We start from the raw sequence: 72089 nt of genomic DNA, 5'->3' as shown, positions 1-72089 counted from the left end.
AGGATAGTGGCTTCCAAGGAACACACGGCCCACTTCGCCTTTTCTGTCTCCACAATTAACTCTCAGGCATGTAACACTACAGAAATTGTTAGTAAGTGGTACTAGCCAACATCAGCAAAAGAAATGATTAATAATCCGATTGTGCATCATAGACAGTGATATAATATTAATCTAAATCTACAAGAATGTATTGGGGCAAAATCTTGCCATATTACGCCATGTCTTAAGAGAAGTTATGTAATTCTGGGCTTGAACACGAGACAGATAAACTCATGTTAGGGCTAATGATAGGCCGTGGTAAGTTTAAGAAACACCTTCATACGAGGGGTCTAGAGAAAGAAGACACTACATGCAGCTTGTCGGGTGTTGGTGACCTCCAAGGAACAAGTGGCCCACTTCGCCTTCTCTGTCAGTGCTCAGACATAACTCCCAGGCATGCAGTAACACAGAAAATTTTAGTAACTGGTACTACCCAGTATCACGGAATGAAATGATTAATAATCCGATTGTGCATCGTAAACAGTGATCTAATATAAATCTAAATCTACAAGAACGTATTGGGGCAAAATCTTGCCACCTTACGCCCTGTTTTATGAGAAGTTATGTAATTCTGGGCTTGAACACGAGACAGACGAGACTCATGTTAGGACTAATGACAGGGCGTTGGAAGTTTAAGAAACACCTACACACGATGGGTCTAGTCAAAGAAGACCCTACTTGAAGTCGGTCTGCTGTTGGTGTTGAAACTGAACCACACGTAATCTTCCGATGCGAAGTGTTGGATGTCAAAAGACACAGTACATTCTGGTCATCTGTTTCTGTAGAAATTGTGTCTAATAAAGAACTAGTAAAGGTTCTCCTCTACTATTTAAGGTACTGGGTCATTCTACTAGAATCCCTAATGCAGTAGATACATTTTGATACATCTGGTATTTCAAACTAGGAAAACGACCCCAGTAGGAACAACACAAATTGTTGGTTGGTTGGTTGCTTCGGGGGAGAGAACCAAACAGCGAGGTCATCGGTCCTATCGGATTAGGGAAGCATGGGGAATGAATTCGGCCCTGCACTTTCAAAGGAAAACACCACGGCATTTGCCTGAAGCGATTTAGGAAATCATGGAAAAACTGAATCAGATTGGCCGGACGTGGGTTTGAACCGTCTTCGTCCCGAATGCGAGTCCAGTGTGCTACACAAAGTGTCACAGTTACCCTTGTCACCACTGGTATTGCATCTCCCGTATTTCGTGCATTCTTTGCGAAATAAAGAGTAGAGTTATTAAACAAAATACGTCAATCATTGTTTCATCTACCTTCCCCGCAGCACTCACACATACACGACTGGCCATTAAAATTGCTACAACTAGAACAAAATGCAGACGATAAACGGGTATTCATTGGACAAATATATTTTAAACTGACATGTGATTACATTTTCACGCAATTTGGGTGCATAGATCCTGAGAAATCAGTACCCAGAACAACCACCTCTGGCCGTAATAACGGCCTTGATACGCCTGGGCATTGAGTCAAACAGAGCTTGGATGGCGTGTACAGGTATAGCTGCCCATGCAGCTTCAACACGATACCACAGTTCATCAAGAGTGGTGACTGGCGTACTGTGACGAGCCAGTTGCTCGGCCACCATTGACCAGACGTTTTCAGTTGGTGAGAGATCTGGAGAATGTGCTGGCCAGGGCAGCAGTCGAACATTTTCTGTATCCAGAAAGGCCCGTACAGGACGTGTAACATACGGTCGTGCATTATCGTGCTGAAATGTAGGGTTTCGCAGGGGTCGAATGAAGGGTAGAGCTACGGGTCGAAACACATCTGAAATATAACGTCCTCTGTTAAAAGTGCCTTCAATGTGAACAAGAGGTGACCGAGACGTGTAACCAATGGCACCCCATATCCTCACGCCGGGTGATACGCCAGTATGGCGATGACGAATACACGCTTCCAATGTGCGTTCACCGCGATGTCGCCAAACACAGATGCGACCATCATGATGCTGTAAACAGAACCTGGATTCATCCGAAAAAATGACGTTTTGCCATTCGTGCACCCAGGTTCGTTGTCGAGTACACCATCGCAGGCGCTCCTGTCTGTGATGCAGCGTTAAGAGTAACCTCAGCCATAGTCTCCGAACTGATAGTCCATGCTGCTGCAAACGTCGTCGAACTGTTCGTGGAGATGGTTGTAGTCTTGCAAAACGTCCCCATCTGTTGACTCAGGGATCGAGACGTGGCTGCACGATCCGTTACAGCCATGCGGATAAGCTGCCTGTGATCTAACTGCTAGTTATACGAGGCCGTTGGGATCCACCATGGCGTGCCGTAGTACCCTCCTGAAACCCACCGATTCCATATTCAGCTAACTGTCATTGGATCTCGTCCAACGCGAGCAGCAATGTCACGATACGATAAACCGCAATCGCGATAGGCTACAATCCGACCTTTATCAAAGTCGGAAACGTGATGGTAGGCCTTACACGAGGCATCATAACAACGTTTCACCAGGCAAGTGCCGGTCAACTGCTGTTTGTGTATGAGAAATCGGTTGGAAACCTTTCCTCATGTCAGCACGTTGTAGGTGTCGCCACCGGCGCCAACCTTGTGTGAAAGCTCTGAAAAGCTATTCATTTGCATATCACAGCATCTTCTTCCTGTCAGTTAAATTTCGCGTCTGTAGCGCGTCATCTTCGTGGTGTAGCCAGTAGTGGCGTGGCCAGTAGTGTACAATATTAATAATCCCAATTAAGTTGACTCCTTTTTACGATTTCGCCTTTGTCTAAGAAGATAACTGCTGCAGCGGCACTTGCTGTTTGCAAAGTGGACATCATGATAACTGGAACAGCGTGGTTGTATCTAGCCTGGTCCTATCTAGGTGTGAATGGATTCATGGATGCGCGTATGACCGGAAAGAGGCATGTTACTGCGTATGCCTCTGTTTGCTTATGAGGCAAAGAGGGGCGCCTGTCGACCAGGTGTGAGACGCACACCTTTCGCGCGGTTCGGTAGGTGACTGAGAACAATAAGAAGTGACGCAATTCTCGGAAATGAGTTAGTTTGTTATACGACCGTCGTTCAGTAAGTAATGCAACATGTTTCCTTTCTCAGCCAATTTAGGTTGAAAAAATGCGGAATTTCTTGTGAGAAATCGTGGAATACTGCCGCTTCAGGTTCCGACAGGTGCGGGCGCTATACGTAGCCTTCTAAATGAAGGTGCGTTCCAAGCCGAGAGTTTATTTTGGCCGGCCGGAGTGGCCGTGCGGTTCTAGGCGCTACAGTCTGGAGCCGAGCGACCGCTACGGTCGCAGGTTCGAGTCCTGCCTCGGGCATGGATGTGTGTGATGTCCTTAGGTTAGTTAGGTTTAATTAGTTCTAAGTTCTAGGCGACTGATGACCAAAGAAGTTAAGTCGCATAGTGCTCAGAGCCATTTGAACCATTTTTAGTTTACTTTGGAGGAAAACCAGAGGATCGCAGATATTCATAGACGCTTGGAGAACGTCTAGAGAGACCTGGCAGGGAACAAAAGTATGGTGAGTCGTTGGGCTGAGACGTCTGTGTCCATAGCAACAAGGTCACACGGACCTGTCCGCTCTCCTGCGTGGTGGCCGGCCGCAAAAAAGCTGTAACACCTGGGGTGTTGGAAAGTGCGGACACTCTCACTCGAGGTGATCAGCGGATGAGAATCAAACAGAATTGGACATCTGTGTTGGTAGTGCTGACACATTCGTCCACCAGTTGGGGTATTCAAAGGTGTGTACCGGCTCAGTCCTCGCCGCCTAACGGAAGAGTAAAGAACAACGAAGGGCCATCTGTGCGAAACTGCTTCCGAGTTACGAGGAGAGGCTGATCGTGACAGTATTTTCTCGAATATCTACATCTACATCTACATCCGTACTCCACAAGCCACCTGACGGTGTGTGGCGGAGGGTACATTGAGCACCGCTATCGGTTCTCCCTTCTATTCCAGTCTCGTATTGCTCGTGGAAAGAAAGATTGTCGGTATGCTTCTGTGTGGGCGCTAATCTCTCTGATTTTATCCTCATGGCCTCTTCGCGAGATATACGTAGGAGGGAGCAGTATACTGCTTGACTCCTCGGTGAAGGCATGTTCTCGAAACTTCAACAAAAGCCCGTACCGAGCTACTGAGCGTCTCTCTTGGAGAGTCTTCCACTGGGGTTTATCGATCATCTCCCTAACGCTTTCGCGATTACTAAATGATCCTGTAATGAAGCGCGCTGCTCTCCGTTGGATCTTCTCTCCCTTCTATCAACCCTGTCTGGTACGGATGCCACACCGATGAGCAGTATTCAAGCAGTGGGCGAACAAGTGTACTGTAACATACTTTCTTTGTTTTCTGATTGCATTTCCTTAGGATTCTTCCAGTGAATCTCAGTCTGGCATCTGCTTTACCGACGATCAACTTTATATGATCATTCCATTTTAAATCACTCCTAATGCGTACTTCCAGATAATTTATGGAGTTAACTGCTTCCAGTTGCTGACCCGCTATATTGTACCTAAGTGATAAAGGGTCTTTCTTTCTATGTACTCGCAGCACATTACACTTGTCTACATTGAGATTCAATTGCCATTCCCTGCACCATGCGTCAATTAGTTGCAGATCCTCCTGCATTTCAGTACAATTTTCCATTGTTACAACCTCTCGATATACTACGGTATCACACGCAAAAAGCCTCAATGAACTTCCGATGTTATCTACAAGGTCATTTATATATATTGTGAATAGCAACGGTCCTACGACACTCCCCTGCGGCACACCTGAAATTACTCTTACTTCTGAGGACTGCATTCTGTTATCTAGGAACTCTTCAACTCAATCACACAATGGTCTGATAGTCCATATGCTCTTACTTTGTTCATTAAACGACTGTGGGGAACTGTATCAAACTCCTTGCGGAAGTCAAGAAACACGGCATCTTGCTGCGAACCCATCTGGGAACCCGTGTCTATGGCCCTCCGAGACTCGTGGACCAATAGCGCGAGCTGGGTTTCACACGATCGTCTTTTTCGAAACCCATGCTGGTTCCTACAGAGTCACACTCCCCGAAATAAGAGTTAATTTCTCCAGAAAGGAAGCAACATAGCAATCCATGAAGTGGCGCCATACCACCTCTTCTGCGAAGAAGAAGTTCAAAGCCGCATCCTCGGCCGTTAAAATTATGGCGACTGCCTTCTGTTACTCTGAAGGGGTTATTCTGTTTGATATCATCACTCGTGGCGCAACTATCAACTCTGAAGTGTATGGCGCTACACTCAGGATATTAAGAAACGAGTTCTGCATGTTCGTCTCCACCAAAGTGCAAACCAACTTGTCCTTCTCCGTGACAAAGCGACGCATCACACAAGTCTGCTGCATACCCCCCATCCCCACCTCCCCCAACCATCCCCACTCCCCCCGTGAGGAGCTCACAAAACACCAGTGGACAGTTCTTCCTCGTCCACCGTACAGCCTGGATCTCGCACCTTCCGAATTTTATGTGTTTGGTCCAACGAAGGATGCACTCCGCGGAAAGCTGTACATGGATGATAGGGACGTTACTGACGCAGTAAGACGTTGGTTCAGTCGTCGATAGGTAGAGTAGTAGGATGCGGGCGCTTAGGCCGTCGCATTGAACGGAGATAATGATGAAAAATGGTGTTCTCTAGGGAAAAGAATGGGGATAATATGGTGTTTTGGAATCCTGAACAAAACAAACCTGCTTTCATTAAAAAAGTCTTGCATTACTTACTAACCACCTCTCGTACAATTACAGTTGGCCATTTAGTGCCTCTACATCAGAGGCAGACATTTACCCTCAGGAAGGCCACTTTGTAACAGTTTAGCAGAAGCACTGTTGTTTACCAGCGCGGCACAGTGGAGCGTGTCGGCCAGCAGAGGTCGCGTCGGCGACTGTGTGTGTGTGTGTGTGTGTGTTGTGTGTGTGCGTGCGTGGCGGCTCGCCGCATGATACATCGGCCACGCTCCCGTCCGCCGAGATTTATACGAACAGCCACCCGCCGCTGATCCGCGCCGTTCCGCTTTCTTCCTTGCTTTACCCCCCTCCAGAGCTCCTGTCTCCTCCAAACTGCTTTCTCACCACCCCTCTCCTCTCTTCGTATTCCGCGTCTCTCGCTACCAACTCTCCTTCTCTCGCTCTCGCTCGATTCCGACGTCTCTGGAAGCCGACATTCGACCTGCTTCGCCAAGGCTGCAGCGGAGAGGGCCTATTATTCTGCTTCAATTCGCGCCGCCCTCACCAATTGCTCCTTTCTTCACCGAAAATCCTTTTCCACACCATTCTCTTTTCCTAAGAAACTTTTTTTCTGTATATATACGTCTACTTCATCAAAGTTTGTAATGCCTTCTCGCCACTTTTCACTTGGCGGAAGTTTCGTGTTTCATTTTCTGATTCGAAACTGTGGGGTTTAGTGGTAAAAGTATTCACCGGGAAAGAAATTCGGTTCCAAGCACTATTGTATGAATTATTAGGTTTGTCCATAAGTGCGTAGGGATTTGGTTTTGCATGTTGGTATTGCGGTTCCTCAGGGTTTGTTGATTGTCATTTTATATTTGTAGTTCACTGTTAATGCTTGAGTTTAAATATGATCAATGTGTCATTTTGAGATAGTGAGGTGACGGTTGTAAGTAGGCTGTTTATGTTTTCTTTATGTAAGTAGGCTGTTTATGTTTTCTTATTGGCAACGTTACGTAGCGCTCTATATGAAAATCACTGGCTGTGCTGTGTGCAGTCTGTGGCTAGTTTGCATTGTTGTCTGCCATTGTAGTGCTGGGCAGCGGCAGCCGGATGTGAACAGCGCGGAGCGTTGCGCAGTTAGAGCTGATCCGCCAGCAGTGGCGGATGTGGGAAATGAGGTGGCGGATTTTTTAGTACAGAATGGATGTCATGAACTGCTATATATATTATGACTATTAAGGTAAATACATTGTTTGTTCTCTATTAAAATCTTTCATTTGCTAACTATCCCTATCAGTAGTTAGTGCCTTCAGTAGTTTGAATCTTTTATTTAGCTGGCAGTAGTGGCGCTCGCTGTATTGCAGTAGTTCGAGTAACGGAGATTTTTGTGAGGTAAGTGATTTGTGAAAGGTATAGGTTAATGTTAGTCAGGGCCATTCTTTTGCAGGGATCTTTGATAGTCAGATTGCGTTGCGCTAAAAACATTGTGTGTCAGGTTAAGCATAGTCTTGATAAATTGTTCAAAGGGGACGTTTCACGGTGGAATCTAGGAAATGTAGTGGAGAAATTCGAACATTTCCAACATATTCTTCTGTTTGAATTCAATAGATGGGCGACAGCAGCAGAGGCAACAAGAAACATTTGCGTCGTGTGTGAGGATAATGTCATTGGATAGAACAAGGCAAGAAAATGGTTTTCTCGTTTTGAGGAGGATCGTATTGACGTTAGTGACTCTCCACCTTCAGGAAGAACTTCGGGGTTTGGTGAAGATAGTTTAAACGCATTAACCCACAATAACCCCCGTCAGTTTAATCGAACACTGCCACATTTGATGAACTGTGTGAGATCATTCCGCCATCGTGCGACATTTGCATGCATTGGGGAAGCTTAAGTAATTGCTACCGCATGTTATAAGACAATATCACAAAAATCAGCGGGTGGACAGTGTGCAATTTTGCTTGCTCTTCAGCAGTTGATTCGCGATTAACACCGACTGTTTATATACTGTATCGTTACTGGTGACGAGAAATGGTGTCTTTGTGCAAACATAAGGGAGACAAGGGAATGATTGAGCCCAAAAAAAGCAACAGCTCACCGTTCAACGATCTGCGCGCAACCACAAAAGATAATATGAATGCACCTGGTGGAACACTGAGGGCGTGATGCACTATGAATTGCTTCTCCGCGATGTAACCATCACTGCTGACATTCATTGCCAACGACTGATACGTCTTGCACACGCGGTCCGCGGACAACGACTGCGTGAAGTGGTGCTACACCACGACAATGCCCTGATTTTGCGCCCTCAGATCTTCACCTTTTCCGCTGTCTGTCGATCATCCTTAACGGAACTTCATTTCCGAGTGAAAATGCGCTCCGAACCTGGCTCGATGAGTTCTTCGTCTCAAAACTACGTGATTTTTTACAGTTGCGGAATGGAAAAGTTAGCCCAGCGTTGGCAGACCGTTGTCGATAGCGGAGGAGAACATCCGAACATTCATGAAAGACGGTTGATACAAACTCGAGCGTTTATTTGGTGGTGCAATCTATCAGTTAATAACTCGACGTTTACATGCATATAGATATGAATACCAGCAAAATTGAAATTCTTTAGATGGTCTTTCACTAATGGGTTTTTTAAGGACACAGATGGTCCAAATTAGTTCTGTCAAAAATTTCTAAATTTTCATGAATGTACTGTACCAACAAGAAATAATAAACAAAATAGAAAGCTTTTATGTCATGTATATGAAAACTGTAATTGGATAAACTACTTAGATGACCAGACAAAACGTGTGGGCTGAGTAGCCTTTCTAATACGACTAATTGGTAGTTCAGAAGAATAGTAATTAGTAAGATAACATATGTTCTCTATTTATACTTACTGGCTAGTAAACATGTTGACACCATTGCTTGCATACTATGGTTATAACAAGGTTGTAATTACTGTTCCATCGATACTCTTCACATTTCATTCTTAGAACTGAGTGTTTGAGGGTGAAGTTGAACTGTAGTTACTGTGTTATTTTCACCCACACGATGCAACACCATATCCACAAATTCTCCATACCCGCTGATTCACGTAAGGAGTTATTCTCCGTTTTCGGCAATCAGTTACGAAGTGTAAAAGCAGGACGACAATATTTAAATTGTAATAGTCAGTCATTGTACTGTATTCAATGGGCACTGACCAATATAGATGTGTGCTACGGCTACTGCAATTATCACTGATACTTTTCAAAGTCTGTTAGACAGTTATTTCTGTGAGGCATTACGTAAGTTGAAGACTATATGTCATATACATGTCGTATTTTTAATTCAGTGAAAAATTGTTTATTTTTAACACAATGAACTGAAACGAAAATATTATCATTTTATTGTCACTCTTTTTTACGCTGTGTTAAGCAGAGACAAACTTTTATACTTTTATTTAGAAGTGTCATTCAATGTTCAGTTGTTTTACTATAGATCCCCAGCGGCGGAACTTTTTTAATCTAATCACATGCTGAATCCAGGGTCCCAGTCATGATTTTTATACCAGTTAATTAATTTTCCCAGTGGACTTTTGCTTAGGTCCCTTATAGCAGTGGTTGTCCGCCTGCTTAGCTGAGTGGTAACGTGAAGGCCTACCATACAGCAGGCCCGGGTTCATTTCCCGGCCATGTTGCGTAAGGTGTCAGGCAAATCCAACACCTTCCATGAAAACCCTGACATGATTAGCAAACCCAGTAGTATGTCACATAGCTCCGAATAAATCGTGACATTAAATTAACCAAAGTAATACGAGTAACGAGTTAGCAAATGGAATACTACAGACTAACACAAGAATGCCTAAATGCATGTCATACCTTCCCACCGTGAGACAGACGCAGTTCCGAGGGGAGGAACGAGAACAGAAGCCGAGAGCAGAACCGTGTTAAGTTGGAAGGACGTACGATGAGGGACAGACACCCACATTGCCAGCTAACCGCTAGGACCAGATAACTGCTAGGACCACCCCCCAGCCCATGTTAAAAGCTAGAGCCCTCCAGAAGAACAATATAGATCTTACGATAACACAAAAAGGGCTACCCCAGCCGCAAGTTTTAGCGTGAGACTTTTTCTCGTCTCTGTTACGTCAGGACCACCCCCCAGCCCATGTAAAAAGACAGAGCCCTCCAGAAGAACAGTATATATCTTACGATAAAACTAAAAGGACTACACCTGCTGCAAGTTTTAGCGTGAGACTTTTTCGCATCTCTGTTACGTTGCAAACTTTAAAAACATTGCCCCACCACGAAAAGTATAACGTTTCTCCTTGCATGGACAGAAGTTTTGTAGGCGGAGCTTAAGGTTAACATTGGGACCTTGATTGGTCAGATGAAAACACAACCAGATAGTTTTTTTTTAAACCAACTTCGGTAAATTGTAGTAAGGAGAAGTTAGGAGAGAGTTGCTTCCGAGACAGTGAGGTGAGCAGAGCTGTGCTGTCCGCCACCCCATGACGAACACCGACAAGGTAATGAACGCACGTGATGCCGCATAACAGCGCATAAAGCTTCACTCATAACTGTAGAAGTCTCATCTGTTACACCCCCTTTTTGCGTAATACTAGTGTCGATCGTCAATTAAAGCTCATGGTGTTCACATTTGCCACTTGAAGTAAAAATCTGAATAGCGATGATATTTCTGTTATATAGTTATTGAGAAGCCACATCAGCCACTGTAATTTATGACAAGTTAGATAAGTAATTAAAGATAATTGAGGGTCACTGTAGACCATTTTGATAGTTTTCTCTCTTGTGAAACTTAATTTAAACCTAGATTATAGATGTGATATGGCATAGGTCATCCTTCGATCCATTGTAGAACTTGGAAACCCACTCAGGGAAAATTCGTTCACATTTTTGTTGAATGCAGTTGGTTTTTACCATCCTGTATTAAAACATTTCCTTTTATCAATAGTGCAATTTATAAACAATGTTTTGTGAGTAGAATAAAATTTCCAATGGTAAACTTAACTGCTTTTTCGACGTTATTTTACCAGCTAACTAAAAATAGGAAAGCCTTGAACCCCTTCCACTAAATTTAGTTAGCATTAAGATTCTTTTACAGAGAGTGCAGTGCTGAAATCGTTAAGTATTTGCTTATATCATCGCTAGTCTTACTGAACTCTTCTGAACTCTACATGTCATGTGAGGTCTGACGTCTCAGGTCCCAGGTTCAAACTAGTCAATTCCCTAAAAAACACGCTCAGAGCGTCGTTGCGCGAAAGTGGTAGGGAGACACAATATAGAAGAAACAGACACCATGCAGAATGTTATAAAATGGCGACCCTGCCAGGATGGTAAAATACCATGATTGTAGGTCGACCACATGCCTAACTAGGTCAGAAAAATATCCTGTTAAAAAAGTTTCGTAATAAAATTTTTTTATTGAAAGGCATAAATAGTTGAAAACAGTAGCTGCAGCGATAGGTAATGAGACATTCTAACAGAGACAATAGCATAATTAAGTTATGAATTTTAAAAATTGTTAGAAATAAGTTTTCTCATCAATGCAAGCGCACAGGTGGCGGATACATCGTTGACAATTTCGTTCTGACCCAACAAGTAAGTGAATGGATTGTCAGTCTTGGGTATAATAAGTGTCAAGTCGTGTGAACAAAAAGTTTATGAAACGCGTGAGATCGTATGAGCTCATGTTGACTCGAAGTACGGCGCTTGAATTGCTTTTAAAACAGAAAATAAGGGATTCGGAAAGATTAGCAATGGCAGATCGAGACCTTGACCGAATTGAGGTAGAGACCCAGCATGAAAATGGACAGAGAATAGAGGACAGTACAACAGACGATGCAGTATCGCGAGAAATAGGACATATAACGCACCATAACGAGGATAATGTGCGTCAAGGCATAGAAAACGTAAGTCAGCATACGACAGAGGAGCAGGAAAGTAGAGAGACGGTCGATGAGGATTCTAACTTGCGTCTTGAATACGTAGAACCCATAGTACAAGTAATCAGAGCTCCCTCACCACAGAGTACAAGGAATGCGAGTAGAAACGTGTCACAGCACAGTCCAATGCAATTGGTTGCGAACCAACACTTGGGCGAAAACACAGAGCGTAGGACGTCGGAAGAAAACGCAATAGCACCCACCAATCTGGCAGAATAATTACAACAAATTATGGAAACCATGACAAGGCAAAATAAAGACATAGCGAGCCAAATTCCAATTCAGAATGCAGAAACCACGAGACAAATGCGTGAGATTAAAGAACAAGACAAAAAAATTCAGGTACACCTAAGTCATATTGAAGACGAGGCAAAAGAATCTGGAGAAGTGATAGGAAACTTAATAACAGATCACAATCAGTTGAGAACAGACATTGACAAGGTACAAGTGGACGTACAAACATTGCGTAATGACACTCAGGACGAGATCAAAACATTACGTAACAACACCCAGGGAGTAGTCAAGAAACTAGAGAAACAAATAAACGAAATTACTAGGCAAGCAGCAGGTACAGCGCGTGAACTTGTTGAAAACAATGTGTTACACAAACGTATCACAAAAGCAAAAGCTGAAAAGATATGATAACCGCATGGTCAAAATAGAACCGCAAAAGAAGCGACAATTTCAGAAATTGTGAACAGAGTTGTTGCAAACCATTGAAGAGCGTAGTGAACAGGATCGAACAAGCACAGAGTGTGCAACCACATCCGTATCTGTAACAGTACCGGAAAAACAAGCAATTAACGAAGATATTACGCATTTGCGATTCCAATCACAGGCGGAAAGTAACATACGTGAAATCAGACAGCCTGCACAGCAACAAACACGTTTCGAAATTCTTGATGAACAAACGTCATCACAAACACATGCGGAACCACAAATGTATGTTTCAAGACAGTTTGGGTCGTGAAATGAAGCAGCAAGGTTAGCCAGACAAGATACCGAACCAATACCTGACAATGGAAAGCCAGGTCGTGAAGAGTACAGTGCAATGCATTCAGCTACACGTTCATAACCGATGGAAGAAAATTATTGCGTATCACTCCAACGATACTACGCAAGGGTAGGCGAAAGTTACAGTGGACAATATCCAATGGATCTACCACAACCGGAAAGAACGACGGGAGAAATGATCAGAAACAAAAGTGGCGAAGAATCGCGAATTTCATATGGAACTATGACGAAGTACGACAACCATCATTTCCTCACAGTCAGAAAATTTCAACACTTTCGAGAAGGAAACTCTTTACATCCACGAACTTTTATTGATCAATTCCGAGTAGGATTACCAGAACACTGGACGCTAGCACACAAATTAGACTTCATATGTGCACACATGTCAGGAACAGTCGCAGAAACCATGCAGAATGTTGCAGCGACATGCCGATCGTACGAAGATTTCAGAGAGAAGTTTCTCTCACGATATTGGTCCCGCGAAGCACAGAACAGAGTGAAGTACGAATTATTACAGAACCCATATTTTGAAAATTCAGGAGAGAAGAGTCCCGTGAAATTTTTCGAATTAATGGCAAAGAAAAATCAATGCTTAGATGTACCATACAGTGACGGAGAGTTGATTAAATTATGCGCGATGAAGCTACCATTGAAATACCAGCAATCATTAGTAGGTCGCGGAGGCAATGACGTCGAGGCATTTAAAGGTATTCTAAGGGAACTAGAGTTCATATTTTCGGAAGATGACGCAAGAAAAAGACAAAGCGCACGTGAAAACGAAAGCAAAAAGCAGTGGAATCCACAAGACACAGTACGAAGAAACAATAATTACGAATCATGTGATAACTTCGCACCAAGAAACGACAATAGATTTTAACAAAGAACCGGCTATGGATTTAGAGGAGAATATGGAAATAACTATAATTCACCCAGGAACGGCAACAACTATTACAGAGGGAATAACGACAGCCGGAACGGGTACTGGAGAACCAATAAACCGACAAATTATCAACAAAGAAACCACTATCAACAAGCTGAACAAGAAAAGAGAATACAGATAGAAGAGGTGGAGGTACGACCACCAAACCCCAATAAACGTTCGAATTGACAGCTAAGCGTCCATGCCAAAGAGAATGACGCACCGACAAAGGATAATTGCAGCACCTTGAACAGAGAAGTAAAAATCTTATCACGAGAAGAGAGGAAGGAAGAAACAAATCCGAAGGGACCAGATGAAAACGAAGAGAAGAAAATCACAATATCGTGTTGGGACGAAATTAATTGGGAGAATACTGACGAGGAAGATGAATTACCAGGGGCATGCTCAACGAATGTAGGAGGATAGGACGAAGTAATGAGTATTGCAGAGCTATTTGAGATGGAAACCAGGGAAAGCGAATTTAATGAGGATAACGCGCAGTCGACAGAAGCTGAAAATAAGTTACGAGTGGGCACACAACCCAACATATATAATGAAGGAAGTTATGAAGCGATAATTAGAGCATTTAGATGGGATTATGTGGAAGTAGCGACGAAGAAGGAGAAGATAGACGAGGATGAGGAAAAAGTACAGGATGTTGAAGAAAGCGTAAATGAAGAAAGAAATAGAGAAGAGGAAATAAAAGAGAGAGAAGTAGCAGTCGAAGCTTAACCTACAGAAATTTCGAATTCACAAGGGAAATTCATAAAGAGACTCATGTATGACTCAGTGGAGGATTCGTTGATGCAAGAAGAAGAAGAACAGAACCAACCCTTTCAAATGCAACCAATTTTGAAGGCCATGATAAAGCATATCCCAGTCAATATTGCAATTGATAGCGGAAGTGAACTGACTGCGATCTCAGAAAATTTATTCATACAGTGAAATGCCAAAGAGGAATTGCCAGTTCTGAAAACACATAAGATTAAAGTAAGAGGTCCTATTAGAAACAATGCTGCGGAAGTTACGAGACAAACAAGGTTAACTCTTTCATGTCAAGGTCAAAAGATTGAAGCCAACTTCGTGATTATACCTAAACTAACCGTAGATTTGATTATAGGTGCAGATTTTTTAAATGAGAGACGAGCGATAATAGATATGGGGAAAGGTAGCGTTGTTGTTGTTGTGGTTTTCAGTCCTGAGACTGGTTTGATGCAGCTCTCCATGCTACTCTATCCTGTGCAAGCTTCTTCATCTCCCAGTACCTACTGCAACCTACATTCTTCTGAATCTGCTCAGTGTATTCATCTCTTGGTCTCCCCCTACGATTTTTACCCTCCACACTGCCCTCCAATACTAAATTGGTGATGCCTTGATGCCTCAGAACATGTCCTACCAACCGATCCCTTCTTCTGGTCAAGTTGTGCCACAAACTTCTCTTCTCCCCAATCCTATTCAATACTTCCTCATTAGTTATGTGATCTACCCATCTAATCTTCAGCATCCTTCTGTAGCACCACATTTCGAAAGCTTCTATTCTCTTCTCGTCCAAACTATTTACCGTCCATGTTTCACTTCCATATATGGCTACACCCCATACAAATGCTTTCAGAAATGACTTCCTGACAAATCTATACTTGATGTAAACAAATTTCTCTTCTTCAGAAACGCTTTCCTTGCCATTGCCAGTCTACATTTTATGTCCTCTCTACTTCGACCATCATCAGTTATTTTGCTCCCCAAATAGCAAAACTCCTTTACTACTTTAAGTGTCTCATTTCCTAATCTCATTCCCTCAGCATCACCCGCGTAGCGTAACATTCGGGAATGTCACACTTCTCTTTGAGCAAAAGCTACAATTAGAAGAAATACCAGTTATAAACAAACAATTAAGAATGATGCGAGATAAAGAGAATGAAGAATTAGAATGGTATGCACAAAAGGGGGAATCACCTCAACTCATGTTAGAAGCCCATAAAGAAATCGACGAAAAATTGCAAGAAGTTCAAGGTATTTCAGAACCCAGTAAAAGAGAATTAGAGGGTATTTTACGAGATAAAGCAGAGGTATTTTTACCTAAGATGGCAGTATTAAACACTTTCAATACAAGTTTGAAGATTAATTTTATTACTGGTAAATAATCAGCACAATATTTCAAGATTATGTTGCAGATAAGATCGTCAGGAGAAAGAAGAATGAAGAGAGAGGAAGGTGGGAAACAGAAAGTAGTTTCAATAAAAACAAAAACAAAAATAACACCAATAGTACCACAGATTAAGGTGAAGGGATAAAGCATAGATAGTCTAACAGCATGAAATACTAAAATGCTATACACCACAACACTGCACAAAAATAAAAAACCAATTTGAGGTTTCTTGTTGACGTGAAGACTCAAAATATCTTAGAATTGTAACATGGAAAGGGCGCCAAAATTTGTAAAGCTTTTAAGAAGGCGTAAAACAATGTAGGTACTAGAAATGTGTTAGATGATTATAAGTAAAACTTTTTGTAAGAACCATTGTAAAAACTCCAGCAAGGACAAGATGCAATGACCCACAAGTTGCAATGTGAGAAGTATCAAGAAAGGGAAGGACATAATTAGCAAGACACAATTCCTACAAGGCAGAAGCGTGGAGAGAAGGGAAAGGACAGCGAGACCAACAGAAGGCCCTTGTAGCTGAAGTGGGCAGTAAATATGCTGAGCCACAGGGTGGCAGAACCCTGCTGGGACACAACAGGGAACCACAGAGTGGCGGAACACGGAAGGGACATGCACAAACAATTTATCAAACTGTTACTAAGAGGAGAACTTCAAAGGGACTAGTTATCAATAAATATTTCCATATCCTGCCCAGAGAAGAACCAAGAAGCAAGTAAGATGCAGAGAAAAAGCAGGAAGAACAGAAGTTGAAGATTCGCAAGATCGGGACTAAGAAAGAAGATGGGTGAAGAATAGACGACATACCTTCCCAAATCCCTATCCTATTGTAAACTAGTCGTCTGCGAAGTATTACAACGAAAAACGACCGCTTTCAGCGACACATAACGATGACTTTCACGCATACAAAGCCAGCAAACCATGAGATTCTGCACTCACAGCTCCATTCCTTTATGGGACCTCCACAACAGCAACACACACTTGCAAAGCCAACAAGGAACGACAAACGAAGCTGTACATCAAATACTTGCCCACATTCATCTTGCTCAAGTCCATCACCTTCGTGCAAAAACATTCGCCAATTTCATGCTTAAACATTCATAGGATTGTGTGAATGTGTGAAATCAAATTATGTGATGTAGGAATTGTGCAAAAGCAACGTGTGAAAAACTAAATAAGTTAAGCACACCAGACAGCTAATAAACTACAAAATAACAGTCATTGACTATGGACCTAAGTAAAAAATTGACTATCGATAAAAATAAGTCAATAGTTCTGAAACGGACAGTGTATAAAGAACAATAGTAAGGCATAATAAACACTAAAACTTTATGCCACTTACTTTCTCCTCATAAAAATAAAAGAATAACTATACATTACTTATTTTCTCCGTATAAAAACAAAGAATAAAAAATTATCTTGTTGGATGTTTTCCCTTTTTTTAAATATTTGTACCATTTGTTAGGATGTTACCTCAATACTTGTGTATCTATATTTCTTTGTCAAAGCAATTCTTGGAAATAATTCTTATTTGTTAGTGTAACAATGTTGAAATGAGTGTCTAGAAACAAAAACAGTTTACTTGTACATGATATTTAGAAAATGTGTTAGGAATAGATTTTACTTAATTACTACATTTATAAAAACAATATTTCTAAGAAAATCGATGTGAAAGACTCCTCACTTTCGATAACAACTTCTTAAAAAACAACCTTCACAATTAAATAAAGAAAGAAAATAATTAAAAAATTATGATTATAATAGAATAAAAATATTCTTCCCTTTTCAATATGAACATATTTTTGATAATAATGTGGAAGAATATAAAAATATAAATTAGTAATACAAACTAGCATAGAACAGAATAATGTGGCTGAACAGTAGGCAACAAAATTTAGATAACGAAATAATTTTTGACTGACTTAGACAACGATTCAATCATTGCCTAACTTCCGTGCAAAAATTAAGTTCGAAGGGTGGTGATATGTAAGGTGTCAGGTAAATCCAACACCTTCCATGAAAACCCTGACATGATAAGCAAATCCAGTAGTATGTCACATAGCTCCGAATAAATCGTGACATTAAATTAACCAAAGTAATACGAGTAATGAGTGAGCAAATGGAATACCACAGACTAACACAAGAATGCCTAAATGCATATCATACCTTCCCACCGTGAGACAGACGCAGTTCCGAGGGGAGAAACTAGAACAGAAGCCGAGAGCAGAACCGTGTTAAGTTGGAAGGCCCTACGATAAGGGACGGACACCCACATCGCCAGCTAACCGATAGGACCACCCCCCCAGCCCATGTTAAAAGCTAGAGCCCTCCAGAAGAACAGTATAGATCTTACGATAACACAAAAAGGGCTACCCCAGCCGCAAGTTTTAGCGTGAGACTTTTTCTCGTCTCTGTTACGTCAGGACCACCCCCAGCCAATGTTAAAAGATAGAGCCCTCCAGAAGAACAGTATATATCTTACGATAACACTAAAAGGACCACACCAGCTGCAAGTTTTAGCGTGAGACTTTTTCGTGTCGCTGTTACGTTGCAAACTTTAAAAACATTGCCCCACCATGAAAAGTATAACGTTTCTCATTGGATAGACTGGCTACAAGCACTATGGGACTTAACATCTATGGTCATCTGTCCCTTGAACTTAGAACTACTTAAACCTAACTAACCTAATGGCATCACACAACACCCAGTCATCACGAGGCAGAGAACTCATTGGATACACAGAATTTTTGTAGGCGGAGCTTAAGGTTAACATTGAGACCCTGACTGATCAGATGAAATCACAGCCAGAGAGTTTTGAAATTATGAGAGAGTTGCTTCCAAGACGGCGAGGTGAGCGGAGCTGTGCTGCCCTCTGCCCCATGACCAACACCGACAAGATAATGAACACATGCGATGCTGCGTAACAGCGCATAAAGCTTCACTCAGAACTGCCGAAGTCACATCTGTTACACCCCCATTTTGCGTAATACTATAGTTCAATTCTTTTATCTTGGAGGCTCGCGCATGCCCGCCCAGACGCGGGAGATTGCTGCGTTGCCAGTTGCACAGGACGCACGCGCCAATAGAAGCAGCGCCATAGTATAGCATACTTCGCAAGCTTAAGCTTGGGGAAGGGCGGGGGGCAGCGCGCAGTTCATGAAGTAAAGCCACCACGTCCGCATTAACCCTTTCGCTGCTACAAAGACGTGCTCGCCGCATTCCGCGCTGTGCGCGATTTTGTCATCACTGCACTGCTCGCCTGTGCAGACACATGGTGTTCCCACTGCTTTGACACACTTATCGTTCGATTTCACAAAAACTATTTGGCCCAAAAATTTGATTTTTACACATCTTCTTGACTGATACGGAAAGTATACTCTATGGACTTTTACCTCTGCAAACTCTTCAAAATTTCGTGCAATGGTTTACTATATTTAATGCTGCATAATAACTGCGTTGAACATCGAAAGAAAATTAAGTCATTTATGGGGGGAAGGTATCAGTCAAGAAGATGTGTAAAAATCAAATTTTTGGGCCAAATAGTTTTTGTGGAATCGATTGATAAGAGTGTCAAAGCAGTGGGAACACGTTGTGTCTGCACAGGCGAGCAGTGCAGTGACAAAATCGCGCACAGCGCAGAATGCAGGGAGCACGTCTTTGTAGCAGCGAAAGGGTTAATACGGACGTGGTGGCTTTACTTCATGAACTGCGCGCTGCCCCCCCCCACCCCCAAGCTTAAGCTTGCGAAGTATGCTATACTATGGCGCTGCTTCTATTGGCGCGTGCGTCCTGTGCAACTGGCAACGCAGCAATCTCCCGCGTCTGGGCGAGCATGCGCGAGCCGCCAAGATAAAAGAATTGAACTATAGTATTACGCAAAAAGGGGGTGTAACAGATGTGACTTCGGCAGTTCTGAGTGAAGCTTTATGCGCTGTTACGCAGCATCGCGTGCGTTCATTATCTTGTCGGTGTTGGTCATGGGGCAGAGGGCAGCACAGCTCCGCTCACCTCACCGTCTTGGAAGCAACTCTCTCATAACTTCAAAACTCTCTGGCTGTGATTTCATCTGATCAGTCAGGGTCTCAATGTTAACCTTAAGCTGTCTGCAGCAGCGAAAGGGTTAATGAAGAGACAAAGCACTAGAAATTTCAAAAAATTGCATTGAAACGAATATAATTCGTGAAGTAAGGTACTTCGATATTGCTTTTAAATAATGAAAATATTAAGCACCGTACAAGGTTCGAGCTCATAACCTTTACGCATCAGCCCGACACCTTAACTGTTACGCTAACGCAACTCGTCTGACTACATAATGCCATGAGTGAGTACATAACGCCGTGAGGACTATAACACATCACGCAAAATACTGACAAACACTGTTGGTATGACTATGAATTACTCACGCTTCGTCGAAGTACAATAGAAAATAAACAATTACCGCTGTTCTTTATTGTGAAAAAGCGGTTCGTGAGAGTGATACAAACACCTTTCCTTGCTATCGCCTGAATTAGGAGTCTTATTGCTTGTTTGGTTTAATTAATTAATAGAATATGAAGCAATTGGTATAAAGAATGCTTTTTCCAAACTTTCTATAAAAGAATGTCTGCTATCAAGACATTGCTTTTGTTCTATTACTTTATTTATGACTGAACGTTTCTAAAACTGAAGACACTCGTCCGTGCTCTGCACTGCAGTCAAGATGTGGCAACGTCGTTCTCTGTTCATTGGCTGACTGTATTTTGTGACGTCAGATGCGCAGAACGAACCTAAACTCGGCCGCCAACATAAATGACGCGCACTTTAGTGTCGATCGTCAATTAAAGCTCATGGTGTTCATTTTTGCAACTTGAAGTAAAAATCTGAAAAGCGATGATTTTTCTGTTATATAGTTATTGAGAAGCCACATCAGCCACTGTAATTTACGACAAGTTAGATAAGTAATTAAAGATAATTGAGGGTCACTGTAGACCATTTTGATAGTTTTCTCTCTTGTGAAACTTGATTTAAACCTAGATTATAGATGTGAAATGGCAATTCTTCGTGCAGTTGACGACAACCCTAATGTCAAAGTCAGACAAGTGCTGCTGTACAAGGTAACGTTGACCACGTCACTGTATGGAGAGTGCTACGGGAGAACCAGTTGTATCCGTACCATGTACAGCGTGTGCAGGCACTATCAGCAGCTGATTGGCCTCCACGGGTACACTTCTGCCAATGGTTCATCCAACAATGTGTCAATCCTCATTTCAGTGCAAATGTTCTCTTTACGGATGAGGCTTCATTCCAACGTGATCAAATTGTAAATTTTAACAATCAAAATGTGTGGTCTGACGAGAATCGGCACGAAATTGTGCAATCACGTCATCAACACATATTTTCTGTGAACGTTTGTGCAGGCATTGTTGGTGATGTCTTGATTGGGCCCCATGTTCTTCCACCTACGCTCAATGGAGCACGTTATCATGATTTCATACGGGATACTCTACCTGTGCTGCTAGAACATGTCCCTTTACAAGTACGACACAACATGTGGTTCATGCACGATGGAGCTCCTGCACATTTCAGTCGAAGTGTTCGTACATTTCTCAACAACAGGTTCGGTGACTGATGGATTGGTAGAGGCGGACCAATTCCATGGCCTCCACGCTCACCTGACTTCAACGCTCTTGACTTTCATTTATGGGGGCATTTGAAAGCTCTTGTCTACGCAACGCCGGTACCAAATGTAGAGATTCTTCGTGCTGGTATTGTGGACGGCTGTGATACAATACGCCATTCTCCAGGGCTGCATCAGCGCATCAGGGATTCCATGTGACGGAGGGTGGATGCATGTATCCTCGCTAACGGAGGACATTTTGAACATTTCCTGTAACAAAGTGTTTGAAGTCACGCTGGTACGATCTGTTGCTGTGTGTTTCCATTCCATGATTAATGTGATTTGAAGAGAAGTAATAAAATGAGCTCTAACATGGAAAGTAAGCGTTTCCGGACACATGTCCACAATACATATTTTCTTTCCTTGTGTGTGAGGAATGTTTCCTGAAAGTTTGGCCGTACCTTTTCGTAACACCCTGTATAGTCCACGCGCCTGACTGCAAGGCATAAGTTGCTGTCCAGCTGAGTGCTCGGAATGAAATTCAAAAAGTCCTTATGCCAGGGTATCGACATGTCCCCTGCCTACCATCCCTGCCAGCGGCGCGGTGAAATTGGGCTACAGCGTCACACATTCAAGGATCTGTCATACGATACGTGTACGAATAACAGTTTGTGACCAATTTGCATAATTTATTCGTAGTGCGTTCTTTTTATTGCCTTACAGTGTATAACTTTACACGATCTAAGGAAGAAAGCAATACTATTTCAGCAATTTCGTTTTAAGAGTGGTGTTTTCCTCTAACTAAACTGTTTCATACTCTGGAGCGTAAATTCAGTGTTTACTAACATGTAACTTTACACACACAACATCTGTTTGTCACTTAATGAAATTGAACGTGATATCGAGGTTTTCCTCACATGTCACCACCTTACAATTTCATGTTGTGGTTAGTGAATGAACATTGCTTCCAGAGTTTGAACGTTAGGTTTTGGATTTTGGTAGCTAATGCTTAGAGAAACATACTCTGCATGCACGCATTCCACGTCTGCACTGAATTGCTGCACTTGATTAATAACTTACTTTGATGAATATCTCTCATTTTTACCTGTCTTGGTATGAGACCACGATTCGCTGATTTCTGATTAATATAATTAATGTATTTGAAGAAACTTCTAGTAGCCAAGATCTCATTCAATACTATCGCTCTTCTGACGTCTGGTTTCAACAATTAAGACTCTCATCTTCTGATCTCTCAAAAAACCTGTTTTTATACGTCCTCTTCCTTTAAGACTGTATCACACATACAATTTTGACATTATATTGGATAGTAGGTTGCACAATATACATGGCCTTATTAAAAATAAAACATACTATCCACTATAATGTCAACATGGCATGTGTGATAGTCTTAATGGTAGAGGACATACAACGAAAAGTTTTTGAAAATATGTAGATGACAGTTTTAACTGCTGAAAACAATCATCAGAAATAATGTAAAACTGAATGTAATCTTGCCTATTAAAAGATTCTTCCAAGCAAAAATGGATCGTTCATACTAATCTCTAATTATCAGATATTTCAATTAAATAAACACACATTTGACTCAAATTATAATTTGTTGTGTTGGTAAACACTGTTAACCCAATTTATTTCATTTTCTAATATTAACTATTCCATCACTTTCATATAAATTATTAATGTGATCGACTAATTCTTAAAAATCACGTCACTAAGTCAAGTGTGTGAGACATTCCCTCTGACACACCAAGGCGAGTCAGTATATAGTTAAGACTATGCATTTGCTCTCGCTCTTTTTGGCGTACAGGTGCGTCAGAGGAAGATAATGCTAAACAACGGCGTTAATTTGTCAAAGTCCATGTAAAATAAAACAAAATTTACTTCTCATTCCTATTCATCACCTATGGCATAAATAATAAAACGAAAAACAAAGATTTAAAGCTGTCCATATTTTATTTTTCATTCTAACATTTAGTAAATTGATCACCTTACTAATAAGTTTCACAGCAACGCTCCGCTAATACCATGAATGTCTGCATCAGCGGTATTAAATTCATAAATCGATCAGTGTGACTTAAGGCTAATCACAGCGTCTGGGAATGAACTGTTAATCAGTTTGCAAAAGTTCACTTAAGGTACTTCACACTAGAATACACCTACTGCTTAGAAAATCACCATTCTAGAAATCGTCGAGCTCCACCACGAAGGTATCTTGTCCCATAATTTAAAGTGTCAGTTGTTTATGTCTATACCTAGTAACACCTGAACATTGCCGGATTTCTCGATTCGCTTGACTAAAGAAGAGCTTTCTACTGCTGGAGAGTCGAAGCCATAGTACTGGTCCTAAAAGTAAACAGATTTGCAGAACATAGCTTTGATCAACGGCTTTTGGAAGGTTCATAAACCACAAACCAAGTGGTTATTGGAATAACGACCTTTTCAACTGCTGCCTTGTTAGAAACTATAGTTACAACACAATTTCAGAATTATCTATTAATTTTTCTCTTTGTAAAGTTTAAAAACCAGTAAAAATTATAATTCGTATCCTTATGGAGACCGCAAAGCGTCAGAAAATTGTGAAACTTCTTTTTCGTTTTCAAGTTTGTGGCTCATCTACAATATTTAATGCCACGTATACACGCTATGGGTTTGCGGAAGAAATACTCTCACATATTATATAAAGGAGGAATCAAAATGTTACGTATACGTAGTTCAAGACGCATAAAAATAGAAGAAGAATGTCGAAACATGCAGTAATTATTTGGTTAGCCTAACATGTCAAAAGGTTCCATATTCTTCTGGAACTGAGAAATCCAATAAATGTCTGTCTTTTAACATAATACCATTACAGTTTTAAACATGGCTGTTTTTCAGCAACCGTATATTAATTTCAACGTAAGACTCACAAACCAGCCTTTTGAAAATAACTGTTTAGAACAATGACCTAGATTTCGGCACCTCTGAGGATGTCTTCATCAGAATGCAATTTTCAAAAGCCGTAAAATTACATTGCAAGAAAGCAATGGCCACAATAAAGAGCAGATATGCTCACGTCCAAAAATTAAATAAAACGATCCCAGCCTTTGACGTGTTTCCCTAGCTAGCAACAACATCAGACTCATTATTTCATAGATCAATGTAACAATCTATATTATTGTTCCGTGTCACTTATTGAGCATTTTTCTTTGCTCTTGACTTATGACTGACGAAGTGTTAAAAGATTGCTAGCAATGAAGGAAGCTATTGCGTCTGAGTTTCCAGATACACACTTCAAAAAAGTTTTGCATCACCTCGGTTCTGAGAGTTCCGGAAGCTGTACAGAAAATTGGGATAGAGATCAATATGAACATCCTTTCCGCCCCTTTTTATTGCTCGTGAAAACCACGCATTGCATGTTGTACCACCATACAGCGAGACCTTCAAAGGTGGTGGTCCAGAATGCTGTACACACCGGTACCTCTAATACCCAGTATCACGTCCTCTTGCATTGATGCATGCCTGTATCCGTCGTGGCATACCATCCAGAAGTTCATCAAGGCACAGTTGGTCTAGATTGTCCCACTCCTCAACGGCGATTCGGTGTAGATCCCTCACAGTGGCTGATAGGTCACGTCGTCCATAAGCAAGCCTTTTCAATGTACCCCAGGCATGTTCGATAGGGTTCATGTCTGAAGAACATGCTGGCCACTCTACTCGAATGATGTCGTTATCCTGAAGGAAGTCATTCACCTAGATCTACATCTACATCTACATGGATACTCTGCAAATCACAGCAGAGGGTTCATCGAACTACCTTCACAATTCTCTATTACTCTAATCTCGTATAGCGCGCGGAAAGAATGAGCACCTATAATTTTCCGTACGATCTCTGATTTCCCTTATTTTATCGAGGTGATCGTTCGGCCCTATGTAGGTCGGTATCAACAAAATATTTTCGCATTTGGAGGAGAAAGTTGGTGATTAGAATTTCGTGAGAAGATTCCGTCGCAACGAAAAACGCCTTTCTTTTAAAGATTTCCAGCCCAAATCCCGTATCATTTCTGTGACACTCTCTCACATATTTCGCGATAATACAAAACGTGCTGCCTTTCTTTGAACTTTTTCGATGTACTCCGTCAGTACTATCTGGTAAGGATCCCACACCGCGCAGCAGTATTCTAAAAGAGGACGGAGAAGCGTAGTGTAGGCAGTCTGCTTAGTAGCTCTGTTACATTTTCTAAGTGTCCTGCCAATAAAACGCAGTCTTTGGTTAGCCTTCCCCACAACATTTTCTATGTGTTCTTTCCAATTTAAGTTGTTCGTAATTGTAATACCTAGGTATTTACTTGAATTTACGGCTTTTAGATTAGACTGATTTATCGTGTAACCGAAGTTTAACGAGTTCCTTTTAGCACTCATGTGGATGACCTCAGACTTTTAGTTATTTATGGTCAACTGCAACATTTCGCAGAATTCAGATATTTTTTTCTAAATCGTTTTGCAGTTTGTTTTTATCTTCTGATGACTTTTTAGTCGATAAACGACAGCGTCATCTGCAAACAACCGAAGACGGCTACTCAGACTCTCTGCCAAATCGTTTATATAGATAGGGAACAGCAAAGGGCCTATAACACTACCCTGGGGAACGCATGAAATTACTTCTGTTTTACTCGATGACTTTCCGTCAGTTGCTACGAACTGTGACCTCTCTGACAGGAAATCGAAAATCCAGTCACATAACTGAAACGATATTCTATAAGCACGCAATTTTACTACGAGCCGCTTGTGTGGTACAGTGTCAAAAGCCTTCCGGAAATCCAGGAATACGGAATAGATCTGAAATCCCTTGTCAATAGCATTCAGCACTTCATGTGAATAAAGAGCTAGTTGCGTTTCACAGGAACGATGTTTTCTAAACCCATGTTAACTGTGTGTCAATAGACCGTTTCCTTCGAGGTCATTCACAGTGTTTGAACACAATAAATGTTCTAAAATCCTGCTGCATATTGACGTTAACGATATGGGCCTGTAATTTAGTGGATTACTCCTACTACATTTCTTGAATATAGGTGTCACCTGTGCAACTTTCCAGTCTTTGGGTACGGATCTTTCTTCGAGTGAACGGTTGTAAATGACTGTTAAGTATGGAGCTAATGCATCAGCATACTCCGAAAGGTACCTAATTGGTATACAGTCTGGATCAGTCTCCATCAGGTTCAACGGAAGAAGCTTTAGACAGAGGAATTTAGAAAGCATTGGCACTTAACAATTATAGCCTCATTCTGTTATGTACATCTACCGTAGCTAGATGTTCATGAAAACGTCACAGGCCCCTTACAAGAAAAAAGAAGTTTTCCATACAGTTCTGGGCAGCCTGGCAGTAAGTATACAGGGTGCCCTACTCAAACCTCTCTGATTTCAAAGACCCAGGGTAAAATGTGCACGATGGGGGCACGAACTGTCGTCCATGAAGACGAATGCCTCGCCATTATTCTGCCGATATGGTTGCATTATCGGTCGGAGGATGGCATTCACGTATCGTACAGCCTTCCATGACTACCAGAGGCGTACGTCGGCCCCACATAACGCCACCCCAAATCAACAGGGAACGTCCACCTTGATGCACTCGCTGGGTAGTGTGTCTAAGGCGTTCACCGTGACCGGGTTCCTCCAAACATGTCTCCGACGATTGTCTGGTTGAAGGCATATGCGACACTCGTCCGTGAAGAGCATGTGATGCCAATCCTGAGCGTTCCATTCTGCGTGTTGTTGGCTCCTTCTGTATGGAGCTGCATGGAATCGTGGTTGCAAAGATGGAGCTCGCCATGGACATCGGGAGTGAAGTTGCGCAACATGCAGCCTATTGCGCACAGTTTGAGTCGTAACACGACGTTCTGTGGCTGCACGAAAAGCATTATTCAACACAGTGGCGTTGCTGTTAGGGTTCCTCCGACCCATAATCCGTAGGTAGCGGTCATCCACTCTAGTAGTAGCCCTTGGGCGGTCTCAGCGAGGCATGTCATCGGCAGTTCCTATCTCTCTGTATCTCCTCCATGTCTGAACAACATCGCTTTGGTGCACTCCGATAGGTCTGCACACTTCCCTTGTTGAGAGCCCTTCCTGGCACAAAGTAACAATGCGGACGCGCTCGAATCGCGGTATTCGCCTTCTAGGCATTGTTGAACTACATACAACTCGAGCCGTGTACCTCCTTCCTATGACTGGAACTGATCGGCTGTCGGACCCACTCCGTCTGATAGGCGGTGCTCATGCAAGGGTGTTTACATCTTTGGGCTAGTCTAGTGACATCTCTGAGCAGTCAAAGGGAGTGTGTCTGTGATACAATACCCGCAGTCAACGTCTATCTTCAGGAGTTCTGGGAACCAGGGTGATGCAAAATTTTTTTTGATGTGCGTATAACATGACAGAAGGATGTATTACAGATCTCTATAATTATATGCGAGTGCAGTCTTTCTCGGCGAATTTCACATATGAGGTCTTCACGGATTATCAGCCGAGTAGCATCGTCGTCTCGTAGCAACGTTTCGATGGAATGCGTCTCCATCCCGTGAAGACTTCATATATCTCTATAATTGTTAGAGTTAAAGGTTTTGTGGATTAATCGTAATATGCAGTGGTGTGTTATAAGACGACATGCATAGTACTCACCACATACTCGAATGATTGTAATGTCGTTTCTGGTGAGGTCTTACCTGCAACAAAGAAAAGCAAGTGATTACTGAAAGAAATTCCAGTGATGAAAAATACTTAACTGACAAGCATAAATTCAAATCAGTGAAAAAGTTCTTGAACATCACACAGATGCTAAAAGGAGAGTTCGGTGATTGATTAGTGACTTTTCTTTTTCACTTTGTTGATAATGAAATTATTTCACTATAGTTAGTGATAAAAAAACTTATAGAAATTGAGTTAGGATGGCCACTCCGACACTTGAGCCCAGCACCTCTCGAGTAAGAGGACATTAATTTAATACAGCCTTATAGCACCAGATGTTAGAACCTTATCATTATATGTGAGGAAGCGGAGCGTCCTTTGTGTTACGTCTACGATAAAGTTTCAGACAAGTGCTGTGAACAACACAGTACACATCTAACTACGCACCAAGCGAAATTTTAATAAACGACTTACCTGCAATATAATTTCTACCGATCTGTTCATCGAAGTTTCATTCTGTCTTTGAAGTCTTTTCTCCAGAGATGTTTTAAAATTTTCTGGTGGACTTTTTTTGGGTTTTCAGTCTTTAGTGCAGATATTTTTATTGGTGTCTGAAGACAATGTAAGTAACAACACAACATCAGTATTTATTTCATTTATAGACCAATACAGAAGGTCAGGTGAAGAAGTGCGTACGCGTGGTCGCAAAACGGTGAGTCTAGACTAACAGGCGCATTCGGCTTAATGGTGATCTTACCACCACGGAAAAAGCATCAGGTAGTAAATTATGTGACTTGTTTGTGGGAAGACTGTTAGATATGTTAGCCGCTATGAAAAAACAACTAACTCATTGAAGTTGGTACATATTAAGGTACCAATGAGCATAATATCTGTACTTATGCGCCTAATGTGTATGCAGAGCGTAAACGATATAAGCTGCCAAAACTACACAGACGGTACATGTCAGTGCTTGATAAAAAAGTAAAATGAAATATTGAAAGGTCTCTGATGGATTCCTTTCATGTTAATTTCTTAAATCTGTTGTCATTTACGGCATAAATTCCTCTTCTAAATTTACTGTGGCGTTTCTGACTATCTGGGAGGAAACTGAGTAGTGGAACGTGTTACTTTTACACATAAACAAGAACGATCTGTCACACTACTACACTTTAAAACACAGTTTATATGTAATTCATGTCTCACAGTCTCATACGGAACCTACATCCGCTTTCTTTTATATACTGTATATGATAAGATACTGTCATCCTCCTTCCCTTCTGTGTGAGAGGATGAATGAGCAAATGTATTTCTTGTTGCATGCTTGAGGGTAGCAGACAAGCCTGTCTGCTAGAGAACAGTAGGACCAACGTCGGAACAGGTAGCTACGCTTTCTAAAAGCAAAGAGGTTTCTATCCTTAGTATGGTCCTGTCTGTCTCTTGTCATGTTGGTATAGGAAGCTGCCCCTCTGGCCACTTTCGTTTGTATTTGTGAGCCACCCTCAGGAAGGGACCAGGTCAGTCTGTCCGTGGTGAGCGTCTGAAGTGGTAAGATCTCCCACTAAGCGCGTGTCTGCTAAGTCCGTAGGACAATGGATTTCTTAAGTTCAGCCTAACTGAAAATTTAATCACCTTTATTTCAGGTTTAGCTCTAAAATATCTAATGTTATCTTAAATTACAACGCAGTGTAAATCGCGTGTGAAGTTCAGAATATCTTCCGGTAGTTGCTTTGTCACTACTTTGTGAGTAAAGTGGAACCACGTGTTGATCAGTAACTCTAACTAGCATCATCAATCTTCAGTGCCAATGTGCGTGAGATTATAACGTCTTGTCTTGACAATATTTTTCAATATAGCAACTTTTCTTTATGTTCAACCCACGTGGGGTGTACTTTGTGAGACCAGTACCACGTGCTTATACAATTGTTTGACCCATCAGGTCAGTAGTAAGACGATAGTAACCAGTTCGAGGTTTTTCTTTTGTAAATTGCTTTTCGATCTAATTTATTTTAATAATCAAAATTATTGTGGAGTTACACTCTTTGTGTAAACCAAGTTGACCACGTGAAGCATGTGGTGTAATCATCAAAGTAGCCCTCAGCTATTCTTTTCGGGAAGATTTCACAGAGAGTTAGTATGAATTTAGTATACCAGTGTGTGGTAATTACATGACGGACAGGATTGTGCTACGAACGTAACTTCTTTGGGTGAAAATTGAATCGGTTGGTTGTGGTTAATTTCCTCTTGCATATGTTTCAACGTTCTTCGTGTGTTATTTTATGAATGCAGTGTTGTATGCAGTCTCCCAATCTTGGCTCCATATTTGATGTGTTCCATAAGATTACAAACTCACATTTTCACAGTCCTAAATAAGGCACCAGCTTAGTTATGACTCACGTTTAATATGCTGAAATTTTAATGATCAGTGTTAAAATAAATTTCCAAATATAAACTGATTTATTTCTTTTTATTTAAATTCTCTTTTATATATATATATATATATATATATATATATATATATATATATATATATATATATATCACCGGTTGTCGTATGACTATTAAAAGATTATAATTAATGTTCGTCTGGTTGGGAATTTGGTAAGCTAGACAGGATACCTGGTGAAACAGTTGCTCAGTAATGCAAGATTAACTTCCCCAGACAGCTCACAGCTTTTAACCCGCTTTTATTGTCTATCAGTTCAGCTTACATAGCAAATTAAAGCAACAACGTTACAATATCTTTGTATCATGTTCTTTATTTTCGCATTTCTAAAAGACCGATATTAGTAGGATTGATAATAGACGTATTTTCGGTTACGTTTTCAACTAACGGTACACGACCTGGCAGGTGTATTATTGACATCGACACGGCGTTCGGAGGAAGGTAACAGACTAACCAGAGAAATGTAAACATTGGACGTATACAAGGACTTGGGGCGGCCGTCATGTGCTACCGAAACAAGGAATATAAACAGTAACTTCAAGAACGTTTAATTCGTATTACATAAACAATGAATTAAGTACAACCAGACGTTTTCTCTTCTACAACATTACGATAACGAAGGTCGTGGTAGTAAAAAAAATAACAACAAATAAAATGTGTTTTTCTTAGTACAGCATCAACTAATTACAAGTAATTCGTTGTGCATTACTTACAATCAAGTGTTTCCTCTCTTTACAGAAATACCACGACAGTTAAATTCAGATTACTTTCCTTTTTACAATAGTACTGTCATACTACAATATGTGATTAAAATGCCTACCTTTTGCTTCGACACATGCTTCATTATGGCGAACCCAGTTTCGTCGCATTCATTCACACACATGCACATTTGTGTTTACAGTACACCATCGAAAATCTTCTGCGTAAGTTACTTATCTAAAAAATATTCAAATGTGTGTGAAATCTTATGGGACTTAACTGCTAAGGCCATCAGTCTCTAAGCTTACACACTTCTTAACCTAAATTATCCTAAGGACAAACACACACACCCATGCCCGAGGGAGGACTCGAACCTCCGCCGGGACCAACCGCACAGTCCATGAATGCAGCGCCCCAGACCGTTCGGCTAATCCCGCGCGGCAGTTACTTACCTGCCGAGCGTAAATAAGTTCCTTCATTAGGCCCCAAAAGTAAAAATCCAGTGGATTTCTATCAGGACTGCTTGCTGGCCATCGACCTGGACCAAAACGTCGTATCTATCGTTCTGGAAATCGTCTATTCAGAAATTTCCGTACTCTGAGACTAATGTTTGGTGAAGAACCATCGTGGTCGAATCACATGTTTTGATGTACGTCTAACGGAATATCTTTTAATAATGTTGGTAGCAATGTTTCCTCTATAAACGTTTGGTAATTGTTACCCAATTATGTAATCATCGATTGTCCGCCCATACATTTATTGAAAAGTGGCGTTTAAAATGTGTTTCTACTACTTGGCAAGGATTGTTTACACTCCACATGTGCATGTTATGGAAATTAGTTATTCGTCGCAAGTGAAACTCGCTTCATCTGTGTCGAGTATTTTGTTTGCATAGTTATGCCGCGTACTTTATAACAGAAACCAAACTGAGATTCTCGTCTCGGAGGGAAAACTTGCTTCCAAAACTTGTACGCGTTCAGTGTGGTAAGACCGCAGACGTTCCTCTTTCGAAGTGCGATGAACAACAGTATGCGATTTACCCACTTGGTGGGCGATGCTTCTAGTACTCTGAATAGGATGGTAGAACATGCGGTCCAGAAGTTGTTCCTCAGCTTCGGATATTCGTTCTTCAGGCTATGGGCCTTTGCCTTCAGCTCAGGGCAGTAAAGCGCCAGTATCAATCTATGCAAATTAAATACGTACTCGTAAGTTGTAGTCTGTCATGATTTATTTCATAATAAAATGAAAGCGTATCAGAACAGACAATACGTTTCGCATACAGAATTAAATGAGAAGATGTAAAGATAACTATTGTACTTCGTTACGAATGAAATGAAAAATAATCGTGTAAAATATGAGAATATGATGTCATAGACCTTCGGTGAACAGCAACAAATATCGTTTGTGCAGGAAGTCATCGTAGTGAAAAGCGTTCTCGCTAAATTCGTACAGCTGTCCTCGCAATACCTTCTACTTCGCCATAAATTAAATGGATATCGCATAGTTCACCGATAATAAATCTCCCTTTCATCCTAACGTTTAACTTCTGCACAGGTAACTCGAGGACTGTCGACGATCGACGTATTACAATGACTCAACCATGCAGGTCGTAGTTGGTTGTGTGTTTGCGTCTCACGTTCGCGATGTCAACACGCGCAACGGTAAACATCAGGAACCAGTTGCTACACAAGTGCAACAGTGTTGGGGACGGAGGCGAATCAGGCACCCCGTAGCGTTTCGATTCTATTTAATGAATTCTGGCAACCTACTGTGCATAATGTTTACACAAGTCACGTCTAATCCGAGTGCACTGTTCAATGTCTACTCGTCCATGTCCATGTCCATGTCCATGTTTCGAGATGAGCTTTTTTTCTGGAAAAACTGCAGGACAATCATGTTTAAAAAAAATGGTAGAAATGGCTCTGAGCAATATGCGACTGAACACCTGAGGTCATCAGTCGCCTAGAACTTAGAACTAATTAAACCTAACTAACCTAAGGACGTCACACACATCCATGCCCGAGGCAGGATTCGAACCTGCGACCTTAGCGGTCGCTCGGTTCTAGACTGTAGCGCCTAGAACCGCACGGCCACTCGGGCCGGCACAATCATGTTAATGGACGTCTTAAATCGATTACTTGTGTTCTACTAACAAGCTGTTTTTGGCAGCTTCTACTGTTTACAGTTTGTGTATTCTAAGTAGACTGTATAGGTTTTTTTATCGGTAACGCTCTGTATTAAAATCACTGGCTGTGATGTGTGCAGTCTGTGGCTAGTTTGCATTGTTGTGTGCCATTGTAGTGTTGGGCAGCTGGATGTTAACAGCACGTGGCGTTGCGCAGTTGGAGGTGAGCCGCCAGCAGTGGTGGATGTGGGGAGAGAAATGGCGGAGTTTTGAAATTTGTAAAAATGGATGTCATGAACTGCTGTATATATTATGACTTTTGATGACTATTAAGGTAAATACATTGTTTGTTCTCTATCAAAATCTTTCATTTGCTAACTATGCCTATCAGTAGTTAGTGCCTTCCGTGGTTTGAATCCTTTATTTAGCTGGCAGTAATGGCGCTTGCTGTATTGCAGTAGTTCGAGTAACCAAGATTTTTGTGAGGTAAGTGATTTGTGAACGTATAGGTTAATGTTAGTCAGGGCCAATCCTTTGTAGGGATTTCTGAAAGTCAGATTTCGTTGCGCTAAAAAATATTGTGTGTCAGTTTAAGCACAGTCATGTATAATTGTTCAAAGGGGACGTTTCATATGTCGACCCTTAGCCGAAGACACCTCACTGGAATCTTCTGATTTTTTCTTGTAGTTTGTGTAATTAGTGTAGATTTTGTTTATTGCTAGCGCATAATTATAGAGAGAATTTCCTTTGTAGCTGTGGTTTTTCATTGTTGCACAGTAAAACAGTTGTGGCATGCATGTAGATTTCCACCAAGTATTTCGCAGCTGTGCTTGCAATTAACTGGAGATTATTTTCAGTGCTATGTTAATGTGTTCTCTTAATTTTGCTCTTCAAATTGTGCTTTTCTGTGTTTTCGTGTGAAATATTGTGACAATAATGGCGTGTGAAAAACGTAACACTAGGCTTAAAAGTAAACTGAGAAATAATAGTGACGACGAGCGTAGCTTATCAGCACCACTGTGTAGTGAATTAACAGACATTCGAAGTAGTAATTTGGTAATTGTGCATAGGGAAATGGAGCGGGCGGCAAATAATGGTGTAGACAGTGAAACAGGTAGTGAACAAGGAAGCATTATCGACTGATCGGTCGGCAACAGCTCGCCTCAGGAATCCGAAATGACAGAACACAATATTGCAAATACTGTAGACTTAGGTTTTGGGTCCTCACCGTTTTCTCAAATGAGTCAAGACACATTTTCTGCTTGTCAAAATGTGAATGTTGCCGGTGAAAATGCACTGCCAAAAAGCATAGAGAAACAGATTCCAGACACTAATACATTATTATTGCAATTAATGCAACAAATGGAACAAAATCAGAGACAAATGGGACAAAGGCTTCAAAAGTTAGACACAATGGAACAACACCAGAAACAAACACAGCAACAGTTAGACACAATGGAACAAAATCTTCAAAAGTTAGACACAATGGAACAAAATCTTCAAAAGTTAGACACAATGGAAAGAAATCAGAGACAAACACAGCAAAAGCTTCAAACGTTAGACACAATGGAACAACACCAGAGACAAACACAGCAACAGTTAGACTCAATGGAACAAAATCTTTGGAAGTTAGACACCACACTTGAACAAACACGTGAAGATTTAACTACTGAGTTACATAACATTGAATCGAAATGTCAAAAAGTCTGTAATGACGTAAAAACACAAATTTGTGAGCATTTTCAACCTATTTTTTCGTGGCATGAAAATGCATTACAGAATCACGAAGCAGCCATAAAAGAACTGCAAACCATTGTTCATGAAAATCATGAGACCTTGTGGGCTAAAACTGACTCAGTTGCATCTACCGATTCGGTTACGCAACTTGCAAAAACTCAGGAAAACTTAAAGGACACAGTAGATTCGATTTCAACACAAATGGACACTCTGAAACTTGGTTCAGAAAAACACACTGAGGAAATGTGTTCACTATCGGAGAAAGTAGCCGAACTTTCGGATCAGGTCACTAACTTATCTACAAAGGTAGATGATGATCTGAATGACACAAGACCCGTAGCCTTCACTGACACAGAAGAGTATGAACAAATTAGAAAATTCAAACAAAATCAAAATCAAATCAATACACAGTACAAAAGAGAAATCCGGGAAGTACAAGATCAGTTGACGCAGGTAATACAAGAATTACATATTTCAGAGGACACTCGCGCTCCAGTACGGGAAGAGGGACTTAGAAATACGGAACAACCACAAAATAATAACACAGGACACTTCGGAAATTATGAAAGAAATTGGCAAGGTGCACCGAATTTTGAGATGAAACCGCCGAAACAAAGTAACAATGAGCGATGTGCGACTCGCCGACACGATGATTTTCACTATAAGCTGTTCTATACTACACGTAAATTTAAAACATTTAAGAATTCTGGCAACGACATTCATCCACAAGCGTGGCTCCATCAATTCTCTCATTGTTTTCCTCCCAACTGGTCATTAGAGCACAGATTAGAATTTATGTGTGGCTATTTAGAGAATGAACCAACTGTAAGAATGCGATCGGTCATTCACGATTGTCACAGTGAAGGAGAATTTTATCATGCCTTCCTCTCAGCATATTGGTCTAGAGCCACACAAGACCGAGTAAAACATAGCATCATAATGATGAAACATTTCGAACAATCTGAATTTTCCAGTCTTGTGAAATATTTTGAAGACATGTTGCACAAGAATCAGTACCTGTCAAACCCATACAGCCCCTCAGAACTCATCCGCATTTGCTTAATCAAATTACCTGAACATTTACGGCAAATTATTTTGGCAGGACGTTGCAAAGACGATATTGAAGCTTTTCAGGGACTCTTACAAGAATTAGAAATTGACACAGACAGTCGCGGGATGCGAAAACAGGAAAACAATCACTACAGGTCACATCTGTCACAATTCCGTGACGACAGAAACAATAACTGGACACGTCAAGTCTATTCCTACAACGCAAATCGTGACCAAAACAGACACCACCCATATGACAACCAATGGCAGAGTAATACTAGTTACAGAGAAAGATCGCATTTCCGTAGTAATGAATATGACAGAGATTACCATAGAAACAGACAATATGGGAACAAAAATTATTATTATCAAGGGAGACAATAACTTTAGACGCAACGGTCCAGCGCGCAGTTACGACTCAGGGAGAAATTTTCCACCACGTGACCGACAAAAAAGAAACTATGGAATCTACTGACATGACGACAGACGATATGATCGTAACGACAGACCTGAACTGCATCAGAACTGGCGGGATTTAAACAGGGCAGGGTCCTCTCATCACGGTGAATTTGTAGAAGTTAGGTCTCCAAATCCCAATAACGATGCGCGCCAACAAAGAAATAGACAATGACTCGCACCGCAGGCAGCCACGTGCGCCCGCTGGCTCAGGGAAAAATAACATAGACGCTAACCTTGAGAAAAATTTTAGCATTCCTCACCGACGTATACCGCATGATAATTCCGAGCAAGTTGAACCTCTGCGTACTAGGAAGAGTAAAGGATTGCACTACATTTCACATGTAAAACCGTTTATTGAAAGATAATCTGCTTTTTAACTTTGTCTTTGCCATAAAACGTTTCACTTCACATTACTAGTATGCTTTAGAAACTGCTACCATGCAACAATGTTTGAAGTTAAATATCCAATCAAGAACCAAGAGAACTTATTTAAACAGAAATTACGAATGCATTGTTATAGTGAACAGACTTCACAGTGTTATTGTGTGTGTACATTCTTGCTTATTAGTTGCACGATTACATAACGACTATAAGGCTCACATACTTAGAACATATACTAGTACTGCTAATGAGATTCTAATGCAACATTTTGGTTTACTTGAAAATACATTCTGGATTTAAGGTACTTTCTGTGAGATACCAGATGAGACAGTGGTTAGTTTATGTGACAGCTACATGATTTTATCATGACGCTACTATTAAGTGACAATATACAATATTGCTTTTGCGGTGTATCTGTTTTATATCTGCACAGTTTTTCTGAATTCTTCTGTAAAGTAAAACATGTTTTAGTAGTAACTTTTGTGGTATAGCTACAATGAGACAGCCTTTTCTGTAGCACAACAATACGTTACAGCACAGTAATTTCTTCATCACAACAATAAGCGTAATAACTAAGATATCCTCACATTCGGGAGGACGACGGTTCAATCCCGCGTCCGGCCATCCTGATTTAGGTTTTCCGTGATTTCCCTAAATCGCTCCAGGCAAATGCCGGGATGGTTCCTTTCAAAGGGCACGGCCGACTTCCTTCCCTGTCCTTCCCTAATCCGATGAGACCGATGACCTCGCTGTCTGGTCTCCTTCCCCAAACCAACCAACCAACCAACTAAGATATCAATATGCAAAGCATTTCACTTTTGTTTATCATGAGGTAAGTACATTGACTTCTGCAGAACTTAGCTTTCGGAGGACAATAACTACGACACTTCCACAGAGATTATCTTACAGCAAGACGCACATTTAGTGCCGCAGGACACGTATTTGAGTGATTAATTTTGTACTTAAATCATTTATTTTTAAAGATATTTGAAGTACAATGATACAAAGGTTTTCCATAATACATTTCATTCCAGTCTTGTAATCTGTAACGCCTGAGGGTATAATTACATTAATCCTCAGGGGGGTACACGCTTACTTTGTGTATCATTTGTTTGGCAAGCACAAGGAGCCCTAGCTAATATGGTATTTGCTTACACAACTTTACACATCGGTACCATATTTCTCTAACACATAAATTACACAGCTATCTGATCATTTAACTGAGAGATAAACATTTTTTTTACTACATCAGTAACACATGTTTATGCAATTACACAGTTGGATAACTTCACACTAATGAAATTGTATTTTGTCTGTACTTTGTGAACTGTTCATATTTTTTCAGAACCATTGAGATACTATGAGAGCTTTGAATAATGTATTTGGTATGAGATCGTGATTTTTAAAGTACGTTTGAGGCAGATGACACTTTTGACATGAGCAGAGAATTTTTTTTAATTATTGGAGGAAGCTACGACGATTTTGAGAGTTGACTGAGGTGTTATGATGTTATTATTAAGATGACTATGTGTATTATGCTGTTGCGGTATGTTTATGATTAATAAGCTGATGCTGTACGAGTTATTTGATTATGTTACGTATCTGTTATGATGAAATATTGAAGAAGTGTCGACAAATAAGGTAAGGAATAATGAGTAGTGGTTAGGGACTCTGGTTTGTGAAAAAGAATGTTGGAAACCAAGAATCGTACTTTAAGAGTTATGAAATGACTGTAAATGCGTGAATGTATCACAATGCTACAAAAATTTTTTGGACACTGTTATATTCATAAGATTTTGTTTCTACACATTTGCAACGCAAATTCTCGACCCGTGAAATTTTGTATATGAGACTGTCACTGTAGCGGATACTGCTGTCGTAATTATTTCCGTAAGAAAGTTAAGTGACCACCTGCACGTAATGCGTCGTGGGCACCCAGCTGCGTCAGACGCCTGGAGATAAAGCCATTAGTGTGTGCGTTTTCAGAGGCACAGGTAGAAAAAAAAGGGAGGCCATTATCCTCGCTATTGACATTCCTTTGTAGAAAGCATCCCAAATACGACACGCTCAAACTTGAAAACATATGATTACACTGTGGAGCTCTTAATTTATGATTTACTGAAATGCCTAATGAAATGATGAGAAATATTTTATGTCTATACACCTGATTATGACTACTGTCTTTATAGTTGAGAGATTTTTTACTACCTTATGAAATGCCATATGGCTAATGAATGATGTTTCATGCCTTCCTTTGTACATATTTTCATTTTTTTTATATCTAGTTTCTAGCTGCACTGCAGCATAGGTTAAAATAGAATTTTAGAGATGTACTAATATAAATATTTTCTGTCTACTGATCCAGTAAATACTAATTTTGTAATACATTTCCTAAAAATGGGGGAGCACAAAGACATTTCCCTTCACAGGAATTGCATACGGAATTTTCTTTTCAACTACTTGGTAATTTTTTTTGTGGAATAACTTCTTTTGGTGCACCACTTTAATTACATAGACATTAAGATGTGAATATACATTTCCCTAGTCTGCATTATTGTCTTTAGTGTAATATTTTTTCTGCTTGAGCTATGTCATGTTAGATATAAGTTATTTCATTTGCTGCTGCTGTTTGCCAGGCACAGTGTTACTGAATCTGACTTTGTGTTACTCTTCTAAGCCAGTTTACTACTGATTTATTTTTCTTGTTTGCTGCACATTGCCTTATATTAGTTGTAATATTGCAATTGCTTTGCTAATTTCTACAATGCTGCTTGCTTCGCAAATCTGCATTAATTGTTTTGTGCTGCTGCATTGCCTCGTCCCTTAGTTTAGCATCTGAGCTCAGTAGATTTAAGTTAGCTTAAGAGGGGTAGACTATATAAGAAACTGACTATGGAGAATAGGTAAAGAATGCATTGCGAAGTTATATGAAAAAAATTTGGGCCAAAATGAGTATTGTACAATCAGAAATAATTATTTTGAAAGAAATATGAATAGAATACAGGAAGGAGGTATAGATAGGACTTTTTTAGAATAATGAAGAATGAAGGGAGATCTCCAAGAAGCAAAGAAAGTTTTGTTTGCAAAATACTGCAATAAAACAAAACCTGTCCTTTCCTTGTGTTATCCCACTACGTGTTTATGTACCCTTGTTTATTTGTCTTTTTCCTGTCTTTATGTGTTTAGCTGATGAGAGCTATGTTGTACAATTTTTCTGATAATATGTTATTTTCTTTGTAAAGATGTTTAGACATTATTTATTCTGTTTTGTTTTAATGCTCATGTTCGAAGTTGATGTTTCGAAAGTTATTCTGATCTTTTATGTATTTACTTGTGTCATAATTCCTGTAACACTGATGTATATGTTTATTTCTATTCTTTTGTAAAGCCTGTACTACAAATGTTATCTGTATTGTTATGTTCTTTTATGATGTATTTTGTACCTTTGTAATTGTATTCTTATGTTATAAAGTTGTAATTGACACCAGTTCATCATATTATTAACTTGTAAGTTACATTTCACTGCACACGTTTCTGTTGGTCATAGTATATGGACAATATGTGAGAAGTAGGGACTGATAGTGTTTGCATGTGTGTTAATAATTCAGCAAGGGACTAGTTAACAGCATTGCTGGTTCTAAGGACATTTCAAAAAAAATTTTATGAGTGCACAAGTGGTGGTTCATGGACTTGCTATATCCTCCGCAAGACTCTTCGATGATGATTGTGCACCTGCACAGTCTCAATAGATGGCTGCTGGCCGTCTCTACAAGGACTGTAGTGGGTCTGTATCTTTGATGGCCCACCAATACCATTATTTCTACAAGGACTGCAGTGGGTCTGCACCTCTGGTGGCCCACCAATACCACAATCTCTACCAGGACTACAGTGGGTCTGCACCTCTTGTGGCCCACCAATACCATACTCTCTACCAGGACTACAGTGGGTCTGCTCTGTGATGACCTACCTACCAATACTCTTGTACTTGGACTGACTCTGCTGTGGGTTTGCTCTGTTGTGGCCCATTACCTGTCTGCATGTCAAGAGTCAGCACAGTCTTTCCGTTGGAAGGACAACACTACTTCTTCAAGACTGCATGGAAATCCACTACTCCCGTGTGCATTGTCTTTTACTGCTCAGACTTTGATAAAAGAAACGGACGTTTTACTGTGATGAATGATCAGGACTGTCTTTTTGGACTGTGAGAAAATTATAGCTTTTGACCAACATTGTATTAATAAGTGTGTGCATTGGATATCTTTGTTATTGTAATTATGAAAAATTTTATCAAATCATTATTGGCCACTGCCCAAAACAATTTGTAAAATTTTTTGTGGGGAGCATGGGGGCTATGTAAGTAGACTGTATAGGTTTTTTTATTGGTAACGCCACATAGCGTTCTGTATTAAAATCACTGGCTGTGCTGTGTGCAGTCTGTGGCTAGTTTGCATTGTTGTCTGCCATTGTAGTGTTGGGCAGCTGGATGTTAACAGCCTGTGGCGTTGCGCAGTTGGAGGTGAGCCGCCAGCAGTGGTGGATGTGGGGAGAGAAATGGCGGAGTTTTGAAATTTGTAAAAATGGATGTCATGAACTGCTGTATATATTATGACTTTTGATGACTATTAAGGTAAATACATTGTTTGTTCTCTATCAAAATCTTTCATTTGCTAACTATGCCTATCAGTAGTTAGTGCCTTCCGTAGTTTGAATCCTTTATTTAGCTGGCAGTAGTGGCGCTTGCTGTATTGCAGTAGTTCGAGTAACCAAGATTTTTGTCAGGTAAGTGATTTGTGAAACGTATAGGTTAATGTTAGTCAGGGCCAATCCTTTGTAGGGATTTCTGAAAGTCAGATTGCGTTGCGCTAAAAAATATTGTGTGTCAGTTTAAGCACAGTCATGTATAATTGTTCAAAGGGGACGTTTCAATATATACTGACATCCGTCCTCCCCTAAAAGTGTTTTCTTCTACCGCTCCTTCTAGTACCATGGAACTTATTCCCTTACATCGTATGAATTCATTCCTTCTTATAGTTAGATCTTTCACATATTCCTTTTCTGTCCGGTTCTATATCTGTACTCTGCAAGTCACCTTAGATTGCTCTACCGGGGGTTATCCCCACTTCCCTGTAGTGAACCCCCCTCAGTACTTCAATTTCTATGTTATTCTTATCATGGTAATCTCGCGAGACAAATTTATAAGTCAATAAATGATTCGAACGTTTTCGAAGTTCTATATTTTCCGAAGTACTAGTTGTACGTTTATGTCTGATGCATGAACAGTCTTAAACTCACCACTATCTGGTTGCCGGCGCCTTCAGTTTTGCATCACAATGCAGGAAGTACTCTAGCAGAAACATTTCGCCTCCACTCTGATATTCAGCGAAGAAGCAACCTTCCATTTATATGGAAAGGTTAATCGCCATATGAGAGAGTGGGCACCAAAAATGCACATGAGACTGTGGCACATGAACGAGATTCGCCCATGGATAATGTTTCCTTTGAAGCGTCACAGACTATGTGAGCTGTTTTTTTTTTTCTGTGAGCAGATTGTGACGGGTGACGGGTACCTGTTCCCTTCATAAGTTACAAATTTAATTGTTTCCACAACTGACTACTGATTCCGAGAATTTCATCTTCCAACAAGATGGGTACCCACTCGCCGGAGCATCGATTTTCGTTGCTACCTAAACGACGTACTCTCGCATCGTTGGGTTTGGCGTAATGGTGAAGATGATATGCCTTTTTTTTCTTTGGACCCCAAGTCACCTGACCGAAAGCCTTGTATGTTTTTTCTTCTGGGGATAGATTAAGGACAGGGTTTCCTGACTCTCCAGCTAAAAAGCACTGGAACAGCTCAGAGAACTCGTCGATGCTGCTGTGATGACCACAGACAGGATGTTGCTGCGTAAGATAAGCAAAGTTTTTATTACCGCTTGGACGTGTGTCGTGTGATCAGAGGGGCACGCAGAATACGAAGACGGTGAATTTTCTGCCCTTTTCACGCATCAATCACATTTGTACATGTAATGACTTGGAAATATGGAACTTTGAAAACGAATGAATCATTTAAAGTAGCCCTATATGTTGACGGTAAAATATTCTGAAACGTTCCGCTGCATCACATTCCTCTTCAAACTTCTTCACTGCCGACATTTCCATCTCTCTGCTGACATCTTCTTCGCGGTACCACTGTTGTCTCTGAATGGCTGAACACCGTCGAAAGATAAGGTCGCGTTCATGTATAAAGGGCTATTTTCCCTTGCAAAATTAAAGAGTTCGTGAGTACAGCTCTGCCGACCGGTAGAAAAGTGAAGTGTGAAAGAATGAGTGTTCGTTATCTATGAACTAAATTTCCAATCGTCCCGTCTTAGAAAACTAGCAGTCACAAAAACGTCTATGTCGAAGTGCGAACCACATAGAGAGCACTAAACGACCTATACTTCAAAGTCGCTAAAGCAGTAATAATACCGCTGGAAAAAAACCGTGCCGAAGCACAAAAAAGGTGAATATGTTCCTCTTCAAAAGATTCTGACAGAGAAATTGGTAATCTTCTGCCTTAATGCTCATTCCGCTTCACCACCAAATATTTCGACGTGAGAACATAATTGCCCTCTTTTAACAGAACATTCTAAATACTTCTTTCCAGTCTCTCTTTGTAGTTAAGTCTTCATACTCGGTATCTCCCTTTCACTGCCATATATCTCTATCCCGTCGTCTCCTTTTTTTCCCATTGATTTACAGTCTGTCCCGCTTCCACTTTCTCTCTTCCACCATCACTGAATCATCTCTCCTCCACTGTCACTATCTCTCTGCTACCATCTTTCATCACAAAAAAGCGCGAAATGTTCGCATGCCAAAATTTATGATTAGGAAGGCGAAGCGGGTATTGAGGCAGCTGGTTACACACTTGTCTGTCAGTCTTTTATAGAGAAACATATTCGCTTGTTTTGTGCTCTAACAAGAGCGTTTTCCCTCAGGTTCCCGTCTTTCCCCTGCTAAAGCAGTGTGTGTTGCTTATATGGAACAAATTCTGTAGGTCAGCAAAGTTTTGACGTTTTATGTATGTACTTCGACAGATTTATATACTTTGACACAGATAAACAACAAATAAATACGAATAATACAATGAGGAGCCAAACAAACTGGCAACTATTGTTGACCCGGTAGATGGCGCTGCCATAGCTCAAACGGATATCAACTGCGTTTTTTTAAAAATAGGAACCCCCATTTTTTTATTCATATTCGTGTAGATGGCGCTGTAATAGTCGCAAAGATGTGGCTCACAATTTTAGACAAACAGTTGGTAACAGGTAGATTTTTTTAAATTAAAATAAAGAACGTAGGTATGTTTGAACATTTTATTTCTGTTGTTCCAATTTGATACATGTACCTTTGTGAACTTATCATTTCTGAGAGCGCATGCTGTTACAGCGGGATTACCTGTAAAAACCACATTAATGCAATAAATGCTCAAAATGATGTCCGTCAGCCTCAATGCATTTGACAATACGTGTAACGACATTCATCTCAACAGCGAATAGTTCGCCTTCCGTAATGTTCGCACATGCATTGACAATGCGCTGACGCATGTTGCCAGGCGTTGTCGGTGGATCACGATAGCAAATATCCTTCAACTTTCCCCACCGAAAGAGATCTGGGGACGTCAGATCCGGTGAACGTGCTTCGACAACCTATCTACCTGTCATCAAATATGCTATTCAGTACCGCTTCAACCGCACGCGAGCTATGTGCCAGACATCCATCATGTTGGACGTACATCGCCATTCTGTCATGCAGTGAAACATCTTGTAGTAACATCGGTAGAACATTACGTGGGAAATCAGTATACATTGCACAATTTAGATTGCCATTGATAAAATTGGGGCCAATTATCCTTCCTCCCATAATGCTGCACCATATATTAACCCGCCAAGGTGGCTGATGTTCCACATGTCGCAGCCATCGTGGATTTTCCGTTGCCCAATTGTGCAAAGTATGCCAGTTTACGTTACCGCTGTTGGCGAATGACGCTTCGTCGCTAAATAGAACCCGTGCAAATCATCTGTCATCGTCCCGTAATTTCTCTTGTGCCCAGTGGCAGAACTGTACACGACTTTCAAAGTCGTCGCCATGCAATTCCTGGTGCGTAGGAATATGGTACGGGTGTAATCGATGTTGATGTAGCAGTCTCAACACCGACGTTTTTGAGATTCCCGATTCTCGCGCAATTTGTATGCTACAGATGTGCGGATTAGCCGCGGCAGCAGCTAAAACACCGTCTTGGGCATCATCATTTGTTCCACGTCGTGGCTGACATTTCACATGTGGCTGAACACTTCCTGTTTCCTTAAATAACGTAACTATCCGGCGAACGGTCCGGACACTTGGATGATGTCGTCCAGAATACCGAGCAGCATGCTTAGCACACGCCCCTTGGGCATTTTGATCACAATAGCCATACATCAACACGATATCTACCTTTTCCGAAATTGGTAAACGGTCCATTTTAACACGGGTAATGTATCACGAAGCCAATACCGCCCGCACTGGCGGAATGTTACATGATACCACGTACTTATACTTTTGTGACTATTATAGAGCCATCTATCCCAAAGGGGAAAGTGGTCGAACTAAAACATTCATATTTCTTTACTTACTACACGAATATGTAATAAAAATGAGGGTTCCCATTTAAAAAAAATGCTGTTGATATCCGCTTGACATCTGGCAGCGCCATCTAGCGGGCCAACCATAGCGCCATCTGGTTTCCCCCTTCAAACTAGAAGAGTTTCGTTCTTTGTAGTTTTTTCGTTTGATGCTTATTTCGTGAGATATTTGGCTGGGTCACTATCAATGGTCGCTAGGCCAAGGGCTGTTCAAAACACTTGACCCCTTATACCTGCGACCAATAGTTGTTGACATATGATCGCCAGGAAAATCGAATTTTCGCGCTCGGCTTTTTGAAACGTATTGGTAACGTAGTGAAAAAAAGCGAGTACTTTCCGCGACTGAAGAACTAATGAGAGCTTTTAAGTACTAACTGTGTGTAAACTGTACGTTAAATGGAACGGTTCTGAATGGCAAAATGTGCATGTACGGACTGACATGTGAAGAGGAGCCAAAGAGTTAAATACCCACTAATCTAAAGCGGATTAACGTAATTCCCACGATCTAGTGAGACTGAAAACATCCGCTGGAACGCTATGGAGTGTCGGATTAAATTTCAGTTATGTTACACATTTCGGAAAACGTAGACGAAGCCACACACACTGTTAGTGCACTGAAAGGAAAATGTGCAGGAGTTCCCATAAATACATGTTTCAGAAGACGACTGTGCAATAACTACAAAACAAAGAAAAATTTCCCATGTTGGTAGATAGAGCATCTCTAAAAGTTTAGATTCGCAATACGCAGTGTGACGTAGTTGCAGGGTGCACAACTAGAGGGCGGGTGTGCCAGAACTTTGGCTCCATCCAACCATATTGACATATCGCAAAAGTTCGCTCTTGCAGACAGGTAACCTACGAACTTATTTCGAAACCAGGCTGCGGCTGTGCTATCATGGGTAGCCGCAGGAGATACTGCAATGAATTACACGCACGTATAGATAATTGATGCCTCTCAACAGGTGCCCATATTGAGCAACTAGAATATGAGTTCAACACTTCGAGGTATCCTCTGTCCACTCATATACCGGGTACTAGGGGTATAAGCGCAGATATTTCTATAAAAGACTGAGGACAGTGTACTGAACTACGTTACATCATTATTTACTTCATTTGCAGACTAATAATTATAGCTGTTACAAGTTGTATGTTTTTAGATCGATTATTATTTTCAAGCTATACCCGCTAGGATAGCCGAGAGCGTTAACGCGCTGCTTCCTGGACTCGGGTAGGTGCGCCAGCCCCGGCTCGAATCCGCCAGGCGGATGTGGCTTTTAGGCGGTTTTACACATCCTACTAGGTGAATAGCGGGCCTCAGTTACGCGACTCGCAGACATTTGAAACACATTCACACTCTTTCACGATTTACACTAGACGCAGACAGCTGGGGTACACTCATTCCATGCCGGAGGATATGGGGTGGCGGCAGGAAGGGCATCTGGCCACCCTTTAAAATTAACCACGCCAAATCCGTCTTAACCCTGTCGACCCTGCGCACACTGCGGGATCAGGGCAGTAGCGAAAGAAAGAAAGAAAGAAAGATTATTTGCAAGCTATCTATGCTTATTTTTCCTTGAGCAGCCTGTCAGGTGGTAAAAATTGGACTCTGAACGGTTAAGTCTATACTGAAAGACGCAGTCCACTTGTTGGTGCAGTTATGACCGTGCAGAAAACATCAGATCTGAGACCATCTTACCTTGCTCAACATCATATTTCCTTAGACAAATCAGGTGATATGCATGGGGTTGATATTGGACCGGAAACTCCTCTTATAGGACCATTTTCACGGAAAACCATGTAGTTGTTTCACCAATTATATCCACTGCTGTTCATTCTACATCTGAACGTGAAAACCAAAGCACACCGTATATGAAAAACGATCCTGCCGTCAATCTTATATGGATGCTCCTCCTGGGGGATCACCTGTAACAGCAATGTCAAACAGCTGCAAATTCTACAAACCTGGTGCAAATAGTTAATTCTTTGAGCACCAAGATGGGCAAAGATTCTGGATCTTCGTCAGGAACTGTACCTGGAGACCATCAGGGAAGCAGTGGTATTATCTACCCAAGAACTGCTCCCTACCCCTGAAGCGCAAAACCCACTTCGAAACATCCTGATTGTGGTGGGGTCTGTCGTCCCTGAGAGGTGGCATTGCATCATAGTCTCCTGCGTCATCACTGAGACACCAAAACGATATAACAGAGTAATATAAGACAAAACGTAATCCAACTTGGTGCGACAGAAATGTAAAGCCAAGTGAAGGAGTACTGACAACGAATGAAATGTAATAAAAGTATCAGCACCTTAGAAGGGTCAAAGAACCTAGTTCCCAATATCCTTCTCACGCGGAAATTACACAATGTACACCTAGGAAGTCCAGCCACGAGGCGGTAGTACCTCTGTGAAATCACAAAAAAAGTGTACTTTCGGGACATCTTGTAGTTTTCTCACAGTCCTCTTATGTAATCCCGTAAATAACACAGCATTTATGACTCGTTCGAACGTCTTGTGATGCCACAGCTTTCACAGATGACGATAAACGATCAGAATTTATTATAACTCTATAGATTAAAGAACATGAGAAAAGCAGAAAGTGAACGAATTGGTTAAGGTGTGTGTCACATATATCTGAAAGATTGCTAATTTGTTTCAATAAAATTTAAGCACCCTAATACAATTAGTTTGGTCTATCTGAGTTTAGGCAACATGTAAATGATTCGCTTTGCGAATTAAACGTAGTCGTAGTTCATCACACTACAGAGCACGTTAGACTAAAGGGGGGGGGGGGAGGCAGAATTATTGGTGAGAACGAACAGGTATGCCACCGCCAGGCTACCCAACGGTAGCTTACATGAACGTATAATGAAGCCGTATTTCAAGAGACGGACCGCAGGTCGCTAAACATTACGGGCACGGCCAATTTACAGGTATAGCAGTAGATTATTTCAACAAATTACAGCCAGCCAATGTGACGAGGTAATTCAAATGGTGCTTATTTTAACAAATGTCGTATGTACTGCGTACCTGTGTTAAACCAGTATAAATGTATATTTCAAATGTACGCGAAAGTTTTCTATTTCCTCAAGACTTCCCATATGTATACACTGTGCAGTCTATAAGTTTTCGCAGTTCAACAGTAATAATTCAAATTACATGTGTTAAATTTAACAATTTTCTTAAAAGAGGAGCTATTTGACTCGATACGTCATCCAGGAGGTTCTCAGTCTTTTCGTTGCTTCAGATATTTTTTCATTTTTGATTGTCTGGAGGCTATAATTTATAGGCCTCTGAACATTCAGAATCTCAGTGGAATATTGGAGCCACAGGGATATTTTCAGTTTCTGCAAACGTTCAGAGATAACAAAGGTAATGAATAAATTAGATGGTGCTAGAGAGGCTTACTTTCGGAGAGGGAAGAGCGATTCATTGCGAGTGAGTCAAGTAGTGGTGTAGGGTGAGGGACGAAGATGTCTGGTAAAAGGTGAATTTCAATTATTAGGCATTTCAACACAATAAAGTAATTATTACGACAGAGATACAAATCTTTTGTGACTCATGAGGCTGATTCACCCTTCACTTATGAAAGTGTAGTTTGTCTTACCCTAGGATGGTTAACGACTCGTTCGGAACTCAAACGTCTCGATTCTGAATCGTAGGATAAATAACGTGTCAACGTCAGTAAACATAATATTTGAAAAAGCTCTGGGCATCAGGTCATCGGTAACATATAACTACGAATTGTTTAGAGTACACGGGGCAGATTTTCCGTATAATTCAGAGATATAATCAAATAAACGATAGCAGCGATGTCTCGTCGATCAGAATTGTGAGCCAGCCACTACTTTTGTCATCCTTTCCTGCTCTCGATACAAACCGCTTCAAATTCCGTTGATGATGAAAAGTCAAATTGGCTGCTTTAATCGCTACCACTGTCCGACTGTAATGTAAATTGGCTCACACACACACCCACACCCACCCACCCACCCACACACACACACACACACACACACACACACACACACACACACTTCATATAACATTGGTCGAAATCTTTCAAATGTCGCAGTTCAACAGTTATACGATGAATAAGATGCAAAATAGGAATATCACAGCTTCCTTTCTTCCTAGGCAAAAGCCTGTTCCCACCAGTGCCCCTCAGTTTACCCTGTAGTTGTCACTCCATCTTTTCCTTGGGCGGACAATACATCTTTCACTAGCTGGTGACTTATTTATTAAGTTTTTTCGTTATTTTCTGTTCATTCATACCGTATATGTTTGCGTTCCATTCCAGATATCTCTTGTCTACTCACTCATTAATGGAATCTACTTTACATTCCTCTCTAATGCTTTCACTTCTCTCTGTATCTCCTATTGTCTTCCCTGTAATCCTTCATAGAATTGTCATTTCAGTGGCTTCCAAAAGTCTTCTAATTTTTGATGGTTCGCGAAGCGTGTCAGCTGAAGTAGCATAATTGGTCTCACTATTGTTTTGTGTATTCTCAATTTTGCATCTTTTCCTATGAGTTCGTTTTTCCACATAGTGACATTTAAACACTCTGCAACTTTGTTTGCTTTTGCTATTTATTCTCTTACTTCGTTTTCCACATTTCCATTGGTGGACAGTTTACTACCAAGATATTTAAATGTCTTTATCTGTTGAATATTTTTTCCATCCATTACCAGTTACACATGTAATTGGTTTCACAGATGTCCTCATACGTTCGATTTTTTTGAGTGGACACGATCATAATTAAGGTTTCGGCTGCCGTGTTAAATATATGTAAAAGTTTCTGCAGTTATCGTCACTTTATGCTAACAGAACTGTATTGTCAACATAACAAATGATTTCTATTTCTTCGTCCCCATTCTATAGCCACTACCCGCCAACGCCTTCTTTATCATGAATACTGCATCTGTGCATGACTTACAGGATCTAAAACGACGCTGCTTCTCTTCAGGTGTTGTAATGCTTTTTATTTCATTTCCATTGACTTTTGTTATGAGTTTAAGAACTGAACTAAGTAGAGTTATCCCTCTCTAATTGTATAGGTCTTTCTTATCTCCACTTTTGTACATGAGAATTATTATACAAATTATTCATTTATTGGGAATTTCATTACCAGTTATAAAATTATTAACTAACTTGGTTGAATGTTCCCATAGTGGATATCAACCATACTCCAGTAATTCAATGGGAATCTTATCTTTGCATCGCGCTCTCTATTTTGTAGCAGACTTACACCTTCTTTTACCTCTGACCTCTGTATGTGAAACAGTTACACAATCCTTTATTGATTACTGATTTCTGATCTCTCTTGGTTTTCTGGTAATTAATTATCTTTATCCCACTCTGGTATATATTTAACCAATGATTCTCATTTATGTCGCTCATACCTCTGCTGCCTTGTCGTTTAAATTTGTCTCTGCAGCCTATAGAAGTCACGTCCTAAAACTTACAAATCTCTATGTGTGTATCTTACGAAATTTTTATAATATCCACATGGTTAAATAAATATCTTCGTACAAATGAAAATAGCTGTTGTGCACACGCCTGCTTTCTAGCATAAGTCTCTCTCTCTCTGTCTCTTTCATCTTCTGTCTCGCTTTGGTTTCTTTTCCTATTTCTCTCTACCGCGAAAGATAACTTGTAATACTGGCATAATTGTGTGCAACTTGTGTAACAAAAGTAATTACAACATTGGTTTAAAAACATTTTAATTTCTGGCGGGCCAGGATTATACGACTGGGCAACGAGTGGGCGTCTCTGTTAATATGATACAAATCTTCATTTTAGAGCAGTTCTTCACTACCTGGGGAAATTACTGAAAGAGAGGTAGAATGTAATATCCGATGGGGTAAAAATAAAACGGTTCCATGGTTTTTCGATCTCGAAGCAAAATTATTTTTAAAAGATCGGCGTCAACTCGAAAGACTTGCACCAGGCGAACGGTCTACCCGATGGGAGGCCCTAGCCACAGTGCATTTTCATTTCCAGAACTGTTATTACTATTTCGTAGGACAGAAATACTGATTATTGAAGTTATCAGTAGTTACAATTTTCCAGATGCTAGCTTTGACACAATGTTGTGGAAGTTACAATTTGTGAAAAGTAAGTATGAAGTACATCTTCCTGACGTAATGCACCTACCACACACAGACGTTGTACTTTGTACAATGCCTCTATGATTATAAAATTGGGACATATACATCACATATGCTTAAATACTTCAGGAAAATACCTTTCCACGCTGCTGCAAGAAATGTCTTCTTTACACGTTTCACTCGATGTGAGGGTTCCCAGTATAGACGGAAAAGAAATACAACACCATTCAGTATGTATATTGGGAGGAATAAATTTAGTAACATGATGTTATTCGCAGATGATGAAGTTATCATAAAAGACACCGAAGATAAATTACACATGGCATTATATACAATAAATGAGATAAATGCAAGCGACAACCTGACTATACCTTTTAGGTATTCACCCCGTACGAACAAAAACAGTCCTCAATAATAAACCGATAGAACAGATAGCCCATTTAAAGTATTTAGGATGTGACAGATCATATGACTAAGGCATGGATATACATAAAAGAAACTAATACTTACCAGCATATGTGTGGCACAACAAAAAGAAATCTTAAGGGTAAAACAAGGAAAGAGACGCAGCTGAAATGTTATGAAGTCATGACAGTTTCTACTTCATTACATAGGCCACAAAATTGGACACCGAGAAATAGAGCTGAACAGCTCCTAGTAGCATCAGAAACGAAATTTCTAAGATCTGTAAAAGGATGCACTTGGTAGGCCAAAATTAGAAACGAAGTAATAAACGAAGAATTAGGAATCCAACCAATAGGTCACAAAGCACTCAAAAACAAAGAAAAATGGAGAGAACATGCACTTCATATGTCACCAGAAAGATTTCCTAGAGATGGACTATACACCATGGTGCATGAGAAGTGTGGGAAGACCGATGATGAGATGGTGAGACAGGAGTATACCCTAGGCTTAAAACTGGAGTGGCAGAAGAAGAAGAAGAAGAGAAGAAGAAGACTCACTTCATAATAACAAATGATTTAATTGACAGCACAACACTAATTATATAATGGCTGCTACACTGGAGGGCCTACTCTGTGTTATTATTATTATTGCTGTTGTTGTTATTACTATTATTGGTGGCAGCTGTCAGGTACAAAGCACTGACAGCCCGAAGTCTTCCAGTTTCATCCAGTTCAGTAATAAGAAGTCCAGTAAACAACTCATTAAACAATGGGCCTAAGTATAGTGCACATACTTTAGTTTGGTTTATTTTAAATCGGGGTGCAGGACGTAGGTGAAGTAAGTGTCCCTAGGAAGAGGAGTGGTGCAGAGGGATAAGGTTTTGTAAGATGTGTCTACTCTCTAGGTGGATAGTTAGCTTTTTGTTCTGAGGAGTTGTAGATAACACTCCCAATGCTCTGAGAATTGATTCATCCTGCTATGAAGGAGGTCATTACAAGTAAGTCATACTAATAGTCTCACTGACTCCTTAGTTCGTTGTTAAATGACAGATGTACGAAAACTGTATATCATTTATCTTTCGTCATTTTAAAGGTGAAAGTGTTCAAAGAAATTTCTTTTTCATTCTGAAATTCTAATTAGGTGTTAGTGCTGATGTTGGTTGGGTGGTAATAATTAATATGGAGCAGGTACACCCCATGTCTGTAGTTTCAAAACTGAAATACTGATGACCCATTTCTTAGAACATTTGAAAGGAATGAAGTTTGTAGAAAATGTTGTATGACTTATTCCGATTATTGAACTACACTCTGAGCATAGAAACAAGTACTTAATCAGTTACGAATTTTTTATGTTTAACTTCCTCTTTGTAGATTACAATTTTTACCTCTGCAATTAAAAAACTGTCACCGGGACATATATTTTGGTGGTTCATTAGCTGCAGCGTACTGAGGGGTAGCAAAGTATAAAATGATGTATGAATATATGTAATAGTTCCTGTGATAATGGGTCAAATATTTTTAAAAGTCATTTTCTGGAAAGCAAGTTCAAAGTTTCGGATGTTATCAATTTACATATGGAGACATGACGGCACCTAGATGCAGCCAGGTCCATTATCAGAATTGTCTGTATTCTGTTCTTGATCATATTGCAAGCGTAGATGCTTTCCTGTTTTTCTGCCTCTTGTCTTTATAGTCATTTCTCCTGTTGCATGGTTGGCTTTCACGATTCTAAACACACTGGAAGGTTGAAGCCTGTTGGCTGCTGGAGTTCAACTTGCTCTAGTACACAGTTCTTCCATTGTTACCACCATTAAATGTTATCACAGCATCACAAACACCCACATATATAATTCTCATTCCTACAAAAACATTGTTTGGTATTTTGGTCCTAATAACGTAACATTATTGAAAGACTCATTCGGGTTTTAAGTTCGACCACTTGGAAAGATCAGGCTAAGTCAACTCCATATACAATGATTTAGTAGCCTCAGTCACTGCAGATAGTATGGTGCTTTTTGTCTCTAAACTGTTCCTGTGTACGTGTTGCCTGAACTATGTAGTATTTGCAACACTTCTAGAGCACTAGATGCACATGAAATACCGTCACTTCTGTTTAAACAGGCGTATAGAAAGGCCACACATACTGACCGTTATCTGCATAAAGATTCAAACCACCACCCTAGACAAAAAAGGGGTGTAATAAAAACTTTGGTAGACAGGGCGCACTAAACTAGTGAATCTGTTTATTTAAAAGATGAGGTTGAACATCTACGGTCAGCTTTCGTGAAAAATGGCTTTTCTAGCAAGGATGTAGATGGAGCACTTCGCTCTAGGCAGAGAATCAGGAGCAACGACTAACAACCGTCGCCCAACGGCAAGGTTTTTCTTCCGTTTATTAGTAAGGTCACAGATCGCACTGGGCAAGTGGTAAGCAATTATGGGGTGGAAACTATTTTCAGACCAACCAGGGAAATAAAAGAATATTTAAGATCAGCAAAAGATGCACGACACCTTTTGGCTAAACCGGGGGTATATAAAATTAGTTGTATTTGTGGACAGGTGTATATCGGTACCACAAAGAGAAGCGTGAACACCCGTGTTGTGAACATAAGAGTAATTGCCGTCTGGCTCACACAGATAAATCGGTCGTAGCAGAACATGTTTACCAGGAAGGTAATCATGAAATAAAACGCAGAGAGACGACCGACATATCGAAAACCTCACATTATTATGTGCGCATGTATAGAGAGGCTATCCAGATTGATAAACACCGTAATAATTTTAGGAAAGACGAAAGTGTTGAACTGGATAAAATTTGGATGTAGGCGTCGCACCGGAAGCGTGACGATCGATTACTTTCAATCGAGAATGTTGGCATTACCAGAGACAGTCTCATAGCCGACGCCACGTGATGGACAGTGGCTCCCTCTGTACTGCCTATATAACCAGCGTTTCCTAGAGTTCTCTTTGCAGTTGGCCACTTTACCTCGGGGGATGTCTCTCGCAATGGAAGACGAAACTCCAGGGGAGACTTTTACACTTCGACCACGGCCTATCAGCCTCGAAGTTTTAAGTACCGGCTGTGAAAGCCCATGTTGTATGATCAATACATCAAATTCCTCAGTAGAGTCCAAATAATATTGAAGGACAAAATTGACCACTGTTGATAATAATATTTCAGAAAATAAGACTTTTACAGAGACAATATACTTCTTAATTATTTATCCTGTCGTTAACAGTTTTGAGGATAAATATTCATTAGCATACTGATGACGACCATTTGAAAATGAGGATTCAACATCGAAACTGGTTCAGACAGAATAAAGAAAGAAATCAACTGCAGCTGTGGATTTAAGAAATAATTTATTGTACCGCATAATGCAGAGTGTGTAGTTTCATTACGTTATGGTGCAAAAAGGAAATAGTGACCTACACGGAAAATAGTTATCTTTCTTTACATTTATTTCATTTGCACGATATCGTGAATTATAGTTGAGATTACTCCTGCTAATAAAAATTTTAGTGGTATGAATAGTTAAACATTATTATATTTATCGTCACATTTCGTCGCCGTGGCAGGTACCCTCCCTCATCAATGGATTTGTGCCGCTTAAGTGCAGAATGTCACGTCCATCACGTGCGATGTGTTCCTACCGGACAGCTCTATACGGCCGACATGATGCCCGTGTGTCTTGTCGCTTCTCTGTCCGTGTAGTTAATGGATATCCGCTACCTATTGGAGTAGCTTCGCTGCTTTCCACACAACTCTGTTCCCACGATGAAACTGTCGATCTCAAGGGTTATAGGTCCCTAAAATCGAGACGACAAAGGTAGATCCCTGACAGCTCGTAGCGCTGTTGGCAGCTTTCAACTGCGAAACGCTAACGGCTACAGGCGCAAACAATAGCCATCTGCAGACCTGTAACAATACTGACGCGTTTCCATGGAGATGTTTATAAAATCACATTACCTTATAGGTTGAGGTAGGCCCACGAAGCTGCCACGCCCAGTCCACTGTAGCTGTCAGGTATCAACCTACTCTGTCTCAACTGTAGGCTATATTACACCTGGTGCAATTTCTATCGTTGGGCTTGCATGTGAAAGTTAGGCACACGATGATTGTAACTAGCAGTCCAGTACACTGCTAAGGGATACAAAAATTTACTCTGACCGATGTGTGCAGATATTCATGCGCAGGAACTTCAGTTGTGATTTGTATTGTGACGCCGCACGGGATTAGCCGAGCGGTCTGAAGGCGCTGCAGTCATAGACTGCGCGGCTGGTCCCGGCGGAGGTTCGAGTCCCCCCACGGGCACGGGTGTGTGTGTTTGTCCTTAGGATAATTTAGGTTAAGTAGTGTGTAAGCTTAGGGACTGATGACCTTAGCAGTTAAGTCCCATAGAATTTCACACACATTTGAACATTTTTTGTAGTGTGACTGGATTTTCCTCGTGTGTTTACTTATATTTTTTCTGCATTTTCTTTGATTAATATCTATATGTACCTGAAGGATGTAAAGTTGTAGATGTTGTAACATGTTGTAAACATACAGTTTCTGTTACGGCGATGCTCTGTCCAGGGAAATTAATATCTGAGGAACGGACATCTGAAGGAAATTGGAAAGCAAATTGCGGAAGAAGAGGGCTGGTATGAGATTTTCTGGACGTCGAATGTGTGAAAAATTTGGATTTTAACTCACAGTTGGTATGGAATATCAATGTATCTGTAGAAAAAGGTGCTCTACCAAGTCATGACAGTTACATAGATTCTGCCAGCGATTTGTGAGCACTGAGGAGCCGATATGTCAGCTATAAATGATGGAAAATGAGACGTTTACTAAATCACGGTGACTAAAGATTTGTGAAGGGTTGGCACTTCTAATCGCTTTACGTCATTTTTATGTATTAAAAGACGGCGCCTCTGCTATTTTATAGGGTGTTTCAAAAATACTTTTACAAATTTTGGTACAGGTTCCGTACACCTAAACAAGAAAACCCTTGTTTTTGGAGTTGTTAATGAAAGTTTAAAATTCAGGCTATTGGTCCTCATGAACTCATAATGAATGCTCAAAATGTCCCGCCCTTGCTTCAAAACACGCATGCACTTGTCGAACCATTGAGTGAGTGTCGCACCCTTTAGAGTATTACCTGACGGTTTCTGATGGTGTCGTAGTCTTCCATGACACGTCGATGAAAGAGATTGTGCATCCGAGTGGTCTGCTGCACAGACCAACTGTTTAATGTTCCACTTAGAGATAATAATCCGAAGCAATGAGATCAAGGGAACGTGCAGGCCATGGATGTGACCCTGCTGTGACTGTCCATGTGTCATGGTAGGTGCCAGCCAGTGCTCCTCGAACACTAAGACTCAAACCTGCTGCAGCTCCGTCATGCATGAACCATGTTTCTTTTTACATGTAGGGGCTCATCTTCTAGTAGGTATTTGAGGGTGTCGTGATTGAGGTGCGGTGTAGACAGCACTTGTAAGACGTGCTGTGGGAGCTTGTCTCTCTTCCAGACGGTCACCTACAATTCCAACCCTCACATTAAACTCGAACTCATGCTGACGTCTAGCCTGAACTGTTGGATGAGGATTTCTATCTGCCCTTATGTTGTGGCTGAGAAACTTGTTATTTCATCTCTTCTAAACTCTGCCTCACCTGTGAATGAAACTGAACAGACAAACAACGAATTGGCAGTTTGTGCAGCAAACCATCGGCAGAAGTTCTCTCATGATGGAAGATTGGCAGACTGAATCCCCTGTATACGTTGAAGACGTTGCAGATACATGAGTTGCACGTGAAGTATCCTCTATGCTGAACTTGGCGATATGCCACAAGCCGCGCCCACTTATCTTGCGATGATATACGGTTCATCTTCGACAGCCCGTAGACTGTGCTCTTCCTCGTTACTCTTACGACCAGCATATGGTCATCCTCGATCAGTAGTCCGTGGTGTTACTGACCCTGTCTCAGCAATGCGACGTTCGTGACATGGCTGTCTTCGGAAGCGGCTACTATTGTATCAGATTACATGTAGCGTGCATATGACGATTTTTTTATGATAGAGAAAGCTGCCTTCAGAGCTCAAATTCAAATGGCTCCAAGCACTATGGGACCTAACATCTGAAGTCATCAGTCACCTAGACTTAGAACTACTTAAACCTAACTAACCTAAGGACATCACACACATCCATGCCTGAGGCAGGATTCGAACCTGCGACCGTAGCAGCAGCGCTGTTTTGGACTCAAACTCCTAGAACCGCTCGGCCACAACGACCGACCTTCAGAGCTCAGAGAGTAGCATTCGTCATAGCAAACCGGAGAGAGAAAATGTTAATGTAGAACTACTTAATCGTAGGAGCGTCTATGGAAAGGTCCCGGAACGTGTCTCGCTTATAAACGGTAACAATACACACAAAGTATTAGGAACAGAAAACATAGGTTAACAACAATGAAATTCTGAACTCCGACTGGAATGTTTTAACACACAGAAAGAATGTACGCTGGTGGTGGAGTGTTTATAGTAATCGAAAATACTAGTACAGAATCTTGGTTGAAGGCAAGTGGATCAAATATGGCCATCTGATGCTTTCGTAGACCCCCTACCTCAGCGCCGACATTGGCGGAACAACATAGGGGAATCGTGGAGAATATTTCGCTTAAATTTAATGTTATAATTTTTGTTGAAGGTTTTAACTTACCAGCTGTAGATTGGGAGACTCACGCGATTGGGACGAGTAGTAGGGAGAGAGAATCATGTGACATGGTATTAAGCGCCTTATCGGAAAATTTGATTCAGTAGTTGATTAGAGAACCGACTCCTGAAGATAACATCTTCCACTTGCTGGTGACACACATACCCCAACTTTTTGACTCAATTTGTGTAGAACAGGGAATCAGTGATCGTAAGACCGTTACAGCATCGTTGAAAAAGGCTGTAAATAGGAATATAAAGAAAGGCAGGATGAAATTTCTGTTTAGCAAGAGCGACAAGAGACAGATTTCCGATTACCTGACAGATCACCTGAGAGACTTAAAGTAGTGGAGTTTTGCTATTTAGGGACCAAAATAACTGATGATGGTCGAAGTAGAGAGGATATAAAATGTAGACTGGCAATGGCAAGGAAAGCGTTTCCGAAGAAGAGAAATTTGTTAACATCGAGTATAGATTTAAGTGTCAGGAAGTCGTTTCTGAAAGTATTTGTATGGAGCGTAGCCATGTATGGAAGTGAAACATGGACGATAAGTAGTTTGGACAAGAAGAGAATAGAAGCTTACGAAATGTGGTGCAACAGAAGAATGCTGAAGATTAGATGGGTAGATCATATAACTAATGAGGAGGTATTGAATAGGATTGGGGAGAAGAGAAGTTTGTGGCACAACTTGACTAGAAGAAGGGATCGGATGGTAGGACATGTTCTGAGGCATCAAGGGATCACCAATTTACTATTGGAGGGAAGCGTTGAGGGTAAAAATCGTAGAGGGAGACCAAGAGATGAATACACTAAACAGATTCTGAAGGATGTAGGTTGCAGTAGGTACTGGGAGATGAAGAAGCTTGTACATGATAGAGTAGCATGGAGAGCTGCATCAAACCAGTCTCAGGACCGAAGACCACAACAACAACAACGACATATCACCACGAAACTTCATCTCCAGCATTGACAAATTCAAGAGAATCGTACAATGCGCTATAGCACAACTTCGCCGCGAGTAAAATTTGGGGGTTGGAAAACAAATGGTTCAAACGGCTCTAAGCACTATGGGACTTAACATCTGAGGTTATCAGTCCCCTAGAACTTAGAACCACTTAAACCTAACTAACCTGAGGACATCACACACATCCATGCCCGAGGCAGGAATCAAACCTGCGACCGTAGCAGTCGCGCGATTCCGGACTGAAGCGCCTAGAACCGCCCGGCCACAACGGCCGGCGAAGGAATACCAATTCGACCGTAGTGAAGCATTCCTAATGATTGGAGAAACGCACAGATCATTACCGTTTTCGTGGAACAGACGCACAAACTATAGGCCGATATCTCTTACGTAGGTCTGTTTTAGAATTTTGGAACGTATTCTACGCTCACGTATTATGGCATTTCTGGAGACCGAAAATCTTCTCTGTAGGTGGCAACACTGGTTCTGAAAAGAACCATCGTATGAAACGTAGTTCGCTATGTTCGTCGCCAAACCCAGGTCGATGCTGCATTTCTTTAATTGCGGGAGGCATTCGATAGAGATCCGATATGCCGTCTAGTGAACAAAATACGAGTGTTATGGAGTATCAGACCAAGTGCGTGACTAGGCTGAAGATAAAATGTATAGGTGTATAAGTACGGAGTTATCTGAAGTGGAATGACCACACAACATTAACTGCGAGTAAGACAGATACCAGACTGAGATTCGTTGGAAGAATCCTCAGGAAAAATAGTCTTAACAACAAAGGGAGTAGCTTATAAAACACTCATTCGACCAGTATTTGAATACTTCTCTTCAGTACGGCATCGGCACCAGATAGCACTGACAGAGGAAATAAAGATCGAAAGAAGAGCAGCGCGTTGCGTTATAGGTTCATGTAATAAAGGCAAAAACGTCACGGAGATTCTCAGCCAGTTCCAGTCGCAGTTGCTGCAAAAGAGGTGTTCTGCATCACGGCCTGGTCTACTGCTAGAGTTTCGAGAATGTACGTTCCTAGGACAGTCAACCGATACATTACTTCTTCCTACGCGGAAAGACCATCAAGATAACGTTAGAGAAATTCGAGCCCACAGGGAAGCTTACCAGGAATCGTTCTTCCCGCGAACCATAGGCAACTGAAACAGGAAACGGAGAAGGGACAAATGTACACAAAGTAGTGTGGCTTGCGGAGTGTGGACGTAGCCATAATACAGCCGTGCAGCCTCGTGTCGACTGCTCTTCGCACAGCTGCACCTAAAAATTACGTCTGCCTACTCCTGCCGTGTCGGAAGGAGCACCTTAAATTAACTCACTAATTTTAATAGATGTATACAATGGACATACTGAAGACAGACGAATGACCAATGTAAAAAACGTCTCCATGGCAACACAACGCCACGTAGTATGCATGTCAAACGGGTACATACGTGAGTGACGTTGTTTGATTGTACCTGGAAAGCCATTGAACATTTATTAATAACTCAAAAACGAAGGATTTTTGGGCATGTTAGTGTGGAATTTTTTTCTGCTTCGGTGTAAGGAAATGTCCCTAAAGTTTGTAAAAGATTCATTGAATCACCCTGTACATCGGGAGATGCGACGAAAAACGACCGAAAATCTGCAGTTGAGAATAATATTGTGGATATTCATTCACATACTGCTCCGAATTTATTTCTACTTTTCAGAAGAGCTGTTTGATTTATGCCAATTTGTCGCACTAGGGCGTGTATGGTTGTTTTACATTGCCCCATAAATTCAAGAAAGGTATGTTGCCATCTGAGCAAAGTTACAGATAGGATAGATTACGTCGCATAAATCTTAGGGCATCGAAGAACATTGACACCAAATATTAGCACAAAATTGTCACGAATTGTAAGGTGTCAGGCAAATCCAACACCTTCCATGAAAACCCTTACATGATAGCAAATCTGGCAGTATGTCACATAGCTCTGAATAAATCCTGACATTAAATTAACCAAAGCAATACGATCAACGAGTGAGCAAATGGAATACCACAGACTAACACAAGAACGCCTAAATGGATGTCATACCTTCCCACCGTGAAACAGACGCAGTTCCGAGGGAGAAACGAGAACAGAAGCAGAGAGCAGAGTCGTGTAAGCTAGAAGGCCCTAGGATAAAGGACACCCACATCGCCGGCCAACCCCCAAGAGCAGCCCCCAGTCCATGTTAAAAGATAGAGCCCTCCAGAACAACAGTATAAATCTTACGATAACACTAAAAGGGCCACACAGGCTGCAAGTTTTAGCGCGAGACTATACACATGTTACGTTGCAAACATTAAAAACATTGCCCCACCACGAGAAGTATAACTTTTCTCATTGGGTAGACGGAATTTTTGTTGGTGGAGCTTAAGGTTAACATTGAGACCCTGATTGGTCAGCTGAAAACACTACCAGATACCTTTTTCTTAAACCCTCTTCGGTAAATTATAGTAAAGAGAAGTAAGAGAGAGTTGCTTCCGAGACGGCGAGGTGTGTGGAGCTGCGCCGCCCGCCGCCCCCTGACGCTGCCTAACCACTGACAAGGTAATGAACGCACGCAATGCTGCATAAGAACTCATAAGGCTTCACTCACAACTGCAGAAGTCTCATCTGTTACATCCCCTTTTTATGTAATACTCGTTTCGATTGCCAATTAACGTGGTATTCACATTTGCTACTGGAAGTTAAAATCTGAAACGCAATGATTTTTCTGTTATATAATTATTGAGAAGCCACATCAGCCACTGTAATTCACGACAACTTAAATAAGTAATTAAAGATAATTGAGGGTCACTGTAGACCATTTTGATAGTTTTCTCTTTTGTGAAACTTAATTTAAACCTAGATTATAGATGTGATGTGGCATAGGTCATCCTTCGGTCCATTATAGCACTTGGAACCCATTCAGGGAATATTCGTTCACATTTTTTTGAACGCAGTTGATTTTTATCATCCTGTATTAAAATAGTTCCTTTTATCAATAGTGCAATTTATAAACAATGTTTTGTGGGTAGAATAAAAATTCCAATGGTAAACTTAACTGCTTTTTCGGCGTTATTTTACTAGCTAACTAAGAATAGGAAAGCCTTGAACCCTTTCCACTAAATTTAGTTAGTATTAAGATTCTTTTACAGGGAGTGCAGTGGAGCTGACGCTGAAATCATTTAGTATTTGATTATATCGTCGCTAGTCTCACTGAACTCTTCTGAACTCTACATGTCATGCTGCTGGTCTCGCGTCTCCTCACCAGCAGCAGGTCCCAGACTAAAACTAGTCAATTCCCTAAAAAACACGCTCAGAGAATCGTTGCGCGAAACTGGTAGGGAGACACACTTTGAACAAACAGACACCACGCTTAATGTTAGAGAGTACGTAGCAAGATCTAACATGCAGAGTAAAGACTTCACTCTCACATTTGATAAGGCAACACCATTCTCGCACGCGAAAGTACTTGATGAGTTATTATATTTTGTGTTTCTTTTTGCGTGAAATACGAGGTGTAGTTATTTTGCCTGTTCTTGAGATCGTGTGTAACAATCGCCCGTTGCTTGTGCCGCTAATGCTGAAATTGGCGCTCTGTGCTTGATGCTCTTAATTGGGGAACACAGATTCCCAATGACAGAGCTGCCTGCGATGGGCGATCGCTCGAACACCCTGTTGTACCTCCAGAAGCTTGATCGATGGAGAATGAAATGTTGTTGTTGTTGTGGTCTTCAGTCCTGAGACTGGTTTCATGCAGCTCTCCATGCTACCCTATCCTGTGCAAGCTTCTTCATCTCCCAGTACTTACTGCAACCCACATCCTTCTGAATGTGCTTAGTGTATTCATCTCTTGGTCTCCCTCTACGATTTTTACCCTCCACGCTGTCCTCCAATGCTAAATTGGTCATCCCTTGATGCCTCAGAACATGTCCTACTAACCGGTCCCTTCTTTCTGTCCAGTTGTGCCACATACTCCTCGTCTCCCCAATTCCATTCGATACTTCATCATTAGTTATGTGATCTGCCCATCTAATCTTCAGCATTCTTCTGTAGTACCACATTTCGAAAGCTTCTATTCTCTTCTTGTCCAAACTACAGGCCTATTACAAATGATTGAAGTGATTTCATAAATTCACTGTAGCTCCATTCATTGACATATGGTCACGACACACTACAGATACGTAGAAAAACTCATAAAGTTTTGTTCGGCTGAAGCCGCACTTCAGGTTTCTGCCGTCAGAGCGCTCGAGAGCGCAGTGAGACAAAATGGCGACAGGAGCCGAGAAAGTGTATGTCGTGCTTGAAATGCACTCACATCAGTCAGTCATAACAGTGCAACGACACTTCGGGACGAATTTCAACAAAGATCCACCAACTGCTAACTCCATTCGGCGATGGTATGCGCAGTTTAAAGCTTCTGGATGCCTCTGTAAGGGGAAATCAACGGGTCGGCCTGCAGTGTGCGAAGAAACGGTTGAACGCGTGCGGGCAAGTTTCACGCGTAGCCCGCGCAAAATTGGCTCATGCCACAACTGGAGACCGACAGCGCTGACTTCATCTTTCAACAGGATGGTGCTCCACCGCACTTCCATCATGATGTTCGGCATTTCTTAAACAGGAGATTGGAAAACCGATGGGTCGGTCGTGGTGGAGATCATGATCAGCAATTCATGTCATGGCCTATACGCTCTCCCGACTTAACCCCATGCGATTTCTTCCTCTGGGGTTATGTGAAAGATTCAGTGTTTAAACCTCCTCTACCAAGAAACGTGCCAGAACTGCGAGCTCGCATCAACGATGCTTTCGAATTCATTGATGGGGACATGCTGCGCCGAGTGTGGGAGGAACTTGATTATCGGCTTGATGTCTGCCGAATCACTAAAGGGGCACATATCGAACATTTGTGAATGCCTAAAAAAAACTTTTTGAGTTTTTGTATGTGTGTGCAAAGCGTTTTGAAAATATCTCAAATAATAAAGTTACTGTAGAGCTGTGAAATCGCTTCAATCATTTGTAATAACCCTGTACTTATCGTCAATGTTTCACTTCCACACACTTAAATCTATACTCGATGTTAACAAATTTCTCTTCTTCAGAAACGCTTTCCTTGCCATTGCCAGTCTACATTTTATATCTTCTCTACTGCGACCATCATCAGTTATTTTGCTCCCCAAATAGCAAAACTACTTTACTACTTTAAGTGTCTCATTTCCTAATCTAATTCCCTCAGCATCACCCGACTTAATTCGACCACATTCCACTATCATCGTTTTGCTTCTGTTGATGTTCATCTTATATCCTCCTTTCAAGACACTGTCAATTCCGTTCAACAGCTCTTCCAAGTCCTTTGCTGTCTCTGATAGAATTACAATGTCATCGGCGAACCTCAAAAGTTTTATTTCTTCTCCATGGATTTTAATACCTACTCCTAATTTTTCTTTTGTTCCCTTTACTGCTTGCTCAATATACAGATTGAATAACACTGGGGAGTATCTACAACCCTGTCTCACTCCCTTCCCAACCACTGCCTCCCATTCATGCTACTCGACTCTTATAACTGCCATCTGGTTTCTGTACAAATTGTAAATAGCCTTTCGCTCCCTGTATTTTACCCCTGCCACCTTTAGAATTTGAAAGAGAGTATTCCAGTCAACATTGTCAAAAGCTTTCTCTAAGTCTACAAATGCTAGAAATGTAGGTTTGCCTTTCCTTAATCTTTCTTCTAAGATAAGTCGTAAGGTCAGTATTGCCTCACGTGTTCCAACATTTCTACGGAATCCAAACTGATCTTCCCTGAGGTCGGCTTCCACCAGTTTTTCCATTCGTCTATAAAGGATTCGCGTTATCATTTTGCAGCTGTGACTTATTATACTGATTGTTCGGTAATTTTCACATCTGTCAACACCTGCTTTCTTTGGGATTGGAATTATTATATTCTTCTTGAAGTTTGAGGGTATTTCGCCTGTCTCATACATCTTACTCACCAGATGGTAGAGTTTTGTCAGGACTGGCTCTCCCGAGGCCATCAGTAGTTCAAATGGAATGTTGTCTACTCCGGGGGCCTTGTTTCGACTCAGGTCTTTCAGTGCTCTGTCAAACTCTTCACGCAGTTTCGTATCTCCCACTTCATCTTCATCTACATCCTCTTCCATTTCCACAATATTGTCCTCAAGTACATCGCCCTTGTATAGACCCTCTATATACTCCTTCCACCTTTCTGCTTTCCCTTCTTAGCTTAGAACTGGGTTTCCATCTGAGCTCTTGATATTCATACAAGTGGTTCTCTTTTCTCCAAAGGTCTCTTTAATTTTCCTGTAGGCAGTATCTATCTTACCCCTAGTGAGATAAGCCTCTACATCCTTACATTTGTCGTCTAGCCATCCCTGCTTAGCCATTTTGCACTTCCTGTCTATATCATTTTTGAGACGTCTGTATTCCTTTTTGCCTGCTTCATTTACTGAATTTTTATATTTTCTCCTTTCATCAATTAAATTCAATATTTCTTCTGTTACCCAGGGAGTTCTACTAGCCCTTGTCTTTTTACCTACTTGATCCTCTGCTGCATTCACTACTTCATCCCTGAGAGCTACCCATTCTTCTGCTACTGTACTTCTTTCCGCCCTTCCTGTCAATTGTTCCCTTATGCTCTCCCTGAAACTCTGTACAACCTCTGGTCCTTTCAGTTTATCCAGGTCCCATCTCCTTAAATTCCCACCTTTTTGCAGTTTCTTCAGCTTTAATCTACAGTTCATAACTTATAGATTGTGGTCAGAGTCCAGATCTGCCCCTGGAAATGTCTTACAATTTAAAACCTGGTTCCTAAATCTCTGTCTTACCATTATTTAATCTATCTGATACCTTCTAGTATTTCCAGGATTCTTCCATGTATACAACCTTCTTTCATGATTCTTGAACCAAGTGTTAGCTATGATTAAGTTATGTTCTGTGCAAAACTCTACCAGGCGACTTCCTCTTTCATTTCTTAGCCCCAATCCATATTCACCAACTATGTTTCCTTCTCTCCCTCTACTCTCGAATTCCAGTCACCCATGACTATTAAATTTCCGTCTCCCTTCACTACCTGAATAATTTCTTTTATCTCATCATACATTTCTTCAACTTCTTCATCATCTGCTGAGTTAGTTGGCATACAAACTTGTACTACTCTAGTAGGCGTGGGCTTCGTGTCTATCTTGGCCACAATAATGCGTTCACTATGCTGTTTGTAGTAGATTACCCGCAAACCTATTTTTTTATTCATTATTAATCCAACTCCTGCATTACCCCTATTTGATTTTGTGTTTATAACCCTGTATTCACCTGACCAAAAGTCTTGTTCCTCCTGCCACCGAACTTCGCTAATTCCCACTACATCTAACTTTAACCTATCCATTTCCCTTTTTAAATTTTCTAATCTACCTGCCCGGTTAAGGGATCTGACGTTCCACGCTCCGATCCGTAGGACGCCAGTTTTGTTTTTCCTGACAACGGCGTCCTCCTGAGTAATCCCCGCCCGGAGATCCGAATGGGGGACTATTTTACCTCCGGTATATTTTACCCAAGAGGTTGTCATCATCATTTATCCATACAGTAAAGCAGCATGCCCTCGGGAAAAATTACGGCCGTTGTTTCCCCTTGCTTTCAGCTGTTCGCAGTACCAGCACAGCAAGGCCGTTTTGGTTAATGTTGCAAGGCCAGGTCAGTCAATCATCCAGACTGTTGCCCCTGCAACTACTGAAAAGGCTGCTGCCCCTCTTCAGGAACCACACGTTTGTCTGGCCTCTCAACAGATACCCCTCCGATGTGGTACGGCCATCTGTATCGCTGAGGCACGCAAGCCTCCCCACCAACGGCAAGGTCCATGGTTCATGGGGAAGGAGAATGAAATAACGAGCTCCAAAGGCTACAGACTATAGTTGATAAAAAGTGCCTGAATCTTATTGTGTGGCTGTACGTTAATGACAAACCTTTTGTAGCCAGTAATGGCTTTATTACGACGAACGTCATAACAGTTCTACTGACAGCAACTGTTTAAAAATTGGGGACGATCAACAAGAAATTTGCCCAATACTTCATCTGCTGCTCTTGTCATAGAGTACTTTACCAGCTGCCATTTTTCATTAACATCTTGCTTTGTTCATTTTCTACCAAATACCTATTTAATCTTCGCTGATAGAGATCTGCTATTGATTTTGTCTTTCATCAGTGTAGTTCTAGAATTTCCTTCATTTTCTTCCATAGTACTGATTTGTTTCTTAGTTTTTTACCGAGTAGTTGCTACAATCACAGTGGCCATCGGCAAACAAACCACACGGAAACGAAAGAAATTTAATATGTGTGTAGCGACTGCAATGGTGCCAAAGCAGTAGCGGAGTAACCTTGCTTGGTAAGGATCCAAAGTAAATGGAATCCAGATACAAAAAAAAAAAAAAAAAAAAAATGGCTCTGAGCATTATGGGACTTAACATCTCAGGTCATCAGTCCCCCAGAACTTAGAACTACTTAAACCTAGACAGAAATCAAATCTGTATGTGGAATGCACTTCCTTGACTCTAGTGCAGAAAGGAGTGCAGTATTCTGCTGCATCCATTTTCAATAAGCTACCACAAGAACTCAAAAATCTTAGCAGTAGCCCAAAGTCTTTTAAGTGTAAACTGAATAGTTTCCCCATGGCTCACTCCTATTCTGTCGAGGAGCTCCTGGAAGAGCTAAAAAATTAAGCAAATTCCAGTGTTACATTGTTGACTTTCTTTATTTATACTGACGACTTGTCGCCTGAATATGTTTTTTATATTTCATTTTATCTGTTTCTACTATCGTGTTATAATTTCATGTATTGACTCTTTCCATGACCATGGATATTTCTCCTTAATTTTGTTCCACGGAACAATAAATAAATAAAAAATAAATAAAAAAAATAAAACTAACCTCAGGACATCACACACATCCATGCCCGAGGAAGGATTCGAACCTGCGACCGTAGCGAGTACAGATACAGTTACGCTTTGTTTATGAGGGTCCTCTCCCAATCTCTGAACCAGGTGTCGATCCTCTGCAGGTCTTCCCGCATTTCAGCACAGATTATTTGCGTCCCGACTTAATCTTTATGCGACAACATTATTCGTGAAATGCATCATGGAAATTCTGATCCTATCCACTATACCGTTTACATGTACAGAATGATTCAAAAAGAAAGAACCGGTTTCAGTTGTTTATTGCAAACTGTGAAAGATAGAAACATTGCACAGGTCACAGGGTAGACGAAGGTGCAAAATATTGTGCTCGCACAGACACTATACCGCATACTCAACATAAGCATGTGTTGCTCGAGACACATCTAATCGGTAGTCAATTTCATTCCACACATGAATCAACAGGTACTTGTTTATTGGATCAACAGCTTCAGGTTCTCAAATGTTGAAGAGCATACGCCATAGGTGGGACAAAGTCTGTGTCTTTCATGTATCCTCACAGAAAAGAAAAACCATTCAGCGACCTGAGAGACCAAAACCAATGAACAAATTCCTGTCGTCCATCGTTTCCAATCCAGCGTTGTGTGATAGTGTTGTTAAGATAAAGAGACACTGTAAGTAGGCTGTTTAGATTTTTATATTGGTAATGCCACGTAGCGCTCTGTATGAAAATCACTGGCTGTGCTGTGTGCAGTCTGTGGCTAGTTTGCATTGTTGTCTGCCATTGTAGTGTTGGACAGCGGCAGCTGGATGTGAACAGCGCGTAGCGTTGCGCAGTTGGAGGTGAGCTGCCAGCAGTGGTGGATGTGGGGAGAGAGATGGCGGAGTTTTGTAATTTGTCATGAACTGCTATATATATTATGACTATTAAGGTAAATACATTGTTTGTTCTCTATTAATACCTTTCATTTGCTAACTATGCCTACTAGTAGTTAGTGCCTTCCGTAGTTTGAATCTGTTATTTAGCTGGCAGTAGTGGCGCTCGCTGTTTTGCTGTAGCTTGAGTAACGAAGATTTTTGTGAGGTAAGTGATTTGTGAAGGGTATAGGTTAATGTTAGTCAGGGCCATTCTTTTGTAGGGATTTTTGAAAGTCAGACTGCGTTGCGCTAAAAATATTGTATGTCAGTTTAAGCACAGTCGTGTATAAAATTGTCCAAAGGGGACGTTTCATAACACCTCAAGTTGGAAATGTGGCGGGATGCCCTCATACATCAAAATGAAGCCAGTGAAAGCTTCGTGAAGTTGAAGAAACAACCAATTCTGCAGCGATTCTAGATATGACATTTCTATCAGAGTTTCCTCCGCAAAAAAGAGAAGTCCATAAACGTGAACAGAAATAACATAAAAAACAATCAGATTTGGTAAGTCTGTTTCATTTTCGGCGACGACACTAGGAATTTATCGTCCCCAAATTCTTAGATTATGGCGGTTTCCTTTAATCGATAGATGAAACGTCGTTCCGTCCGAAAAGATGAGTCGTTCGGAAAGAGTGTCCTCTAACTGGAGAACTTAAATGCAGAATTCGTTTCCTTTGTTATGGTCGCCGGGACGTAACTGCTGCAGTAACAGCAACTTACAAGGCTTCATGTCGTTTCAGAACACGCCGCACCGTTGTGGTCTGCCCGTCTTTGGACTATAGAGGGCTCTGTGTAAACGCATCTCGGATACGCTCGACATTTTCATCAGCCGTGCGTGACCGACCAGCGTACTGTATACGTATCGCGTATCTACCAACGTCCAAGAATTTTTTATGTGGGTCATAAATTTGTGCTGACTCGCTTTGGTGCTGAATCTACGACGGAATGCACGTTCCACCTTAACAATGGATTGATTTCGCGCTAATTCCAAAACACAAAATGGTTCCCCCTTGGTGTAGTCGCCATGTTCCTATAAGCAAATAACAGCGCAGCCATGTCAAAACTTCTAAATTTTCTCTATTTAGTGTCATTCGTAGTGTGTTTTTATATTTTACAGTTAGTCCCTAATAAGCAACTGAAACCTGCTCTTCATTTTGAAACACCCATTATTACCAAAACCAAGCGTTCTATAACACCTCGCGTCCTGTGTAGAAATCTCACAATTGTGGTGCCTCTGGATTCCCTCTCAGGTTGTTGCCCCAAGAGGCGGGTTGTGCTGCATGGGCCTCAACCGGCCCTGGTTTTAGGAACCCATGGTTACTGCAGAGATTTTCGGCCTGCATACACTGAGGTGACAAAAGTTACGGGATACTATCTAGTATCATGTCGGACACCATTTTCTCTGGCATAGTGCAGCAACTCCTTGTGGTATGGACTCGTTTAAAAGTCCCCTGGAGAAATATTGCCTCCACAGCCGTCTATAACATTACAGGTCGGGATTGACCTATGAGGTTTCGAATATCTTATTTGTATCTGTCAGCTGGTATGGAGAAATTGAGATTTCGGGTGTTTCTTTGTATAGTTTTGCGTGATTAAGGCCCAACGCTATGCAAACCTTTTATTTAGTTGCGATCTGTTATATTTTATTTTCTGATAATAAATCGTATTTTTTCTGATTACCCTTATAATATAATGACGATAAATGTTTGAGGTCATTTAGAATAATATTTTAATAAATATGTAGATGACGTGACGTCATCCTTTTACTCCTAGAAAAAAAAATAGTGTTAATTGTGCGTGTATGAACGGTCAGTGTCGGGATCAGTGATTACGATTCGAGAAATAATTGATTAGACAAAGTTCAATTGCACACAATCGCGTGGGGCGAATTATGACCTTGGAATTGATTGTAGATATGTGCAGGTCAATTTCATGACAGGATAGTAAGCGTCGCGAATATGCCATGGTATCAGGACTGCTTTGGTGCCGCCGATGATTTGCTTTAAACTCGCGAAAATCCAATTTACGCGAATTCTTAATTATCGCGAAAGGGTAGAATATTTTATGGTTATCCCACCGTTGATGGGCCGTTGTGGAGGACGTAAGTTTGGATGGAAAGATCAATTTCAAAATCCAATATAAATCCTGTTGATCGAAGTAGCCTAAGAACCCAAGAAAAAAGCTCATACGTGGTTATCAGCAGAAACATTGTACTATTTTTCAAGCACACATTTACACTCTACATCGAGGTGTGAATTATTTGTGGGTGCGAAATAAACATTTGAAAGCATTTGATTGAATAAAAGGAAAGATATAAAGAAGTTTATTCGTATATTTTGTTATTTCATGAACAGTGATATTTTCTTATAGTGGTGTAGAGCCTTACGTATTATTAATATTGTGACAGACTGGTCGTAAGTGCTCTCGTTACAAATCGAGTTTTAGGCCTGATTAAGAGTAGCCGGTTAGTACAGTCTCAAAGATTAAGTGAAGAATAAAATCACACTTAAATAACGTGCATCTT

Source organism: Schistocerca cancellata, chromosome 2, assembly GCF_023864275.1.
Source record: "Schistocerca cancellata isolate TAMUIC-IGC-003103 chromosome 2, iqSchCanc2.1, whole genome shotgun sequence".
In the NCBI taxonomy this organism is placed as follows: domain Eukaryota; kingdom Metazoa; phylum Arthropoda; class Insecta; order Orthoptera; family Acrididae; genus Schistocerca; species Schistocerca cancellata.
Note: the sequence above shows the minus strand (reverse complement) of the source record.